At 42.3% G+C, this 60,043-nt stretch overlaps 3 protein-coding genes across 3 annotated transcripts; all 3 read right to left on the bottom strand.

Moving 5' to 3' along the window:
- Positions 1–25,798: 25,798 nt before the first annotated feature.
- Positions 25,799–28,221, bottom strand: LOC306741132 (uncharacterized protein; the record flags this gene model as incomplete). Its single annotated transcript, XM_079223385.1, has 3 exons — positions 25,799–25,986; positions 27,493–27,655; positions 28,003–28,221. The coding sequence occupies 3 exons, from the start codon at positions 28,219–28,221 to the stop codon at positions 25,799–25,801; spliced, it is 570 nt and encodes a 189-aa protein (XP_079079511.1).
- An 885-nt stretch (positions 28,222–29,106) lies between these two features.
- On the bottom strand, positions 29,107–40,256 carry cat (catalase). The gene is made up of 13 exons (XM_079224016.1): positions 40,132–40,256; positions 38,943–39,114; positions 37,719–37,829; positions 37,421–37,551; positions 37,060–37,164; positions 36,742–36,867; positions 36,441–36,632; positions 36,062–36,214; positions 35,545–35,683; positions 34,806–34,936; positions 33,503–33,610; positions 32,014–32,097; positions 29,107–30,364 (listed from the first exon to the last, which is right to left on the bottom strand). The coding sequence occupies exons 1-13, from the start codon at positions 40,195–40,197 to the stop codon at positions 30,305–30,307; spliced, it is 1,578 nt and encodes a 525-aa protein (XP_079080142.1). The 5' UTR covers positions 40,198–40,256; the 3' UTR covers positions 29,107–30,304.
- A 3,258-nt stretch (positions 40,257–43,514) lies between these two features.
- syt12 (synaptotagmin XII) lies at positions 43,515–53,571 on the bottom strand (the record flags this gene model as incomplete). The annotated part of the gene is made up of 7 exons (XM_079224066.1): positions 43,515–43,688; positions 44,454–44,587; positions 45,315–45,435; positions 47,306–47,521; positions 51,083–51,487; positions 52,687–52,880; positions 53,526–53,571. The coding sequence occupies 7 exons, from the start codon at positions 53,569–53,571 to the stop codon at positions 43,515–43,517; spliced, it is 1,290 nt and encodes a 429-aa protein (XP_079080192.1).
- Between the last annotated feature and the right edge of the window lie 6,472 nt (positions 53,572–60,043).

Genomic DNA, 60,043 nt, shown 5'->3' on the forward strand with positions numbered 1-60,043 from the left:
CAGGTCCACCTTGGAGAAGACGACGGCCCCTGCCAGGTGGGCAGAGAAGTCCTGTATGTGCGGGACGGGGTACCGGTCAGCAGCGGTGGCATTGTTAAGGCGACGGAAATCGCCGCACGGGCGCCAACCCCCGTTGGCCTTAGTAACCATGTGTAGGGGGGACGCCCATGGACTGTTTGATCGGCGCACAATGCCAAGGCGCTCCATGGTCGAGAACTCCTCCCTGGCGATTGCCAGCTTGGCTGAGTCAAGGCGGCGGGCCCGGGCGTAGACAGGGGCACCCACAGTGGTGATATGGTGCTCCACGCCATGCTTAGCCACCGCAGACGAGAACGTGGGTGTGGTGAGGTCGGGGAACTGGGCGAGCAGGTGTTGATACGGGTCCCCGGTGACCAGCGTGTTTGACAGGCAGAGCGCCCCAGCCCCCCCCCAGCGTGCAGGGGTACGAGGCAAAAGAAAGGGCATCAATCAGGCGACAGTTCTTTACGTCCACCAGCAGGCTGAAAGCACAGAGGAAATCTGCGCCCAGGAGCGGCGTGGATACCGCAGCCACAACAAAGTCCCAGCCGAAACGGCGGCCGCCCAAACACACCTCCACTTGCCTGGTGCCGTAGGTACGTATGGGCGTGCCGTTAGCGGCGTCCATCTGGGGGCCGCGTCCGCCGGCCACGGTGTCCACGGGTTGAGCTGGCAGGATGCTGCGTTGTGCGCCCGAGTCGACCAGCAGCCGCCGGCCCGACAAGGAGTCAGCGATGAATAACAGCTTGCAGTCCCGGCCGGCGCCCATAGCCGCTAACGAGCGCCGGCCCTGGCGTTTCCCTGCGGCTTGAAACTGCACGGCATACGGCACTGCTTGGCCTTGGCCCCAAACCTGGCATGGTAGTAACAGAGCCCGTCGTCGGGTTGGCGGCGGGCCGTCACCGCAGCCGCAGTGTCTGAATAGGTCTCCATGAGCGGGGGCGGGGTGCCCTGGTGGGGTAGCAGGGCATGGACAAACTGCTGCCGGTTGGCCAGAAAAACCCGGTCTGCTTCAGCAGCCAGAGTGCGATAGTCCTTGGACGCGGCGAGGGGGGAACTGGCCAGTGCCGTGCGTACAGGCACTGGGAGCTGCCTCAGGAAAATGTGCGTGAAAAGGAAGGAGGGATCAGCCGATCCTAGCACGGCTAGCATTTTCTCCATCATCTCCGACGGCCTGCTGTCGCCGAGGCCGTTGAGGGAGAGCAGGCGGTCCGCCTTCTCCAGTTCAGACAGTTCAAAGAGTTTCAGCAGAAATGTCTTCAGTGCCTCGTACTTGCCGGCAGCCGGTGGAGCCTCCAGCAGCATCATCGCTCGTGCCGTCGTCGAAGCATCCAAAGCGGCCACCACGTGGAAGTATTTCGTGGCATCCCGACTTATTCCCCTGAGCTGGAACTGGGCTTCTATGTGCTGAAACCACGGCCGTGGGTTATGCTGCCAAAAGTCCGGCAACTTGACGGTAGCGGCGTAGACATTAGCCATGTCGTTAGCACCGGCGGTCGGTGCGGCGGCGCCGTTCTCGTTGTCGGACATGCCGTATTCACTCTCGGGGTCACCAGTGTAGAGTTGAGAAACAGCGAGACAGTAGGCGTAGTTGCAGTCGAGATAGTTTACTCTTTCTCCACATAAAATGTACAATACTTGTGCAGTACTATAGCGGCAGCGCAAAACCCCACGCTTCCCGGAAACCAAAAACAACAACACCAACTCTGACCCCGGAAACCCCACCAGCTCTTAAAGGCACAGTAGCCCTTAGGTGAATGTCTCTCACAGTCCGTATGTGGGTCACCACAATATCATTAAATACATCTATTGCTACATTTCTGTATTTCTTCATGTCTGTATTTATGTGTCCACACGTATTTCTTCATTTATTTATGCCTGTATTTATGTGTCCATATATGCAAATGAGCTGGGAGTAAAGAAATATACTCAAAAATCCTGGGAGGTGGTGTGGGTAATAATGTCCGGAGTCCAGAAAGAGTTATACTAATAATGAAGTTAGTTTTACCAAAATCTGCATTAACATTTACTTCATGACCAAAAATGCAAATTTACAACTATTACAATATAAAATACTTCCTGGGCTGCCTCGTCCCATTATCCCCTTCACTGAAAGTGCTGAAACTGCTCTTGTTTTCAACGACATCCACTTAAACACAGACAGTGCCACAGACAGTGGCAGAATCTCAGTCTTAGTATTACTGGATCTCAGTGCTGCATTCGACACGGTTGATCATAACATACTACTAGACAGACTGAAAGTCTGGGTAGGACTCTCTGGCGCAGCACTTAACTGGTTTGAATCCTACTTGAAGGACCGACAATACTTTGTGTCGGTAGCTAATTACACATCAGAGCTGACTAGGATGACATGTGGTGTTCCCCAAAGTTCAATACTGGGGCCTCTTCTGTTCAACATCTACATGCTTCCACTGGCTCAGATTATGAAAAACAACAAAGTGTGTTATCATAATTATGCAGATAACACACAACTCTACATAACTATATCACCAGGGGACTATAGTCCCATACAAGGGTTGGCTAAATGCATTGAAGAAATCAATAACTGGATGTGCCAGAATTTTCTTCAATTAAATCAAGATAAAACAGAAGTAATTGTTTTTGATCCTAAGGACGAACGATTGAAAGTCAGCGCTCAGCTTCAATCACTAATGTTTAAAACCTCAAACCAAGCTAGAAATCTAGGTGTAGTTATGGATTCAGACCTCAACCTGAACAGCCATATCAAGACAATTACAAAATCAGCCTACTATCACCTGAAGAATATATCAAGGGTTAGAGGACTTTTGTCTCAACAGGATCTGGAGAAACTTGTCAATGCATTTATCTTCAGTAGACTTGACTACTGTAACGGTGTGTTCACAGGCCTCTGTAAAAAGTCAATCAGAAAGCTGCAGCTGATTTAGAACGCTGCAGCTCGAGTCCTCACTAAGACCAGGAAAGTGGATCACATCACTCCAGTTCTGAGGTCTTTGCACTGGCTCCCTGTCAAACAAAGAATTGACTTTAAAATCCTGCTGCTGGTTTATAAAGCACTGAATGGTTTAGGGCCTAAGTATGTTTGTGATCTGCTGCTACCTTATGAACCATCCCGGCCCCTCAGGTCGTCTGAGACGAGTCTACTTTCTGTTCCAAGAGTCAGAACTAAACATGGAGAAGCAGCGTTCAGCTTTTCTGCTCCACATATCTGGAACAAAGTCCCTGAAAGCTGCAGGTCTGCTGAGACCCTCAGCTCCTTTAAGTCCACATTGAAGACTTTTCTGTTTGCTGCTGCCTTTAACTGAACCAGATTAAATTACTGCATCTCACTACTGCATTTTATTTCTTAAACTGCACTGCAACTTTTATTCAACTTTTATTTTTTAAGTTGCTTTTTCTACTTTTATTTTGTTTTTGACTGTTTTAATGTTTTCTTAACTGTTTTTAAATCTGCATTATGTTTTGATGCTTTTAATGGTTTTATGTGAAGCACTTTGAATCGCCTTGTTGTTGAAATGTGCTATACAAATAAACTTGCCTTGCCTTGCCTTGCCTTCACTGTGCTTACTAGGAGACATTTCAACAATACACCTCAGCAAAACTAACCGCGGATTACTCCTCGTAGCCTTAACTATCGCCAAGAAAACTATCCTCATGAACTGGAAATTGAGGAATAACATACACATCACACACTGGAAAAACCTAATGATCGAATACACTTCAATGGAAAATCTAACCCCCTCCATCATTTACAATACAACAGAACACCACGCCATCTGGTCATCCTTCACTATGTTTTTGCAAACTTGACCCATTCTATTAATATCCATATTTTTGTCTTTTTTAGCCTGAAACCCAATTGAAACCCACGTACATGCATACACGCTTACGCACATACATATAAATATGCTCTTATTCATACTTTATTTTTTTGTTTTTAATTTTATTTTTAGATGAAATAATAAACACACACGGACACACACATCGTACTTCTATACCACACATCGTACTTGAATATATGATGTTTTGCTGACTTGTGTCTCACTGTTTTGTCGTCCTCTTGATGTTATGTCTATGTATTGTCTTTTTATTTTTACAATAAAAGAATGAATAAAATAAAAAATAGTTAGTTTTCTACACAGAGCTTAGAGCCCTTCCTATTGGTGAAAAGTCCTGTTTTAACACCTGCAGTATCACTTTACTCGCTTATTGGCCTGCAGCTTCAGAGGCGGAGCTATTCTTCTTCTTCTTTAGAAAAGGGTAGATTCTATCATCTCAAAAGTCAATGTTCAGCTCCGCCACCTCAGGCGAACAAGATAACTACAATTCCTTAAGGTGACATTTCACTGTTCCAGCAACATGCAAGATTGTCTAACATCCATTTACACATTAATCATTCTACGGTAATAAAAACAGTGACCTTCATATGCATACAATTACAAATCCTTCATAATAATATCCCTTATTAATTATCATATTTCTTGTGCATTGTAATGTACACATAAACAATTTCTTTCTTACATGTGCAAGTTTAAATTTGACCAATTAAGTTATTAAAACCCTTCCGGAGCAAGACAGAAGCAATCGATCCCTAGCACATGGCCCCTGTAGACCAAGTCAAAAAGCTGTCTAGGCTAGCAGCACTCATGGCTTCGACCTGGCTGAGCAGCTTGAGAACTGTAAGTTTCTGTTTAAACTTTTAACGTTAGGCAGCATAACAACAGCAGTTGTTTAGCTACCTAAATACTGTTGGTCAAGGTGCCAACATACTAACGTTATTTTAAGATGAACTTGGGAGCCATGTGGCGCTCACTGCTTTTTTTTATATTTTTTTGAAGCACCAAGAATCGCAAACAACCCAAGTTCCCCTCCAGGGCCACATAACATAACACCCAGGCAGCCAGTGGATGGTAGGCTTCTGCAGGGAACATGTTTCCATGCTAAATCCCTTGTGTAGACTAAATAACTATCGCCGTGACGAGTGATTTATTTATTCATGCTGTGCGTCATGTGTGCTAGGATTTAGTTGGCCAACACGTTTCTTCTGCAACGTCCTTATTCTCTTTTACTGATTATAGTTTATGCTCAAGCTTCACTTGATTCTAGCCGAGGTTTCAAGACTGTTTGGTCGGTACAGTGGAGGAAGGACGACGACAAGGAGGCGAACTGTTGCTGCTCCTGCACAAGTTGATTCGAACATTCCCTCTTTCTGTTGTATTGAGGATGAAAATGCGTTCTTAGTCCCCAACTGATACGCTAAAGATAGACTTGCTGCTGCAGGACTAGGAGAAAAACGTCTTACATTCCAAAGTATGTCAGGCATCATGATTGACAGACGTATTTTTCATGAATTAAGTAACCTTTCAGAAACATTCAACGTTATTATATTTCAAGTTTTATCGGTTGATTGTATTATTATCCTCTATTTTCAGGTACTCCTACCAATCCAGATGATTTAGAGAATTTATTAAAAAAACTCAGACATATGGCCTTTACGTTCGTTGACATATTTTGTGTAATACAGTATTGTAAAACTATTTGGTAAATAGTTAGCTCCACGCTGTGGGTATTCTGATCAGTACTTAACAGATCATTTATATCAGACCGACTAATCAGAGTTGAAGTTCAGATGTTGTCTTTCACATTTTGTCTTTTTTGTGCTATACACAGATAAATGTTGAGTTTATTAATTATTGCCAATTAGTTCAAGATTAGTAATCTGTTTTGCTTTTTTTTGTGATGCAAATGTTTTGCAGGTCCTTGGAAGAACCTCAAGACAAGTTAAACAGTTACGAAGAGGGTTAAAAGAGACAGTGATCTGGCCTTTGCTAACTGAGAGGAAAGACACAATTCCCCTCCTCTTTCCAAGAGCATCTGGTTTACAGTGCACACCACAGGTCAGTGACCCTTTGATGCCAAGTCAGAAACACTCCTCTGAACTCGCACAAATTACTTTCTCAGAAATGACATGTGTTTTCTACTCTTTGGCAGCCATTGGTTTCAGTTAATTACAATAAACATAAACATTGTGAGATGTGAAACATTGCAGGGAAATAATTTGATCCCTTTGTTCCCATTTTAAGTTAAACCTACATCACTACATTAGCAAGTACTGCTCAAACATGGTTGTCCTGAAGTCTTTGCAAGGTGAGTTTCATAGAAATGAACTGACCTTCATTGCTGCCAAAAAGGAAGGGAACCAATTCAAAACATGTTTTACAATGCAAAAACCTCAAGTACGGTTCTTTAAAAATAACAATAATGCCCTGATTTAATTAAAGTTGTATTATTGGTATTGAAAATGTCTCATTTTCCTTTCTGCTGTTTTATTGTGCTTTCTATTCTCTTGTTTGTTTTGAAACAAGTGTTAACTGATAGTATAAAATCAATCTGTCAGATGGTCTTGGAGAAGATAAAGTGGCCAACAGAAGATGAGGACGAAGACAGTGATGTCTCTTTGGGGGATACATGTCGGATCACAGGATTCCTTCGCACATTTATTGAGAAGGGTAAATTAATAGAAACTTTTAATAGTTCCCCAAAGGTTATTTATCTGGGCTTCCTCTACTTTTCTTTTTAACTATGAATTCTCAGCTACACTAACAACCCAAAGCACAAATTAAGTAAGGCCATTATTTTTACATCGGATTTATGGTTGAACAAAATCCTTCTCGGCAATTGAATAAATATTGACTTTTCTTTTTTGAAAGCGTCTCCAAGCATCCTTGGGAAACTAATGCAGTTCTGGATGGGATGGAATGTGCTTCCCAGACACATGCTGGATATTAACGTGGTGCAGAGCAACTTCCCCACTGTGGATGCATCAGAGCAGACTTGAGCGTACTTGAGAGAGCCAATATCCCAGAATGCATTTCGGACCAGCAAACGGGGAACAATGGCAGATGAGAAAACTCACAACTGAAAGTTGACATTCTATGAATACTACTGTTGTTGAGTCACAAAAAGTAATTTTAGGATGTTTTCAGGCGAGATGCTAGTTGTTTAAGCATCACATCTGTGGTCGGTTTGTCAAGATTCAGCCTACTTAAAAAGATAGGCTTTTTAAGAGAGGATTTGAGGTCCTGTGTGTGTATCTATATAAATATATAAGTATATATGTGAAATACATATTTATAAACATATTATATATATATATATATATATATATATATATATATATATATATATATATATATATATATATATATATATATATATATATATATATATATATATAATTATATGTGTATCTATATAAGTATATAAAATACATATTTATAAACACAATATATATACAATGATATGTGTATGTCGGTAAAACCAGTGCAAAAAAAGCAGGGTTGTCATATTTTAAAATACTTTACAGTGAAGAATCAGAGTAAACTCATGACAACAACAGCTGAGGTGGTGACGTCATCCAGTCAGCGGCTGTTCCAATTGAAGAAAGACAGTCCTGCGTGCTCCCGGCCTTGGGAGTCCAAACTCCTAAGTCCAAACTCCAAAAGTACACAAGTCTGGACTTAGCGTACTTGGTATTGAGAAATGGCCGTTTATACTGCGGAGAGAAATTGGAGGAGCCATGATTGAGGAGCCCCGAGGAAAATATTGCCATGAAAACAAATTATTCTATTTAAAACTGAACCTTTCCTTTGCAGTTTTTGTTCTCATCATGTGGCCTCAGGCGGATGGACAGACTATTATTTTAAACACTTACAGGTAGAATCAAGGTCTTGTGATTTGGAGACAAATAAATGTGTGTTACACCCCAAACTTAGAGATATTTAATGTGTATACTGTATACTAATTTGTCTTATTGTTTTGTTAATGTATTGTAACATCTGCTATACTCAGTGTTGTACTCTTGTGTCTTTCCAGCAATAATAAATACTAGTAAATAATTCCAGTAACATTAAACTTTTGTTTGATTCTTCTTGTTGGAATTAAGGGATTCACTAATTGCATTAAAAGTTGATGTCAGGAAAATAAATAAATATATTTATTCAAGAAATGTACATACAGTTTTTAGGTAGTTGTAGGGCCACATTTATATTTCTAGTTAATTTGTAAATATAAAAAAGTTTAGTTCACAGTATGTATCTGACAGTTTAAGTTATTGTGCAGATTATTAATATAAATATAATCAGATAATAAATGATGATGTAATACTATAAATTAAATAAACTACTGCTACCATAGCAGCAGTATATGCGTAAGTAATTAAAATGAGTTCCACCTTTACCAGCTGCGAGTAATGAATACAGTATATTAACGCATCACTAGTTTTAATCCATTAATATATATTATTCTGAAATGAGCCATTCTGTACAATATATTTTGATAAAGTATTAAAAGAGACAGTCGTAAAAGGATGCCTTGCTGAAAATATAATATTTTTTATTACAATCAGGTGACAATCAAATGGAAGCCCGTTTCCAAAACTGATAAAAAACATTAAGATCCTGTAATTATGTCTTGCAGGATTTTTATTTTGTATCATAGTGGCGGAAACTATTCCATAGTTTTGACCAGAGACTGTATACGTTTGACATTTAATTGCAGAATCAAACAATACGGCATTCACGAGGACAGCTGCGTGTTATCTTGCTATTCTCAACATCTGCCGTAACGACGACAACAATAGACCCTTTCGACCGAAAGTCGCCAGTTACAAGGCCGCCAATTAATCCGTAACCCCGGTAACGAAGGTTGGTACTTCCTCGTTTGAGCTCTTCCGTTTAGCACCCGACTGGTGTTACGGTTAAACAGGCGACCGTGTTAACTGGCGACTTTCAGCCGTTAAAAATAGGAAGAGAACACGTAAGCTAGCTGTTTCCTTTTTTATATCATATATATACAATGTATATGAGAAGGGTTGACACTATATTGAAACAAATATGTTTTTCTGTTTGTATTGTAAGCACGAAAACGACGTTCATTCGACTGAAAGTCTCCGGTTAAACACGGTCGCTTGTTAAACCGTAACACCCCCGAGCCCTTCTCCGCAGTTCCTCCGGGATCTCAGGCCCGTTGTCTTGATTTAAACCAAACGTGAGAGAAAAGAAACAGAAGAAGAGAGGAAAAGTGAAGAAAAAAAAGACAATAAATTAAAACGCACACAGGGAGCTATGCGCCAGGCAGCCGCTGAATGCGTCATCTAAATGTGACGTCATCAGCTAATTCAAAGCCACAGGGCAGATGCCAGACAGTTAATAAGGACACCAGATGAGAGTTTGATAGGGCCAACTTCAAAAAGAAGAAGAAGATTTTGAGAAGGGTATACCACTGCAGCTGAAGCAATGAATATTTGGATTAAAATGAAGGGCATTTTGCCAGGCCCATCAGGTCAGTATCAGATAAAGAAGATTCTGGGGCAGGGGACTTTCGGAATGGTTCTTGGCTGCCAAAGGATAGACAACGAGGAGAAGGTAGCTGTAAAATTTATTAGGCACGACGTTCCTGCCAAAAGAGAGTTGGCCGCGCTTAATGAAATTAGGCAGCTTGACGAAGACAAGCATAACCTGGTCAGGTTCATCGAGCATTTTCAGCACATGGGATACACTTGTCTGGTATTTGAATGCCTGCATATGGACCTGGGAACATTTATGCATAGGAGACAAAACAAGCCAATATCGTTGGGTGGAATTCGTCTAATCACAGAACAGATGCTAGTTGCTTTGAATGGCCTTGCCAGCATCGGTATCACACACACCGACATTAAATTGAATAATGTGATGCTCGTAAATCCAAAACTACATCCCTGGAAAATCAAGTTGATCGACTTTGGTGTGGCCCGTCGTACTTCTACAATGGTGGCTGGCACCAGAATTCAGATTCGGAGTTACAGGGCCCCTGAGGTCCTCTTAGGCCTACGTCTGACTGAGGCAGTAGACATGTGGTCCCTCGGCTGCATTATGTTCTGCCTGTACATGGGACAGCACTTGCATACAATGGAAAAAGACCCACGTGTGCTCATGAGAGACATTGTGAAGCTGCATGGGCAGCCCCCTGCTCACATGCTGGCTAGTGGGTTGAAGACCAACAATTTCTTCCGGAAAGACACAGATTCTTCTCCATGGAAACTGAAAAAGATTCCCTTTATCTACACCATGGCACGATGCAAATCTGGCACAAGTTTTGACCAGATAGAAAAGAAAATTGGAAAATTGAAGGGTGACTTTCACACGGAGGCTTTTTTTGGTCTCCTGATACAAATATTTCAGGTGGATCCTGAAATACGTATCTCAGCAAGCCAAGCTTTAGAGCACCCTTTCATCAGTCAAGTCAAACCCCCAGTGATCCCCAAAGATGATGAAGGAACCACAGGCTCTGTTGAAGTCAGATCACGGAAGAAGTACATCAAGAAGATCCGCCAATTCTTCTCCAGGGATTTGAAGTCTGTAAGTAGCTGCAGAGGTCATGATATTGACTCATCTTCAACTAGTAAAGAAACCGTCGCTGGCACTAAAGAAGAACTACTAGCCACAGATCATACAACAAGCACTGGCACTAAAAATGACCAACAAGTCAAAGGTGATAGAACTGCTACTGGCACTAGCGATGAAGGAACCACAGGCTTTGTTGAAGTCAAAACACGGAAGAAGCACATCAAGAAGATCCGCCACTTCTTCTCCAGGGATTTGAAGTCTGTAAGTAGCTGCAGAGGTCGTGACATTGACTCACCTTCAACTAGTAAAGAAACCGTCGCTGGCTCTAAAGAAGAACTACTAGCCACAGATCATACAACAAGCACTGGCACTAAAAATGACCAACAAGTCAAAGGTGATAGAACTGCTACTGGCACTACCGATGAAGGAACCACAGGCTTTGTTGAAGTCAAAACACGGAAGAAGCACATCAAGAAGATCCGCCACTTCTTCTCCAGGGTGTTGAAGTCTGTAAATAGCTGCAGAGGTCATGATATTGACTCATCTGTAACTAGTGAAGAAACCGTCGCTGGCACTAAAGAAGAACCACTAGCCACAGATCATACAACAAGCACTGGCACTAAAAATGACCAACAAGTCAAAGGTGATAGAACTGCTGCTGGCACTAGCGATGAAGGAACCACAGGCTTTGTTGAAGTCAAAACACGGAAGAAGCACATCAAGAAGATCCGCCAATTCTTCTCCAGGGATTCGACATCTGTAAGTAGCTGCAGAGGTTATGATATTGACTCACCTTCAACTAGTAAAGAAACCGTCGCTGGCTCTAAAAAAGAACTACTAGCCACAGATCATACAACAAGCACTGGCACTAGCGATAATGGAACCACAGGCTTTGTTGAAGTCAAAACACGGAAGAAGCACATCAAGAAGATCCGCCAATTCTTCTCCAGGGATTCGACATCTGTAAGTAGCTGCAGAGGTTATGATATTGACTCACCTTCAAATTGATGACTGCTGGCACCAAAGATGACCAACAAGTCAAAGGCTGAGACAGGCTGTGAGAGCCTGGCACTGTGTGTGTGTCTCTCTCTCTCTCACACACACACACACACACACACACACACACACACACACACACACACACACACACACACACACACACACACACACACACACACACACACACACAGTGACAGGCTGCCTGTGAGAGCCAGCCTGTCACTGTGTGTGTGTCTCTCACACACACACACACACGCACACACACACACACAGTGACAGGCTGCCTGTGAGAGCCAGCCTGTCACTGTGTGTGTGTCTCTCACACACACACACACACACACACACACACACACACACACACACACACACACACACACACACACACACACAGTGACAGGCTGCCTGTGAGAGCCAGCCTGTCACTGTGTGTGTGTCTCTCACACACACACACACACACACACACACACACACACACACACACACACACACACACACACACACGCACACACACACACACAGTGACAGGCTGCCTGTGAGAGCCAGCCTGTCACTGTGTGTGTGTCTCTCACACACACACACACACACACACACACACACACACACACACACACGCACACACACACACACACAGTGACAGGCTGCCTGTGAGAGCCAGCCTGTCACTGTGTGTGTGTCTCACACACACACACACACACACACACACACACACACAGTGACAGGCTCTCACAGACAGGGAACTGTATGTTTGACACTTACAACACACACACACAGTGACAGGCTGCCTGTGAGAGCCAGCCTGTCACTGTGTGTGTGTGTTGTAAGTGTCTAACATACAGTTCCCTGGCTGTGAGAGCCTGTCTATGGGTGTGTGTACAGATTGTAAAGCCCTCCGAGGCAAATTTGTAATTTGTGATTCTGGTCTATACAAAATAAACTAAATTGAATTGAATTGAATTGTATTGAATCTTCTTTTCTGGAGTCCCCGCACAAAGCCAATGATACCTGTTTCTGGAGAAGATAAGAAACTGGTTTGGGCCGGTTCGGACCTTCACCAATCCCCTCCTGTTACTATGTGTCACACTGTATAAAGGACAGAGGCTCAGAGATATATCTTTGAGCAGCAACTTGGAAATATGACTTGTCCGTATTTTCAACTCTGCTCCTTCTTGCAAGAATAAATGACCTGATTAACGATTTTACACTTTGTGTCCAGTATAATTTTTCTAACATAATTGGTCCTTCGAACAGGATCTCAAAACCTCGTCTTCTTTCCAGATTTAGGCCCGACACTGAGTCTGGGTAAATTGGTAAATTTAATTGGTAAATTGAGAGGCCAGGATCTGCTGGATAGAGGACGAGTGACGAGATCCAATTTGTTTTTAATCATCAGAATTATTTCAGGTAAGAAGATCGTATTCCATAGATTCGGTTTGAGTCCGGATTAGAATTTGGTTTGAGTCCAGATTCGATGAATTTGGTTTGAGTCCAGATTAGAAGAGAGGTTCAGGTAGTAACCTTGGATCTAGGAACCTAAAACAGTCCTGAGTAAGACTCTTAAACGACTTATGTGCACGGATTTAGTTCCGGGAACTGAATCAGGGTTTAGGTGGTAAACCTTGGTTCGAGGAACCTAAAAAATCCTAAATAAATATATCTATGAACTCTAAAAATATAACAAGTCATATTTGCCAGGAACATCTGTTCCCTGGAAATCATAATAGAGGCGTAGAGCATGGTGTTTAGAGTTCCCATTCAGTGACAATCATATAGAGCGAACTTAGATTGCTAATAATGCCAGTTATCTGCTCTGGACTCTTGTTTCCTTCAGTGCTGAGTGGATGATGGTTCCAGCCTTCTGAAAATATCTCTGGAGTCTGGGAGAAAGTAGGCAGTGTACACAGAACAGGTCCTCAGTAGACGAGATGTCCAGCAGTCCATCCTCCTCCAGGGAGTGCAGTAAGTCATAGTACTTGATTGTAATTATGACTCGGAGATCACACCAGAGACGTTCAATCCTATGAATGAGAATACAGTTTTAAACTGTGTGTATGGAACAATAGGCTTTAATATTGTTTGTCCAGCAGATGGTGAGGGAGAGGCCATGTTATAGCTTTTCCATATCTTGATACATGGGTGGAAATGATCTAATCTGCTTCTTGTTTGAAGAACGGACACAAAATTGTCTGATTGTATAGCGCAAAAAAATGGGAATTGGTTGTAAATTAAAAGTGTGGGAGACAATTTACTATGTTTATTTTAGTAAATTCAAATTTGTCCTAAAATAAAAGGAAAACAAAGAGTTTTACTGTGCAACTTTCCTTTAAAATGTGTATAAATGTGTTATTGTGTCTGCTCTGAACTATGTTTTAGTCGTGCTTTGTCTGTTTTATTTGTCTTTTACAATAGCGAAAAACATAACTCATATATTTCTATATTCTCGTGGATCTGACCATTTTCTCATGACCTACAGATGTATTACAATTTACATCATCCACTAATTCGTATTGAGTAGAGAGTCTGGTATTCGACCACTAGAGGGCAGCAAGTCTGTGTTGTACGTCGTCTATGTATGAAGCAAAGTGCAACTCATCTATCTGCAGATATCTCCTGCCACGTGTTAATCACAGGGAGGTTCAGCCTTTTCTTGTGGGGCCCAACAGAAGTTGGTGTAGAGTTGACCTCATTATCCCCTCTGGGTGATACTTCCGCCGCACAGCACGGACATGCAGCGTATTCCTGGTGTAAGAAAACAGGAATCCAGACAGTTTATTAGGTAGGCTACACCTCGATAAAACAAATGCAGTCTACTGTTTAATAATGTACCTACAAATCCTGTCTTCATGATTGGTATAAGATTTTAGAGCTTCAACTTCATGATCATTTTTGGAAGAATGTACTTTGTGGGGCTGTATTGCAAAAATACTTTTGACTGCATTAAACTCAACAAGCAACGTTTTTCTTTTTTTCTCTGCAAATTAGTGGGCGTTACCTTTGAGAAGAGAGTCTTGTATTATGGGAATGTTTGTAGTTTTTTTTTTTTACATAAGTTTAGCTTAACTCAAAAACATACCAGCCAAGCCACACAATGGTAAGATTAATGTGTTATATTACAACATTATGTGTATATTAAAACACTGTCAGTCTTATTATGACAAACAAGGCTTGTATGATGCTAATTCACTTGTGAATTTGGCAATTATATATTGTGTAAACATAAAAACAGCAGATACAATGTGCTAGCTTAAGCCTCTTTTTGAGCTCACGTTAGCTGATCATTAGCATCACGTGATTCGGTCACATAGCGTTCTGTTAGCAAGCATTGAGTGATTACGTCAAAAGTGTATTTTTTACCTAATGTTCAGGAGCATGTGGCTTCATCTCACAGGGTCGACGTGAGCACATTACTTGGACATATTGGATTTAAATATTGTAAAAGACATATAAACTGTATTTTTTAATTTACTGCATTATTAGAGCTAGCTAACCCTCAACAATTAATTCAGATGTCTTCATTATTGTTGGTGAGCTAGTGTTTATTTAGTTATTACTTGTGTTCATTGTGATATAGCTGTTTTATCTTGTTTTATTTCAAAGTGTTTGTTGTCTTTAAAACGTCCACACATCTGCAGCACAATAACGAAAATATCGACAATTGTGAACGCAGCCGGAACTCATCCATCAAAGTGCTCTTATTTTGAAAGCTTCACCGGAAAAACATAGTTTTTAAAAAATAAAATAAAATCTGGCTGGTCAGCAATTTTCAACAGTTGTTCTTTTAAATACATTTAAACACAAAATGTCTAATTCAGATCATTTCTATACGATTGAGGGATTTCCTCCACGTGGCTCTCAACATGGCGACAGCTGAGGCTAGGAGCTAACAGTGCTAACAGTGCTAGCAGTGAGGGCACACACACACACACACACACATACACTGAGACGTAAACAAAGCACAGAAGAACTCGGATGACAACACACAAATACTCTACTATATATCTTTACATAGAAAATAGTTGTTTGCTGCTATGTCAATGCTCCGAATTTCACATTTGGACCCCTTAATAATCGGCCTATAATTCTTTTAGATAATCAAGTCAGTGTTTTGTCTTTAAAAATATAAAAAATGGGTTCCTACAGACCACGGTGACATCTTTAGATTGCTTGTTTTATTGACCAACACTCTCGAATCTAAAGATAAAACATGACACAAACCTTCACAATTGAATTACTGGAACAAGGGAATGTTTTGCATTGTTGCTTGATAGAGATACTTTGAAGGTTAATCAATTATAATAATAGTTGCAGAATATCATCCTGTCATCAACTAGTTGATTAATTGAACAATTACTTCAGTCCACAACCCAAAGATGTAGATGTATAACAGAGAAAAGCAAATCTTGACAAATTCTTTATTTAAATTGTTGTCAGTTAATTGTCTTTTTAATATCATAAACCAATCAATGAATCAACTTATCGTTTCAGCATCAAATCATGACAAATGATCATGTTGATCATTACTGCCCTGTATTTAGATTAAATCACCACACAAAGGCTGCACTTCTTCCAGTTTGACTTAGCCACTCGTGAAAGCTTTGTATTCGAGAGAAAATTGTTCCGAACAATATGTCAGAACCTTTTATTCACAGTTGAATGAAAACTGCTAGGATGAAGGTTTAACGGGTTCCACATGGGGTCTCTTGTGTTTGTCCACATAACTCGTAATACAAACACTGGAACATAATGACAGCGTGAAACACAGGTTGTTTTGTTTATCCCATTGCTTTCAGCCCCAGGTTAAGGATTCCCACTTCAGGGTTATACAGTAATGTTAAACCTCTCAGTGCAAGTTATTTAAATCCAATTTGACGTTTCTTTATTGACACTTTTTCTTCTTTGGCGATACTCCTCAAAATGTTAGTACATATAACCCCTTCAGCTTGAAAGATGTTACTTCATTTGTATAAAATTGCCCTGCTTTTTTAGTGTATGAGTGTCATTTCACCATCAGTCTTATTTGCACTGACTTTAAGACCCTCATTTCCATATATGGACACAGAAATACAGGCTTAAATAAATGAAGAAATACGTGTGGACACATAAATACAGACATAAATAAATGAAGAAATACAGAAATGTAGAAATAGATGTATTTTATGATGTCCTGAATAGGTATCAACTTATATCTATTTATTCCTGTATTTATTCATGCATTTATTTATTTATACTTAAGTCGTTTTCTGTCCTCCATCCCTTCCTCATTGATGATGGGGCAATATTAGTTATATTAGTTTCATAGGGCGAGAGTCCTTTGAGATCTGGTTGGGAGTTTGCCCAACCAGTCTACATGTGCTTTGTAGACTTGGAGAAAGCCTTCGACCGGGAGTATGGGGTGCCAAACCCGTTGGCACGGGCCATCCGGTCTCTGTACGCCTGCAGTAGGAGCTGTGTTCGTATCTTCCAGGGGGCGGAGAAGATCCGGTTCGGGAATCTCGGGATCGCCTCTCTGCTGTTCGCGGATGATGTGGTCCTGTTTGCCTCCTCGGACCGTGACCTCCAGCATTCACTGGGGCGTTTTGCAGCCGAGTGTGAAGCGGCAGGGATGAGAGTTAGCACCTCCAAATCTGAGGCCATGGTGCTCTGCCGGAAACCGGTGGATTGCTCCCTCCAGGTGGGGACAAACTGTCTAACCCAAGCGAAGGAGTTCAAGTATCTCGGGGTCTTGTTCACGAGTGAGGGTAAGGTGGAGCGGGAGATCGACAGGCGGATCAGTGCGGCTGCAGCTGTAAAACAGGTGCTGTACCGGTCCGTCTTGGTGAAGAGGGAGCTGGCGTGGAAGGGAAAGCTCTCCATTTACTGGTCGGTCTACGTTCCAACCCTCACCTATGGCCACGAACTCTGGGTCGTAACCGAAAGAACGAGGTCTCGGATACAAGCGGCCGAAATGAGCTTCCTCCGTAGGGTGGCCGGGCTCAGCCTTAGAGGGGGGGTAAGGATGGTTCGGGCATCTAGTCAGGATGCCTCCTGGACACCTCCTATTAGAGGTTTTCCAGGCACGTCCAACTGGTAGGAGGCCCTGGAAAAGACTAAGGACACGCTGGAGGGATTATATCTCCCGACTGGCCTTGGAACACCTCGGGATCCCCCAGAATGAGCTGGAAAGTGTTGCGGGTGAGAGGGAAGGCTGGGTCGGCCTGCTGAACCTGCTGCCACCGCGACCCGACCCCGGATAAGCGACTGATAATGGATGGATGGATGGATGATTAAGGTGGACTCATGATGAGAATACAGAGAATCACACATAATTTCTTTTCACTGCTTCAATTGATTGAACTTCTGATATGAATAATACCTACATACTGATCCACCCATACACATATTCAAACTCCTATATGGTAATCTACACATTCATGTATATACACATATATAGTACATATATCCTCATAAGTATATTGTAACGACTCTGCATACATCTGAGGCACCTTTCCCGGTGAGGTCAGTCAAGGGGCTGGTCAGGTCTGCAAAGCTCGGGATGAAGCGCCTGTAATAACCCGCCAGCCCCAGAAACTGCCTCACCTCTTTTTTAGTCTTGGGCCGCGGGCAGGCCGCGATCGCAGCGGTCTTGTCCACCTGAGGGCGCACATGCCCGCTGCCGAAGTGGTACCCCAGATACCGTACCTCCCTCTGTCCAACTGCACATTCCCCCGGGTGAGCCCAGCCTGCCTCAGGGACTCCAGCACTGCGCCCACCCGCTGTACATGCTCCGCCCAGGTGGTGCTGTGGATGATCACATCATCAAAGTAGGTGGCAGCATATGCAGCGTGCGGACGCAGCACCCGGTCCATGAGGCGTTGAAAGGTGGCTGGGGCACCGAACAACCCGAAGGGAAGCGTGGTGAATTGGTACAAACCAAACGGAGTGGAGAAGGCCGTCTTTTCCTTGGACTCTGGCGACAGAGGAATCTGCCAGTAGCCCTTGGTCAAATCCAGTGTCGTGAAGAAATGCGCAGTGCCCAGTCGGTCCAGGAGCTCGTCGACCCGGGGCATTGGGTACGCATCAAAACGTGACACATCATTCATCCTGCGATAGTCCACGCAGAACTGTATAGACCCATCCTTCTTGACAACAAGAACAATGGGGCTAGACCAGGCACTGTTGGACTCTTCTATTACCCCCATCTCCAGCATGGCAGCCAATTCCCTCTGAACCACTTTCCGTTTGTGTTCAGGTAACCTGTAGGGTCGTAACCGCACCGTCACGCCCGGAGGAGTCTCAATCTGGTGCGTGATGAGGTTTGTGCATCCTGGCAGGAGAGAGAACACGTCAGCAAGCTGATCCTGAACTGGGCAATGTCTGTTCTCTGGGTCCCGGAGAGATGGTCTTCACAAAGGAGCGAGGCCGGATTGGTGGATTTTGGGACCTCAGGCCCCAGCTACTCTCTCTCAGAAACCGCAGACACCAGAGAAACAGACTCCGCCTCTCTCCATGCTTTCAGGAGGTTGAGGTGGTAGATCTGTGTAGCTCCGCCCCTTTCAGAACGCACCACCTCATAGTCAACCTCCCCCACTCGCCGTGTGACCACAATGGGACCTTGCCACTTGGCGAGGAGTTTAGAGCTGGACGTAGGAAGCAATACAAGTACATTTTCTCCCGGTGTGAATTGTCTCAGCCCTCTGTCGTACAGCCGTTTTGGATGCTCCTGGGCCTGGAGCAAATTCTCACATGACATCTAACACAGTGTGTGGAGTTTTGCTCGCAGGTCCAGGACGTATTGAATTTCATTCTTACTGGTGCTCGGACCTTCCTCCCTGTTTTCCTTAATCAGGTCGAGCACCCCCCGTGGAGTCCTGCCGGACAGCAGTTCAAAGGGAGAAAATCCCGTGGAGGCCTGAGGAACCTCTCGCACTGCAAACAACAGAGAATCAAGCCATTTATCCCAATTACGTTCATCGTCATTAATAAATGTACGGATCATGGACTTCAAAGTCTTATTCAGACGCTCCACCAGACCGTTGGTCTGTGGGTAATAAACACTGGTCCGAATAGATTTAACGCCCAGCAACCCGTAAAGTTCTCTCAGTGTACGTGACATGAACGAGGTGACCTGGTCAGTCAGAATCTCTTTCGGGATTCCGACTCAGGAGATCACCTGAAACAGAGCCTGCGCGACACTTTTTGCAGAAATGTTGCGCAACGGCACTGCCTCCGGATATCGTGTTAATCCACCAGGACTAACACAAAGCGATACCCGCGTGCGCTCCGGTGAAATGGCCCGATGAGGTCCATGGCTATTTGCTCGAACGGCACCTCCATTAATGGCAGAGGACGCAAAGGCGCCCTCGGAATGGCCGGTTGATTTACCAGTTGACATTCCGGGCAGGACGCGCACCAACGGCGCACATCCGCCCGGATGCCCGGCCAATAAAATTGGGTCATTATCCGGTCTAGTGTCTTTTCGTATCCCATGTGACCAGCCATCGGGTTATAATGAGCCGCCTGGAAAATCATTTCCCGGCGGCTTTTCGGCACCAGCAACTGGGTGTTTTCTTGCCCGGTCTGAGTGTCACGACTCACTCTGTACAGCCTGTCCCTAATCAATGAAAAGTGTGGATATGACTGCGCTGCGTCAGGGCGCACCAGCTTACCATCAACTCGCATCACTTGGTTCCAGGCCGAGCGCAGAGTATCATCACGAGACTGCTCGAGTGGGAATCTTCCATGGAGCGGAACTCGGGAACCGGTGGAGACTCCACGGGAGGCTCCGCCGGTTCCTCCTCCCCGTCTGCAGTGTCGAACGAACTCGCGTCACCACTGAGCAACGCACACATATCGCATGACCCTGTCTGCCGTGACTGCACCCCCGCTGCCTGCCACATTAACTTGTTAAACCCCGGCCAATCGGTTCCCAAGATTAGAGGGTGCGTGAGGCGGGAGCTAACCGCAACCTTTATACTATGCTTTTTCCCCCCGTGTCTGATCTCGACTGATACTATGGGATACTCGTGAACGTCCCCATGCACACACCTAATCTTCACCACCCACAATGCCTCCACCAATGCCCCGGGTCGATCCAGGCTCTGATGGATCATAGACTGCGTACAGCCAGAATCCACCATTGCCTGATGTGTACCCCCCTGGAATCTTACCGGAACGCGGTACGTCGCTCCCGGACCGGGGGAGGGTGTTGGAGGGCCGGCAACCCGAATCACCTGACCTACCTCCATCAATGGACACTCCCTCCGGAAGTGTCCGGGTTGCCCACACCTCCAACACTCCTGCCCTGATGTCTGAGGACCCCTCTGTGGGTCGAGAAGGGTGCCGGTGCTGGTCGTGGTATCGGGGACCCGGGAATGGGGGGCTAGCCACAGAGCCGAAGTGGGCCGCGCCAAGAGCGGCGGGGGTAGCCTCCTGCGTCGGCCGGGTGCCGGCCGGGCTGCAGCCGGCGTGCGGCTGCTGTCCCCTAATCCGGGGGGATGAACAGCCAGGTGGTCCTCCGCCAAGGTGATGGCGGTCTCCAGTACTGGAGGGCCATGGCAGCGGACCCATGCCGCCGTTCGGGTCGGCAGCCCGCCCACAAACTGTTCCAGGACCACCTTCTCCACCACTGCCTGCGCCCCTCCTGCTGCCCCGGGTTGCAGCCATCTGGTGGCGGCGTCCCTCAGCCGCTGAGCAAAAACAAATGGCCGGTCCTCCGCTCCCAGCCTGGCCTCTCGGAACCTCCGCCGGTGGTCCTCCGGAGACAGGCCCAGCCGGTCGATTACGGCTTTACGCACGTTCGCGTAAACCTGCCTAGTTGCCGGTGACAGCCCCAGAGCCGCAGTCTGTGCCTCTCCGGCCAGAAGAGGCAAGAGCCGTCCGCCGGCCAGCCACACGCCCCCGCAGTTGCCTTGAATGAATCCAGAAACGACTGCGCGTCGTCCTCTGCCGTCGTTCTGTGCAGGGCCACCTCTGCCAGAGGAGAGGACCCCCGAAAGGGGGCCGGCGTCAGCGCAGCTACCGCTGCCCGGGCGGCGATCTGCTCCAGGGCGAAGGTCTGCCTCTTAGCCGTTTCCTGAAGAGCCCCCAGGAACCGCCAGTTCGTCTCCGCCTGCTCCTGCTGCATGGCCGCGATCCCCGCCAACATCTGCCCCAGCGCCACGATCGGCTGAGTTGGCGCATCCGGCTGTTGCTCTCGGTTATCCATGTTGCCCCACGTTGGGCGCCACTGTAACGACTCTGCGTTACCCCGTGAGTTCTGGGCGGCACACAAGGCAACCCCCTCCTCCTTCGCTACTGCTGGTTTTTAAACAGGGAGAGACACAGACACCAATTGCCCCCAGCTGAGCCTGATTATCCCTCATCCCGGCACCTGTTCTCTGAATCACTCCCCCCCTCTCTCCCTCTGCACCTGAGCATAACCCCGCCCCCGCCACCACATATATATTTATCCGTATACTATACTGCCAGCAGGCACATTTAAATAAATATAATCTGATTGATTTGGGTGATGAAGCACTTAAAATTTGCCGATACATTTTCCCAACACTGACGCATTTAACTTGTCTGATATATTTGCGATGCTTATGTCTCGCAGCGGGGGTTGTGTTAAGCTGCGTTCACACCAACAACGTTGCAAACGCGTTGCGAATATTCGCTGAATATTTGCTGTGAATGATTAAGCTATTGTTCATGATCATCTCCTGCTTGTCAGCGGAGAGAAAAAAAGAGGTTCCTCTGAGTTAATTTGCCATTGTACTGCTAGAACATCGTGGTGTCAGTGCTCGATTATAATCCCTTCAGAAGAGTAGCGGGCACGCGCATTTATCCAGATGAGTGACTTCTGATTAGAATTAATGAGACCATTTCTGCACGGATCAGCCGTGGAGAAACCAAGTTAGCCTGACGTCAATCATCTTGCTAATTTAAGCTGGAAAATAGGACATTTGCTCGACTTTGTTGAGCCAGGTACGAGAAATAGGGCCCTGGCCTTGTTATGTGTGTGACACAACTTGTTTTCACAGACTGAGCCCATGATTAATGACGCTCTTGTGTAAAATCAGTGAGGTTCACTTCACCAGAACATCAAGACACGTCACAGACGGTCAACCTCGCCTTACCATTTATTAAAAAACATTTACAACACAAATCAATAAATTCTATTAAAAAGACAAACAAATGAACAATATATGCTCTTTGCACCAGCGGTGGTGCGCTTTCCGGATCCAATTCACGTTGAAGAACTGCCAGGGCCAGCGGTGGTTGGTGGACAGACAGTCCAGTTGGTCTTGTTTGTTGTGCTCTCTACGGGACTCCCCTAAACAGGTGCAGAACTTCCCTTGAACAACTACAGGGTTTGGCGGAGTGGTATTTTTTACCATTGTGTAAAAATACCCAAACACGTCAGCCAATGTTGCCTTATCATTTATTAAACACTATTTACAACACACATCAATACATTCTAATAAAAATAAAAAACAACTACTATCAAAAAGACAAACAAATGAACAATATAACTAACTATTTACAACACAAATCAATCAATTCTAATAAAATACCATGGGCCCCACCAAAGTCAATGAGCTTTATTTTCCACGGATGTAACTCTTGATTGACGAGCATAACATTATTCATTTTTATGTCAGCGTGAGTGATACCAATGCTGGTACAAATGAACAATATAACTAACTATTTACAACACAAATCAATAAAATTAAAACAACTATTAAAAAGACAAACAAACAAATAATATAACTAACTAGAACATTTGCTCGTGGTTTTTCATGAATAAATCCGATGCCCAAGTCAGAAGGGCACGGGACACCTTTCTCAGTGTAGAGGCTCATCAGGGCCCCTGCCACCTAGCAACACAAAAAGGCCAAAGTGAGGAGATGACAAACAAATAAACAATATAACTAACTATTTACGACACAAATAAATACATTCTAATAAAATAACTATCAAAAAGACAAACAAATGAACAACATAACTAACTATTTACAACAGAAATCTGCCATCTAAAAGAAAAACAAATGGACAATATAATTATCTATATACACAACACAAATCAATAAATTATATTAAAATGAAAACTGCCACCTAAAGGACAAACAAATGAACAATATAACTAACACAATGTCTCCAACCACAATTTCAGACACTTTAATTTTAATCATCTGTTCCCCTCGGACAAGGGGTTCTTCTGCTCCTGCTCGATGTAAACACACGGACAATAAATACATAATAAAATTAAAAACAACTGCTATAAAAGACAAACAAATGAACATTTGATTAAAATAAAGACATGTAATAGGCTCTGGGATCATCATCTGGGCCAGTCGTCTGAGAGCTGGGCCCCGATAATGACAGCGCACACGTTCATTGTGACGAAGGAGTCCATCTGGTCGGGGAAGTAAAAATGCTTCAGGGAAATTGCACCAGCAATTCAGACAGACAGACAGGTGTATTTTTGACAGCCCTTCTCACCTGGGACATGACTATCCAGGTGTAGCCAATGTTCAGAGTTCATCAGTCCCCTGCACTGGTCATGGAAAAGGGATCCACGGACACATTGTACTCTCTGGTTAGAGAAAATAATGTACATACAGTGGGTCATGTTAGTGATACATGGAAAATGATTGAGACATGTGAAGACACATCAAAATCTATTGTTCTAAAAACAGGATAGGATTTCTTGTGAAATGTATTATTGAGTCTCTTGACAATTATTATTACATGCAACATCTCAAATACCTTCACTCTCAGGAAGGACTTAAGCTGCTCAGGAAAAATCCCTGAACACTTGCTAATAGCATTAAGCTAGTTAATGCTAGCCCTGTCCTTGATTTCCCGCTTTGGCAAAGTCCCCACTTCAATAAATATAGTTAATGCTTTGTAACATGTCCCTATGACACAGTCATCATTATAATGTTTCTAGTATTTATACAAAAAAAAATGTCTTACCTGTGTGCTGGTGCCAGCATGCGGTCTGGGTGGAGCGGCCGCCATTGCAAAATCACGCTGTGTTCACGCCACGGTGTGTGGAAGTGCGAAACATCAGATATTATAGCGGGGGGTTTTGAATGGCACAACCCGGCAAAGTGTATTGCTCTTATACTGTGATTCATGCCAAATATGGTCTAAAGCAGCTGGCTAAACATAACTGTGTTAATGGCGTCAATTTTGTATACTGCCAGTCACGTGAATATGCTTAAGAAATTAGTGAGTCATAGTTCTCGCTAAGGCAACGTTGTTGAGGCCGTTCCTCAGTCTTGTGTTCGTTGTGAAGATGCAGCAGTTTGTCCAACTTGTTAGTCAAAGAGTGATTAATGAGGTTAGTGCAGAGATACACATTTAGTACCCACAGTCAATGTTGAGTCCGCATTGAGACATACGTGTTCCTCATTGAGTTGACTTAATCAATCAAGTAATGCATCTATGCATATGTTAGCAATTCGAAAGAAAGCAAGAAATATGTGGAGAAAAAAAAAATTAGCAGAGGATGGTTTCGATCCATCGACCTCTGGGTTATGGGCCCAGCACGCTTCCGCTGCGCCACTCTGCTCTATGAGCTTTACATTGGAACATAGGGGTTTTGTAGGTGATGACGTCACGTTTTTTCTCTCGATGGGTTCTTTGCTTTTTATCCATATATGAGTCGTTTGTGCACGAATGTAGATTTTGTGAGCCATTTTTATTTTCACATAGAAAGACAAATCAGAAGTGACGTGGGGCTCAGGAATCACAATGCTAGTTTTTACACTGAAGGAGGTGAACGTCATACGCATATGAAGCCGCTACAGAGAGAGAGAGAGAGAGAAACAGAGAGAGAGAGAAACAGAGAGAGAGAGAGCGCGCGCGAGAGAGAGAGCGCGCGCAAGAGAGAGAGAGAGGATTTTACGTAATTTAACTGTCAGATGAATTAATGAATTAAGTGCAAATTAACATTCCTCTATAAATACAAACTATGAATGTATTATTATATTCATGAATTGCAGTTAAGAGAATGAGGTGCATTCTGCAATACCAATATAACAGTTAAACGCACCACCTTATCTCAAAACACCAGACTCAAACGTTTTGAAATATGTATTTGAATGTACCAAATGCATGGCCAAAAATGAATAAAATAACATGAGATGTATGAATTTCTTGTTCGACTGAACATAAAAGGCATTAGTAACTAGTGAACACGTATCTATCTTGGAATCCAGAGAAAACGTTTTAAAAAGCAAAATTACAACAAAAAAACTAATCACTGGATCCATAATCAATGGTCTAACTATTTACTAAAATAGACTATAGACATTTTGTACTAAAGCTGTTATTACTCAGTGATGTTATCGGGTGGCTTTGGCCAATGGGGCGGACACAGGGTCCATGGCTCCCACTGCAAGGCATGCCTTGGTGAAGGATGTGTGGCCTCAAGGCTCCTCGGCCTCAGCCTCAGGGTGGAACCCGACCGCAGGAGCAGGTCTGGACTGCAGCCAGGGATCTGAGGGCAGACCGGGCCTCCTCGGGGCACAAGCAGAGACAGATCTGAAGACCTGGTACTCATACACATTACCTCGGGTTTGCACAGCCTCTGAAAGATCACTTTTCCCCTTGAAATCTTGTCACAAATGAAAATTAATAATATAAAGAGAAAACACTAAATTATGACGTTGAATTTGAAGACTTGAGTCCTCATAAAACTGGGCTCTGATTGGCAGACTGCAACAGCCCACCAGAGGACAGAAACGCTTGTCAGGGACTCTTTAAGTTTTGAAATCGGCAGTATTTAAAATGTAGTTAAGAATTTGCCTTTTCTTTTGCCTGCATCAGGAAAATAGTTTTATCATCGTCTACAACCAAACAAAGTCAAATCAAAAGCGATCATTTCAACACTCAGTCTTTGGCAAGTCAGAATGGTCACTTATTACACATCGTGTATCACCAGCAGTTTCCAGTTAGTGGCAACACCTCAGAAAATAGGATGTGTATATTGCAATATATACAGATTCTGTTGCAACTGAATTATATTTATATACAATTTCTTCTTGTACCTAATAGTAATAAACAGACAGGAACTCACTATAGAGGGAGTGATCGTGTTTAACCAGCGGTGCTGTTAGACTGCAGAGATGATTGTGGTCCACCTTTCTGCATTTCCCATCAACACACACACACACACACACACACACACACACACACACACACACACACACACACACACACACACACACACACACACACACACACACACCATGTTTATTTGGCATTACAAATACATTCCACTGCCTTGACCACTTTGGTGAAGTTTTTCCTGTGGGGTTTTCTCGTGAACAAACTTCAGGTGTCTTAACATTCACCAGAAACGCAGCGTGTGAGGTGTCATGAATGTGACGGAAAAATATTTGCAACGTTTTCCTGATATTGACTTCAAGGTCGTCGTACTACAGTACCCACATCTTGAAATCCTATTGTTGTATTTTGGCATGCATGTGGACTGTTTGTTGGGGGCGGTCGGCTCGATGGTGCTCTTGTTGAACACGCAGCATTATGATCAGCTCATCAGAATTTCTTCTGCATTTAGGACACACTATGTTCTGTTGTCTGGGCGGCTGTGACACTGGGTCAAGCTTTGTTAATAAATATCTGTTTAGAGCTAGAATGAGGAAATAGTACACCTAGTCCCGTTGTTTCCTCTTAGAGTGGAGTTCTTTGGCTTAAAATCAGCACCAGTGAACATGTCAAAACACCATAATAAACAACATCTGTTTATTTACTTAGAAAATCTCACAACCACATTTCATTATAAAACATCTTTATTGACAGATGAAAAAGTTATCTTTTTTTAGAACCATTGCTGAGGCAAATGTCTTGCCGAAAGGAAATCAGAATCTAACAACATAGTCTGGGCATAAATGTGTTCGTGTGTGTTCAGGAAAAGAAACATGGCTGAGTTTAAGACTTTTGTAACACAAATATAAAAAAAAGGTATGAAAGGTTATAAATTGTGCCGTAAGAACCACGAGCATCACTGAGCCACAGCAGCAGGCAACTCTCACACTATTGGAAATTTAGCCTTCGAAATGATTTCCAAAATTATTTCCATACTTCTGTTCATTAATGGCACCTTGGATCACTGCATTCGCTTGTTTAACGATGACGATGACTGAAGTGAGGACAATAAGGATCATGATGGCCACCAGGACCATGGCACAGATGTTGAGGCAGCGGGCAGTGGAGCCGTAGTGTCGGGCGCCGGCCATATCTCCGGCCACCTTCCGGTCTCTGGCCTGGAAGGACCAAAGTACATTGATTTAAAAAAAAGATTCATAGTTATGCTCGACACTGACCCTAAGCTCCTTAATGTTCGCTGTATATTTACTCTGGAGATTGCTTTCAAGCGTTTCCCAAATATAGTTTTTCTTGCCGAATTCTTCTATATTTGATTCTTCATGTTTAAGAATGTTCAGCAAAGTTTGTAACACAATTCAAGTTGTCTTCGTTCTTTTATCTCATTTTTTTCACATTTTTTTCTTCAATATTGAAACTTTCTTTTTCAAGCTTACTGATATCTAACATTTTAGAGATGAACATTCCTTGTCCTCGAACAACCCGATTCCCCACGAATGAAAGTCACCTTGATGGAGAAGATGAGAGCCGCCAGTCCGAGGCAGCAGGGATTCAAGTGGATGAAGGAGCAGATTGACCAGACGACGAAGTCCTTGGGGGCCTCCGAGGTGACGTTCACAGTGGTGTACTGAACCGTCGACACCGTGGGTCCTCCGGCCGGTCCCGGGTACCCATCATTCCTCCCCTGCATTTGAACATTCTCAGTCGGGTAACCTGGAGGATTCATAGCTGCAAGCTCAAATGCAGTTTGAAGTGCGGGTTGCAGGAAGGTGTGCGAGAACTAAAATCACCCGGAAGTTGCACAAGAACTCAACCACCAACTGTAAGTATTCATTTTCTCTTCCTTTTTTTTATTCCCAAAAATCCAATGAGGAAATAGCAAACGCACCACACATGGGTTGGCTGTGGCAAGGAGGATACAACTCACGTCTTTTGGCTGTCTTAAAAATAAATCCCTCAAGAGTTTGCAGATTAAATAAAAAATACAGTAAATTTTGTCCATTAAACAATCTTTTTAATATGCCCCACAACTGACATAATAATCTGCTAGATAAAACAATCCTATGCATTTTAGGAAATACTATACTATGCATTTTAATAATGTTATGACATACTACCGAATTACTTTCTTCATGACATACAATAATACTATGACTTTTTAATTTATTTTGGTTCTTGCATTCTGTATGACACACTGTGCTATGATACTGTACTAGTTATGATTTTAATAAAACTATTATTCAAATAGTGACACAGTGAATCTAATAATGGAACAGAATGTAAGAATGTATACAATCACAATTTTGATTCGTTGTTTAACCATCAAAGGAGCCTAAAACAGAGATAAACCAAAATTAATCCAGCAGCTGATACTTATTTGCGTACCAGGTAATTGATGTATCGACCAGTATGGTAAACCACTGCTCTACTGGGTGAAGCACCAAACAGATAAAGCTCTACAGTCTCAGCAGGAAACCCACTAATGTCAGCTTTAATCCGTTTTGCTGCCATTTGATCAAACTGCACATTAAAATGAATGTTTTCACTCAATCACATATCCAGTTCTAAGCTAAGACAGCGGGAACAAAAGAAATGGAGACAAATGAAAGCTGCTGATACGCTTTAATTACAAGTTAATTAATACAGACTCTAAACACACATCTTATCTGAAAAAGGTTCACTTGAACATGAATTTTAAAAAGCTGTTACATTCAGATGATCACTTGAGATAAACAACAAAGCATGTTACATGAACAGTTAATATTGGACTGTGATACCTTTGATTGTTTGCACCCTGGTGTGGATCTTTGCAGCCTGAGAGTGACCAACATGATCGATTTAAACTGAATCTGTGAGTCTGAAATGATTATGCTCCTCGACAAACTTTGTAATATGTAATCAGAGGAGATTATTTTAGGCATTTTACCATTCAGATCATTATTAGTCAATGTAGATTTACTTTCAGTTTACATCTTTAAACTGTATTTACGATTGACACAGTATGAATACATGTTGAAAACTAAGACATCAAACTGGAAGCAAATCATAACCAATTCTTCTCGTTTAAGGTCAAAATGATCTGTATTTGGTAGTTTGAACACAAAAAAGGCACTATTGTTTTAGCTGTAATGGAAATAAATCCTCATCTTGAACCTTGCATATCTCACTAGATGCCCACAAGGAACCAACTAATAGACAAGGGTTTCCCATTGTCATTTCTACTCATTCAAATAAAACGACCTTTTCAGAATTATGTCCTGAAAAATAGCCAAAACTGATCATTGTTCATAGTGGAAAAAAAAGCTATGAGCCAATCCTGCATAACGAATCAAGGCATGTGACAAATTTGAACCAAGAGCTGGATTTGTTTTCTTTAAAAATCAAGCTAAAGAAAAGAGTTGGATCTTCATAACATAGTAGTAAACACAAAACCTGAGTTTAATAATTGGAAACAATTATCACTTAAACAGAAAGTTGGGGTTAATTGATTTAATGCAACCAAACAAAAATGTAAATGAGATGAAAAATAATTGGTCTTTGTGTTAAAAGTCGAGCACTAGAAAACGTAGACGCCATGATATTTGAAATTGAAAAAAAAAATAAACCTGTAGTATCGCCAGCATCCGTAAATTGTTTGGATTGATTGAACTAACCCCTGACGCAACAAAGTTAATATTTCAGTCTCATCGCCGACGCGAGTTTGAAAGTTAATTCCAGTCTTGTCGCTGTGAGTAGCAGTTGGTTATCAGGAAAGTGCATTTGCTAAGAGATAACTGGAAGCCGCGCCCCCACGGCGGAAATTGAAGTCCTCACATCTTGGAGGTGGCGGCTGAGGCTCCTCGACGGCTGTAAACATGCACATCTGTGTTCTGAGAAAGACAAAGTAGAAGGAAGAGAGAGAACAAATTGGTTAAGTCTTCTTCTTTTTTTGCCAGGTGCAGAATATGTACAGCATAGTTAACAATGAACTGGTGGCATTACGAAATAAATAATAATACTTTTGTTTTTTTAAAAGGCGAAATATTATCCTACATCAGGCCTGGCCAACCCGCGGCTCCCGAGCCGCATGCGGCTCTTTGCCTGGTTTCATGCGGCTCTTGCGTTCATATCGAAGTTTGTGTTTTTTTTTTTTTTTAATCTTTTTATTGATTTTGCAAATACTTTAGACCACTGGTGTCGAAATCAAGGCGCGACGGCTTGAAAGCCATGCAATCGCGGACCCGTTTTCAGTCATTTGCGGACCCGTTTTCAGTCATTCGCGGACACGTTTACAGTCTTTCGCGGACACGTTTTCAGTCCGTCAGGACGGTCATTTTACATGGGCAAAAAAAAAATCCTGTGCTTTTATTTTGAAGGGATTTTTTAATGCGGCAGAGTGCAATTTATTCAATTATTATATTCACACACTCCTCAATGCTGCGTTCACAACACACTTTACTTGCGTGAGTTTACACATCGGACTATTTGTGATAGTTTGCTTCATTCCCAACCTTTTTTTTGTTATGTTCAAAAAGGCTGAAGTTATAACATTATTATGTGTGTTGTATTACCTTGTATCCTTAAGAAGCACTTTTGGGTTTTTAATTGAGTGTGAAAGGGAATATTTCTGTTTGGCATACTGTGACACTATCTCAGGTTCAAACCTAGGTGCCATATTTTCATTAAATCAAATTGAGAAGTTGAAAATGTTCCTCGCTTTGGTCGCGGCTTGTCATTCAGGGGTGATGGTGAGTCCTGCAGCCAGATCAGTTAAACCACTGCCCCAGACCACATGCATGTTCTTAGAGTTATGTCCTTCTCAACTGTGACAAAAAAGCTTTGAACAAAGTTAATATAATAACGTGTGTTTAATCTTTGACTTTGTTATTTTCATCTGTTTTAAGTTTGATCTTTGATAGAGTAATGTTGGCCTAAATTAAATGGATTTATGTCGTAGTAACAGAGACATTTTAATTTGGCTCACGGGGGGGGGGGGGGGGGGGGGGTATGATGTGGCTCTTTGCAGTAACACAGTAAAAAATGTGGCTCTTAGTCTCTGACTGGTTGGCCACCCCTGTCCTACATCTACAAATATAGGTGAATTTCCCCCGATGCACCACCGATCCATTTGATCCATGGCCCCATTAATAAATAAATAAATAAATAAATACACAGTGGTGGCAATCAAGGATTCAGTTGTGAAAATTACACTTCTTTATAGTACAAATAACATATTTGGAATGCACTTCAATTTTGGAATGCAATGATGAAACCTAATCTGATTTAAACTGTATATGATCAACATGTAAACAATAACAATGCTGACGTGCTTATAAATTATTTAGCAAGTAACCTTAGAAAAGCGAGTTAGCATGCCAACAGTTGCAGCTTAGAAGTACACAAAGTACAGCTGAGGCAAAGTCATTTGTTCTGAAACTGTTTTGACAACCGCATTATCAAAAGGATGGATGGACTGACCACAACTGGCAGATGGACTATCACTAAACTCTGGATTAGACTTTACAGGAAATGCATTTACCTTTTTAGCCTCCGCGTTGTGCTTGTTGAGAAGGGTCTGAACCCGGTTTCCATAGTCCGCATGGACAGCCTTCAAGTTCTCAACCTGCATGAAGAACCAGACAATCAGGTTTAAAAAGGGCCCTAAAAACACATTTTCTCATGAGTTAACTCGAATCTACCAACGTTACAGTTCATTTTGTTACTACTCATGAGAAGTCTGTATCTAAGGTCTTCTCGCTGGTTTTGAAGTGGGCCAGGTTCTTTAAGAAAAAGTTGCAGTCACGTATTTCTTTGCACCAATCAGGATTTAGAAACATTTCAATCAGAGTTGTTTGGATTGTGTGTGTGGGATCTGACGAAGCAGATTAGCTCTGTTTTTTTAAGTGAGTGTTAAACTAGAGATAGAGACAGACATCTTCAGCTTAGAAGTAATAACTAATGATTGCATTTTTAGTTGTTAATGTTGTCGAGAAATACATATTAATTGAAGCCATGTTTTCAGGGGCTTTCCAAAGTTTCTCAACATCCAATTTCTCGTAGTTTCAAAACACACAATTTCCAAAAGCTTCTTTTTTGCAAACTGAAAAACCCACTTCCGTACAAAGCCTCAGAGGTTTGCGTTGCTGGTAAAAAAAAAAATCTCTGTAAATGTTATTTGAACATCTCAGGTAGTACTCTGTATGAGACTACGGTGGACGAATACAACACAGCCTAATCCAATAAATTGCATATGCATTAAGAGCGCATTATTTTTGTAATTTGTATTCAGTGCATTGAGGCGATTAACAACTGGATGCATGAGACAAAACTTTCTCCAACCCTAAAGAGACTAAATTAAAATTTTACTTCACAACAAAAAACAACAACTAATAAATCCCTAAATGGCCTATTGAGCAAAATGAAGTGTTATCCTGCTTGTACACTATAAACAGACCTCTTAGAACAGTGAGCAATGCTCTTTGCAGAGGACTTGAGAGTGAGATAAATTTAAAAAAAAATGCATCAAGACAATAAGACAACTCAGCCTTTAAAAGCAGCCATAAAACCCCTATTATTGACTGCGGCCTTTCAATGCATTTATTTTTTACATCAGGATTATCTCTACACTTGTATACATGCTCTTTTATTCAATCTTTTAAAGTTTGATTTTAAGCCCTTTCCGGTTTTAATGTTTTTGAAGCTCTTTGAAACTTTGAAAAAAGAAAACCTTAACCCACATGACCACATGTTGCCTACACAGGTTCACTGGTGTACAAAAAAAACCAACAACATCCTGTGGTTTTATCATGAAGTTTCATTTGACTATGTGGCAACTGTTTGCCCAAACCCAACTATCATTCTTTTAAAATATGCATTTGTCTATTGTACAATGAGCATGTCAAAATAAAAATACAAGTATAAAACATGTATACATAAATAAATAAATAAATAAATGAATATATAAAACAACAACATCATGAAAGACAGTAATGTGACTATGTGGCCTACAAAAGGTGATTTGGACTCACCATGCGTTTTTGGATGAAGAGCTGCGCTCCCTTCAGGGCCCCGGCCATGTTCTGGCACAGTCTCTGGCGCTCCTCTTCGTTCAGGACCTGCGTGTAGAAGGTGCGAACCTGCAATAAAAACACAGAAAAAGTTGGCATCCTCGTCAAAGTTGATGACCTCAACTTGAGATTCATGGCTGAATTTGCAGTTTAAAAAGAACATGAGGCAATGAGGCTATGACCCTGTTTCAACCCTGCCAATACGCTAAGTAGTAGCAGAATAGATTTAGTCTCCTTTTGATTGTATTTTAGTTGTGTATTAAGTAATTGATTATCAGTTGATATTCATTGAATTCATTTCAATGGCCTCTTGGGGCAGTGGAGCAACCTGTAACCACAACATTGGAAGATAATCACCATCCGTCTGCTGTTTTGTTCATGTTGTTGTTCGAGCAGGAAGTGTGCAAGTGGTTTAAAAAAAGCTCGGATGAGAGCAGAAAGAGGAAATCAAAGCAGTTGAGGTGATGGCCAGAAAAAAAGTTGAAGAAAAAAAGAGTTGAAAGAGTAAAGAGGCTCTGCAAAGCTGAGGGGAGATGCAGAGTTGAGTGATAGTTCTCAGTAAGTTAGGCTCCATGAGGGACATACAAGTCGTCATTTAAAATATTCATTAGTGCAGCTTTTAAATAATATTGAAAGTATGTATTGAAACTGCAATAATATATTCGTCAATCCTCGAACAACAACATGAACAAAAGTCTTCATGACTATCGCATGAATTACAAAAGTGTATAACGGTCACAATACAAATTAAAATAATAAAAGGTTTGCAGGTGTGCACAAGAGAGGTGTTAGGACTGTAATTGCAATATACTGCATTCTGTTATAAACATACTTGCAGTACAATACAGCTCATGTCATATTCAGTAAATCAAAAATAAACGAATAATTGTTCGTCCATTGCATTTGTATTCATAATCTTACAAGCTACAAATGTATAGTTTGTAGCATGATAATATTGTTGTATACTTAGCACATAATATTTGGTGCAAATAGCATTTTTAGAAGAGTTTATAAAGTTTTGTAAAGTGATGCAAATTATTTTGTGTTTTTGACAAGGAGAGGCCTAGTTTCAGATATTGTGTTTTAGTAAGTGTCATCTCTGGTGACCTTAATATTCCGGCATAACAAAGTACACCTAGCAAGGGTGTGAAATAAATAAATAAATAAATATATAGTGTATCAAAAAACACTTGTCTAACTCTTGGGGGCACAAATCGCTCGGCAACAGCTAAACATGCCCATAAAAGTGTGAGGTTATCTTTACCTGTGTGACGTTATCATCATCTGCACTGTTGTAGCGTGCCACATCTGGAGACACCTGGAACTTGGACTCTACAAACTGAGGCTGGGTCGCTGGGGCGCTGAAGCTGTTGGGATAGTAGTTTGGAGCTCCACCTAGAGGCCAAACAGAAATTATGAAAAGAACGCTGTTACGGGTTGAATAAAAAATAATAATACCAAAGTAACTGAGAAAACCAACAGAAAAGTGTTACTTATATTGAGGAAATCTGATCAGTGAATACAACAGTGACATGATGCCCAGTCACTATCGTTTTTCAATATGGGATGCTGTAATGCCATTAAGTATGTTCTAAATATGTACAGGTATTTCAGCCGTTTGATACAGTGTAGAAGACTGAGGTGGGTAGTCTTCATAAATCTAAGTAGGGAAAACTAAAACATTCTAGTCATGTAAAAACGCGATTACAAGGAACAATGGTAGCGCTTTAGACAATGGAAAAATGAATGCATCTTGAGACAGAAATAAGCACAACTGTAAAATGGACATTATATGGTAAATGGGTGCACTTGTACTTGCATAGCGACTCACATAGACTCACATGTGGGTATCAGAACAGAGATGCAAAACAGGATCGTATACACGACGGAAAAATGTGAATGAACTGTTGAGCCACATCTCCTGCTCAAACAGTGACGCATTTGTCTGCGTCCGTGTTGCCGTATGCACAGAAACAAACACACAAAGCCAGACTCTGACTTACCTTGGTTGTCAAACATGCACATCGGACCATCGCGCTGGTAGTTGGTCACACGGGTCCTGAAGGGGCAGTTTACGGGGATCTGCAGGTAGTTGGCCCCAAGCCGGTGTCGATGTGTGTCTGGGTAGGAGAAGAGACGACCCTAGACAAAGACGTGAGACATAGCATTGTTACACTGTAGGTCTCTTAACTGTCAAAAGAAAGAATCAACACCTGGCACATTTTGAGCAATTTATTAAAGAGTATTCAGTCTGCTGGAAGAGAATAAAACTATCCAGTGAGAATGACCAGATGCCTGAACATGGCCTTTAACAGGACACCATAGACACTCAGTCCAGGGACAGTGAAACCCTTTTCTACATGTCCAGGTACCATTAGTATGTGATTGGATACTGACAGGATATGTAGTACAAAACAGCTGATCCACTGAATACGCAGGTAGAAAATCCACGGCCCGCCACTGGATTTTAGTCTCATTGATGGTATGAACGCATTTTCATAGAAAATGTGTTGGTGTTACCTGTAGCATCTTGTCGGGGCTCGGCTCAATGCCCGGTGGCATGTTGCTGGGGTCAAAGGCCAGCTGCTCCACCTCTGCAAAGTAGTTGACTGGGTTCCTGTTAAGCACCAGTTTTCCCACAGGGATCAAAGGGTATTCTTTGTGTGACCAAACCTGAATGAAAAAAAAAAAAAAAAAAAAAAAAAAAAAAAAACACAATTAGCTGAAAACAACACATCCAGGAAAGTATTTAACATGTAGACAAGTTGTACGCAAGTACTGTTCTTTAGTTTAGTTTTTATTAAGAACGGCTTACAATGATGTCAATCAAACCAACTCATCCGTTTTAATGTCAACAGTTTCTCACGAAGACACAGTTTAGGTATCCTGCATGTGGTACCTTGGTAACATCGAAGGGGTTGCACTGACAGTGCTCAGCCTCCTCGAAGGTCATGACCTGGATGAAGAAGGTCCAGGATGGGCTGTTGCCATTGGCAATGGCGTTGAACAGGTCTCCAATGGCATAATCTGGGTTGGTGGATGCCAGGCGGTCTGCCTCCTCTCCTGACAGATTCTTTATTCCTTGATCCGTCTATAAAAATTAAAACACGATATATGACATACTATAACTTAGCAATGCCAAAATCTCAGGAGGTGGATCAATTCAGTTAAATCCGGGTTAAGCCTGGGCTCAAACAGACCTTGAAGTGGAACTTGCAGTAGAAGCACTCGCCATCAGCATTGACCAGTTTGAAGGTGTGAGAGCCGTAGCCGTTCATGTGACGGAACCCGTCAGGCAAACCTCGATCGCTGAACAGGAAAGACACCTGCGTGGGGGAATCGGGACAGAAGACGCAAGATATTGACGAGTCCTGCAATATCTACTACTGTTGATGTAAACGAAACACACAAGAAACACTACAGTACTTGAGAATATTTGAATAAAAGAAAGTCATGTCAAGTGATCACTCTTCCTTTCTGAAACACTCCTCTGTACACTCGACATCAGCGTCAGCTACCTGATGCAGACTCTCCGGCCTTAGGCTCCAGAAGTCCCACACCATGTCAGGGTCCTTCATGTGGGTTTGGGGATTGCGCTTCTGGGAGTGGATGAAGGACGGGAACTGCATGGGAACACAAAAATGTGGAGAAACTCATAAAAAGGTGCATCTGATCATTTCTCGTGCCTCAGGATGATACACAGGTTGGATTTTGTGGGCGTTTTTTTTTTTTGGGGAATACATTAAACTTTTTCAAGACTGTTGAAACTTGTTCTACAATCAGTTGTTCCTATATTTACTTGGGTGTTTGACTCTTCAGATACAGCCTTAAGGTATGGCACATGATGGCTCATAGACCATCTTACACTCACTCACTCACCAGCATGGAGTCCCTGATGAAGAAAATAGGGGTGTTGTTGCCCGTCAGGTCCCAGTTGCCCTCCTCAGAGTAAAACTTGACTGCGAAGCCTCGGGGGTCCCGCACTGTGTCTGCTGATCCGGATTCTCCAGCTGAAACAAAATTCATTCAGTCATATTTCTAGAAGCTTATTCAATGTATACATACATTAGCAGCACAAAACATGTGTGAGGACATGAAATCCAGGGGGGGGGGAGGAAACGACTATTTTAAAGCTTATCCTATCCTTATTTTTAACACATGACATGGTTATTCTTACCCACAGTGGAGAAGCGGACAGCGATGGGAGTAGTCTTGCCGACATGTTCAAACACCTTAGCCTTGCAGTAGCGAGTGATGTCATGAGTCACCTCGAAGTAACCAAATGCCCCTGCATGGAGGAAATAAAAAAAAATGTAATTTATCATTTTAAATACGCCAGATTAAAGAAAATTGTAGTTGACTCAGATTAGGGGAGCGTTAAGTCGCAATGCACATTGAAAAACTACATTCTGTATGTTTATTGATAAACAGTTATGTTTGCTTGCTTATTATAGTGATTTGATTAGTTCCATGATGAATACTGGTTTCTTATCAGAACTTTGTGATCTTTGAGTTTGTGGATAATGATATCTGAAGAAACAATACTGTCCTAGCAGACTTCTTAGTGTGGCATACTTTGATACATTTATTATAAAAGATACTACATCAAGCATTTCAACGTCAATACATCATCACCACGTTAACTTGGTTACAATAGCATCCTTTATAGAGAGAAGTGCAGCAATTGCCAAAAAGACAAAGCCGCTACAAGTCTGTGAAATATATTTTATATGGTGTGACATGATGCAAGAAATATACTCCTCTGTATACACCACAAATATTGCATTATGTCACAGAAACTGTTTTATATGCCAAGCAACTACAGCTGGGTATGAAACCAGAATGCCTTTTGGATACCGACCGCAATGTATTAATAGCACCGAGTATCAACAACTGTCACGTACCGAAAGTTGGCGACACAAATCTGGTCAGATTCTTAGTCTATTTTCTATGGTGAGATAGTTCCAAATTTGAATAAAGATTTTGACAATTTTAGACTGTATTTTGAGGCAAGGTTATTGTACTGCTGCAGTGTTTTTATACATAGTTTAACTTGACACACATTTTATTTAGCTACATTAGAAATAAGGTTTTATATTTCTCAATGGAAGATATTGAAAAAAAACATTGTTTTGGTAGGAGTATCAAAACTAAGGTATCGTTTTCAGTAAACTCTGCTACTAGCATTCCAGAACTGGGACTCTGTATCGAGTAGTCGAACTGTGTAATATATTAAGTCCTAGTGACTTGCACAATCACTATGTACTAAAAGAGGAGGTGGTGGAAAAAGGCCAAAACATAATTTTGCATTTAGTAACAATTCGGAGACAACATGTATTGTATTACCAACCAGATACAGCCAACACACAGGTGACACAGCAGAGACTTACGCAATACTCACCTCCCCCTTTGGCATGCACCACTCTCTCTGGGATTCGTTCCCGATCAAAGTGGGCCATCTCGTCTGTGAAGACCACATCTTGGACAAGCAGAGGGCCCCTCAGTCCTGCAGTCTGCAGGTTCAGCTTATCTCCAATGGGATGGCCGGCTCCTGTGGTCAGTGTGTCGGGCCTCTGTTGATAAAAAAAAAAGTATTTGCTTGAAAAAAAAACAGACACACACATTAACTTGTGCAAGATATGCATTTTAGGCCAACTGCGAAGCGCTAAAAATGTGCATGTATCTCAATCGAAGTTCTGTCCACCGTCCAAGCTCTTAAATCGACTGATTGAAAATGAAAACAAATGGAGAAATCCCTTCATATTTAGTAAGACAATTATTTTGCAAAGGACACAAGTGGATAAACAAAATCAATTAGAAATGTTCATAAAAAATAAGGGCATGGAAGCAAAAAACCTGCATGCATATTCCTGCAACTGGTGTGACACCGATGCTTACAGTATTGCACTAAGAATATAAAACCAAATCAACACTGTGCCTGCTTTATTATTTTCACAGTTGTAAATAATTGTCAGGCGGTGCACTTTGCTCACAGTTGTGTGTGTGTGTGTGTGTGTGTGTGTGTTTTCAAAACATGCAGACTGGAAACTTGCACAGCTGCTAAAAACAGCATAATGTAAAATAATAATACTGAGACAAGAACGACATCCAGACTAATATGAAGTGGTTGGAGGGACGTGGGCTACAACAAGGGTCCAGTTAAGGCGATAGGAGCAGTTTGCTCTGGTTATATAACTCAAAAGGGGTGAAGTTCAGCCACAAACATGCCTCTGGACAATGCCCTGGTTGCTTAATAGCTTTATCTGGCCTGGATTGCCCTCCTCTAAAAAGGAGGTTTGTGGCAAAACACTTCACGCTGCTTTACGTTATTAGGCTAGTTTAGCAAGTGACGTGAGTTTTAGCCCTTTGCTACAACAACGATTATAAACTCCCCCCCCAGACACAAACAGCACTAAAATAACGTAACTTATCGCTCGCTTGCATGACGAGCTATCTTTCGGGCTCTTGGCTCCTAACGTTTCCCCTGGTTCACCCTGAACGACCTCTCACCAAGCAGCACAACAACATTTGATCAAACGGCTGTGTCTCCATATATACACACACACACACACACACAGACAGACACACACCTGCAGCGCCCTGTTCGCCTTCCACGTCTTCATTTGATCGGTCGTTTTATCCCTGTTGTCGGCCATCTCGACAGGTCCACACGCAGTCCGGGGTCGATATGGTGTAGAAATTACCAGACGTTTGACAAAATTCTTCCTCGACTTTGCTCGATGTGGCTCCGCCCCCTCTCGCACCCCTCCTTTCTGATTGGCCACAAAGGCGGGTTCTGTGACGTATGGTGGTCTTTGCTGATTGGTTGTGTGAAGACCACATGATTCTTGAACTCACTGAGGCGCGAGTTGACCTCAAGATGGTCTTCATCATCAGAAACACTCCTATATTTCACTGTTGTCATCGAGGATGTGCTCCAGAGCCTGCAGGGTTGTCGTCCTTTAGTTTCTGTTGCTCATGTTGTCCTCCAGTAAGCTGCTGAGTTTTATCTATGCGTTTTGTATTATATATTCTGCTTTTTCTGCAGAATGTCATGTTGGGAGGACTCCTAACTAAGCAACCGTGTGGCCGGAGATTTCCTCGGGGGAAAAAAAGGTTCCCGTCAAAATTGTATATTTCTTGCACAGGTGGGGAAGTTAGAAAGAGTCTGTTAGTTGATTACAATAATTACGGCAAGCAGAAGAAGTTTGATACAGAAAAAGTACTATAGTAAAATATTTTTCCTAGAGTTTCAAACTTCGAAACGGGTCAATTTGACCCGCAACATAAAAGGAGGGTAACGCCACGGGGTCCACCATGTTGCACCGCCATGTTTCTACAGTAGCCCAGAAAGGACAAACCGAACACCGGCTCTAAAGCAAAACGTTTAGCGCTTTTCACGTTACCCGAGGGCCACCGTAGTTCTCCGGCACGCTTGTGAAACTTGTGAAATGTGAGCTGCAGAGCGCAAAACCGGTTGCTCACAAAGTGGTGTTATTATGGTATGGATGGCGGAGGGGTATTCAGTTGGTTGCAATCTGCAACCACATATATAGATCCCACCATCTTACACACCGTACCTTTTAAATTAAAGCGTGTAATTAAATGTTTCTGGTACTCTTGAGCAAAAAGAACTCCCTACTAACTAAAATAACTTAACATGGCTTCCCATTCAGTCAACACTTTTGTTTTACAAGACTACATGCTCTTGAAAACACACATTTTTTGCACAGCATCATTTAACCCTTTAATGGGCACTCAAATATTTTATCTCTGAATCACTGTATAGTGTTTTAAAACACTTTGGCAACATTAAAATAAAGTTCTACGGTAAAAAAAAAAAATCAGAGATTGCAATATTTGGTAGTATTTGGTAGTAACATCCGAATACTCTTCTTCCCCCCCCACCCCCACATGGTGCTTTACTGCTGCATATTCCCAAACATAGATCTATCTGTTTTATTCTTACTGTTTTCACCATAGCTCACTTTAACAGTCCTCTTTTCACAAGATATACAGTACAAAGACCTACATCTCTCTACTGCCACGGTGTCCACTATTTCAGGTCCTTCCAACAAGATAAACATTTAGTCAGACTTTTACTGTTGAATTGCTTTTATTTCAAACAGCATTCACACAATACACTGTATTCTTGAGGCACATTCACATCAAGTGCTAAATAACTTCATGCATGGTCAAATGAAGGCTACAGCTTTTTGTTGAATCAAATGCAAATGCTGATTGTAAATGAAAATATTGCTTCATTATTTGGCACAGTAGGAAATATTGTCTATTGTATGACCACAGGTGTGTTATTTTTGGATTGGTTTTCAAAGTGAAGTGAGGAATGCAATCAAAACATGACCAGAAATATAATCTATGTTCTGCTTGATTGAAACAAAAAATCACAACAGTGCACACGGCTGATGATGCTTCTAGATTTAGCAGTATTTCACATGGTAATTCACAATCAACATACAACAAAATAGCACTATTGCACAATGTTGTAGAGAATATCTCAGACAGATAAAAAGCCACCTTGATATTCTGACTTCTGCGAGACCCATGTCACATTATCTTCATTTTCATCATAATAACGTTTTGCAAAATTACCATTCACGCTGCAAAGTTGCTCCTATTGGTTTAAACCAGGAACAGCGTCATTGCTCACGAGAAGTTTGCAGGTATCTTAATGACAAAAGCTAAAAGGAGTGACAAGTGACTGGTGACTTTAACTTTAAATCAGAATATCAAGGTGTTTCCTCTAAGACAAAATGAACCGTGAACCCATTTAAAGGGGTTAGTATACTTTACATCACAAGTTAAATTCCCAGAGGTGTTTTGATAATAATTAATTGACCCGCAGCGATATTGGTGTTAAATATAGTGTCGTGTAAATGAACTTGGAGACTGATGTAAAGTTGTAATATTATGAAAAACATGATTCACACTCAGAATTAAGAGGGGGGAAAAAGGCAAAGAGAAGAATGTTCTAGTACACTATTTACACTGTTAAATAGGCTGATGCAATGTGTATTGCATTAATAATGATAAAAATACAACAATGTAATATGATATTTATATGCTGATTACATCTGATTTGGCCACCCTGTAACAACTGCTACAAATTACAATTATTTCACCTGGATAAGAGTACCTGGATTTTTTTTTCTTCTTTTTTTCAAAAGCACAAGAAATACTGAACATACCAAAACCTCTATTATTTGTCAGTCTCACTGTTAACAAATTACACAAGCAAAATCCAATAGCGCTAACTCAACTCAGCTCTAAAACCGCTAGGAAATCAATCAAGTAGGCGCAATCGATGACTGGTTTGAAAAGACAAATGAGTGTTTTCCTAAAAGAGAGGCGCTTCCACCCCTCCGTCCAGTCGGTCATTCTCTAGACGGCTATAACAGGCTACAACCAGAGTAGGCACCATGCAGAGAGGGGGTCACTCCTGCCTAGCCTGGGCTCCTTTTGTTAATTGAGATTAATAACAGTCCAAACTGAAAGATTTTGAGAGGGGGCAGGGGGGAAAAAAGCATCCACATATTCATGTCTCCTCTGCTGCGGTTCTTGTTGAGAATGGTGATTCAGCCCGATTCTCCAGCCAAGGGGACACAACACAGTAAGTACGTATAGAGAGTGTAATTTGGGCAATTTGGGATATGCACTGCTCCATCCTTAATATCACCCTCACCCATAATGCAACAGAGCCAGACCGGAGCCCAATACTAAACACAGGATCGAAGCGTATAATTGATCCAGGGGTGAATAAAAACACCATGTTCAGAGTCAAACACCGGCTTTTCAGATCCTCCCTCCCACATGAAGATAAGGTGTTTACTCCCATATGTTATTCACCAGCAGAGGCACCAAATAAGGGTTAGGGTGAAAGGGACCGTGAGTATAAGCGAGTGTTTTTACTTGAAACGGGTCGGGTTTGTACGACAGGGGACGGAGAGGAGAGCTAGATCCTGCGGAGGGGGTGCCACATGGACACGGGTTTCCTCAGAGTGGCCAGCATCTGGTTCCAGTGGGTGATCCCCATCCCGCTGGCCTCGGGGCCGATGATCACATGACCCAGGTTCTCGCCCCGGCCGTCGTCTGTGGCCTCTGCCACCGTCACCCTCAGGGAGAGCTCCTGCAAACAACACAACACGGTTACACAACCTGCCAGCATGCTCATCCCGATCCAAATGGAATCAGCTTAATGGAAATGTGTAATAAAGATTGTAGTTTTGTTTTTATTATTATCGTTTTGGGCATTTTAACACCACCTTATATGCTGAATTAATTTTATTACTGTCTGACTTGAAATAAAAAAAGGCACAGACTGATACATGTATTTAACGGGCCCTTTTATATTCAGGAAGATTTTAATGTCAATATATATGTATGTTTATATTAGTATTCATGGCTAAACATATGGGATTTACAGAAAGCAATGTCTGTCTGTAAATCGGTCCACCACTTTGATCTTGAAGACTAAAATATTTGAACAACTGGATGGATTGACATGCAGTTTTGCACAGACATTCATTGTCCTCTGATGACGAACCCTTTGGTGATCCTCTGACTTCCTTTGGAGCCACCATGAGGTCTACATTTGTGGTTTTGAGTGCAGTGTCTGAACAACAATTTCATGTATTGCCATGACTTTTAGTACACATCTGTGCCCCATTAAGATGGTTATAACTTAGCTGCATGTACTTACCTGCACATCTGTTGTTATTTTTGCTGTAATAATTTAAGTGCTTCTGTTCCAGTTACACTTGGCAACGCTGGTTTATTATTCTGTTTTTGTCATCACATTTGATCTAATCTTTTTCCTTGACCTATACTCCTATATAGTGGATAAACAAAGCGTCATTTCATCGTTTCCTCGTTCCGGACTCCAAAGCGTCACCTGCAGGACGAGGGACGGCACGGAGAAGATCATGGCTTCGTTGAAGATGGGATTCGTGTCGTCCCTTTTGGTGGAAGTCTTCTTCTTGCTGATCTTCCTGCCGTCTTGCAGGAGATACACTTTGACAAATGGATCTGAATAACGACAACGAGCGAATGAGATTACCACCGCGTTTACATTTTCAAAAAACAAAAGCTGCACATGTACAAACACGAACACCCCCGACACACAGTTAGTGGTGCACTTAATAAACTCCTCAATAAAGAGCAATCAGGCAGAGTCCTGAACACATACTTAGCCGTGTGGATGGTAATGACAGCGTTTCAGTGGGTGACCTTTAGTGGCACAATGTTAGTGTGGCACTTATCTGGACATTTATTGTGATGAACAAGTCATTGAAGTCCCATCTGCCTGTCTGGAATATGAATGAATGCGTCTTCTGGGAGTTGACATTGATTCTGTTGTTAGTGAGTCAGAAAGCATTGCGTCCATCACGGCATATGAGGGATTGTGAAACGTGGATAGATTCAAAAGCAGAGAGATTTATAGTTCAAGAGTAACAATCACTAATTAATATTAGCAATAATTTCCAAGTTCTAAAACTCATTACTTGTTTCTGTTTGTATGTAATACCCTCCTACACCATATTTACTTTTGTGTATACTTGAGTTATTAATACTGTAATGTGCTTTTTGACATTTGGGGGTAGGAGCTTGAGTGGGGAAAATGGAAAATGACATGTGCAATGTATAACTGTGTACTGTGTGCTTTTGACAATAAACATAATTTACAAAACAAAAGAGTAACAGTCACTCATGCAGCTCCAATTCACACAGTTTTATGAATATAACTCAGACCGACCTGCAGTGTTCTTGCTGTTGGTCCACTGCAGGTTCTTGCACTTGGCCACAACAACTGTGAGGCGCTCTGCTGTCGGCAGATAGCTGAGAGACAACAGGATCTCCCCGACGGCATCCACAGCCTGTGGAGTCGCACCAAAGCACGGCAGACGTTAAATACAACATGTGCTTTAAAGCACTTTGCACAAGCATGATCTCTTTCATGGAAAAGCAAATATCTTCTCACACCGCTGGAGTCCGAGCCAAACAGAGCTCGTTCAACTCATATGGGTCGGACTTCATTTCATTTTTCAGGCGGTGCACTGCTTGTGCATCTTTAAATTAAAGAGCCCCATCATTGAATTAGTGCAATTACTAAATGGAAACTGTAAATGTTGAAAGAAAATGAATGAAATCAGTCAAATTGAAAAGCTTTTTAAAATGTTGTGATTCCATTTTCAGTATTCATTTGTAAGTTCATCATTTAAAGACCGAATAAGTAAATAGAATGAGCAAATTTAACGATTATTTTCATTTGTAAAGGAAAATTGAATTCATTCATTCGTGATAGCTTTTCAAAATTGCTAAATGTATTTAGTAATTTGAATTAAACATGGTCAAAGCCTGTGATTATTCCACTGGCACATTCCAGGCTCCACAGATTGCTGATGTAACTAATGCAAGTCATTTTGTCTTAGTAAGGACTTTAATGATCATTCACATTTATCTGTGGTATCTCATGATTAGTGAGAGTCACTAGTCGGGTAGCATAGAGCAACAGCATTGTTGTGACTGTAATCTCATTACCTGGATATGACATGTAGTTTTGCTGAACGTCCAGCAGGGGTCCTCAGAGAGCACTTCAAATTACTGCAGGAATACATGTCATACTGGAAATGTGCCTAAACTCTGCCTCTAAACCAAATAATGTATTACAGCAGCAATAAATCCTCTACCGGGAGGATCATGCGAGGAGAAGGAGGAGGAGAAGAATAAGAAGGAGGAGATGGAGAAGGAGATGGAGAAGAAGAAGAAGAAGAAGAAGAAGAAGAAGAAGAAGAAGAAGAAGAAGAAGAAGAAGAAGAAGAAGGAGAAGGAGGAGGAGAAGGAGAAGGCAATGGAGGAGATGGAGAAGAACAAGGAGGAGATGGAGAAGGAGATGGAGGAGAAGAAGGAGGAGAAGGAGAAGGAGGAGAAGATGGAGGAGATGGAGAAGGAGATGGAGGAGAAGAAGAAGAAGAAGAAGAAGAAGAAGAAGAAGAAGAAGAAGAAGGAGAAGGAGGAGGAGATGGAGAAGGAGATGGAGGAGATGGAGAAGGAGAAGAACAAGGAGGAGAAGAAGGAGGAGGAGATGAGATGGAGAAGAAGAAGAAGAAGAAGGAGAAGGAGGAGGAGAAGGAGAAGGCAATGGAGGAGATGGAGAAGGAGAAGAACAAGGAGGAGAAGAAGAAGGAGGAGATGGAGAAGGAGAAGGAGGAGAAGATGGAGGAGATGGAGAAGGAGATGGAGAAGAACAAGGAGGAGAAGGAGGAGGAGAAGAAGAAGCAAAAGAAGGAGACAAAGAGAAGCAAGAAGAAGTAATACAAAATAACAAGAAGAGAGGAAGAGAATAATTATCTAAAAGTTGACTTGTCAAAGCTTGAGTCAAAATATTTACATACAAACAATTAATTTATTCAGAAACGTTTGTATGCATAAAAATGAGAATCGACATGAGCGATCGTGTGTGTGTGTGTGTGTGTGTGTGTGTGTGTGTATGTGTGTGTGTGTGTGTGTGTGTGTGTGCACATCTGAGTCTGGCCTGCAAACATCGCTGCTTGTTTTTCATTTTGAATTTCAGGCCACCTTACAGCCCATTGGTGTCTAGACTGGGGTTTAGCCAATAGTGGGCTGTACTCAACACACACTACATTGACGGAGATCTGCACTCTACTGTGTGAACCTTTCTAGTTCTTTTCTGCATTGCATCATATCAAATTGTACCCGAGAACACATTACTAGATAACAACCGACCTTATTGACATCTTGGAGGTAGAGCCAGGCGTTGAATGGTCGGATGGTCAGGTCCAGGTCCGACAGCTTGAGATCCGCGACCCCGGCGCTGATGTTTCTCTCGTCAGCATCGATGCCAAAAGCCGCACAACGCAGGCTGTACTCCTCCAACAAGGACGAGTCCATGGGGACGGAGAAGTGCTCGTCAAAAAGCACGGTGAATGCATTCGTCTGGATCTGTGAGAGGCATGAGACAGTGGAAATGTAGGGATTCATCTTTTCTTTTCTTTTTTACTTTGAACATTCACATCTTGGATAATTTAACTAACTAAATGATATTCACCTTCATTAGAGTGGTGCTGTAGAGTTACCGCCATTCATACATACTACATATTGGCTTATTGTTCTGTGTACATCTCTGTACATTTAGACGCCAATAACTATTTTGTTATACCAAATTATTATTTATTCTTTTCAAAGTGAGGCAGAACCAGCTACAATAGACAGACAGTGAAAGCCATAAAACTATACTGAGCTAAATAGAGCAACAACAAACCATAACAAAATGTGTTGGTTTATCAGAAGTATGTCTCACATAATGTAGAAGACTCTGCAGAGAGCGAGTAACATTTTTCTCTCTCCAGTTTTCTGATAAACGTGTCTGGATTGTTGAGAACATGTTCATACATTCAGAGAGCAAGGTCATGGCACTTTTCACACCATGTCACATTTGCAAACACATTTCTTTGACTCTGCTGCAAATAGATGTTTTCACTGAGTATCACGGGTTAAATAATAAATAATAACACGTGCAAACCCATCTGCACGACATGAAAACAAACAAAGACGTGTGTTTTTCATCATCCAGCTTCAAAACCATTATTAAATTTATTTTCTCGGCAGACAAAACAGCTTTTACGATGAAAAGCAGATTGTGAAGGCGGTTTGGCCAGCAGCGCGCTGCACGACGACCTCAGATGGAAGTGTGAGACTGCAGCTGCCACACTGACCACACGCTGATCTCAGGCCATCACACACTAAAAAACGGGCTGGAGAGAGGGTTTACAAGCAGGTCGGAAGTTACCAGGCAACTAGTACATGTGCAGAGGAGAGTGGATCTAATAATATCTCTTTTTCACACCTGTTGTTTTTCTTGGAAGTGTTCAATATATCTGCTAAATACAATACTTTAATACAGACACAGTCATATGGAATAAAACAAAAGCATGTATTGTGGTCAGCAGGAGTTGTTTTTGATAAAACAAGTCACTTTTTTTTTTTACAATAAAGGTTTGTGAATTAAGAGCACAGGGTATTACGCCTCATGTCAAACAGATGAAGAGCACTATAATATCTCTCTCTCAAACATACACATATATATATATATATATATATATATATATATATATATATCATCCAATAGCAACAACTGTTGAGCAAATGTACATAAAGACAAAGCAGACAGTATCTCTCTGCCAGCCCAGCACTCCATCCACAATATGAGTCTGTCTGCCCTGTTAGGCTTATTGCTTAAGAGGGGGATAACAATGGCAATGTGTGTGGTGAAAATAAGGCAATAATAAGTGTGTGTGTGTGTGTGTGTGTGTGTGTGTGTGTGTGTGTGTGTGTGTGTGTGTGTGTGTGTGTGTGTGTGTGTGTGAGAGAGTGTGTGTGTGAGCTAGACAATAGATAGGCAGAGAAAGGGAGAATGAGGGAAGAGTGGCATGCACATGATTACAGGCAAAACAAAAGCCAGAAACGGTAAATAAATGAAGAGGAAAAAGAGATGGGGGGGGGGTACATTTTGATGAAAGAGGGAGTGATAGACGGGTGATGGGCGAAAACAAAAACAGTGACAGCAGAGAGGAGAAAACGAAGGAGAGAAAGCACAGGGAAACAGAGAGGGGGGAGGAGGAGAGAGAGCGAGGCTGGCTGTACCACTAGGGATGAGAGAAGCCGATGTCAGCATTTCTTTGGTCTTCACCACTCTCGGACATTAAAGGGAGAAGGCTGTCATTATTATTCCGCCCAGCCTGAACGCATTAAAACAACAGAACAGCGCACGTCGGTGAGGTTTCCTGCACAAACTGTACGACACCACGATCACACGAGGCGAGAGGCCGGTGGCTCGAGTCCGGGCAGGAAGTAGTGGATTGTCTGGCAGCGTCGCTCCGAGAGCAGAAGGCGAGCGGCAGGTGTAGCAGAGGGAGGAAAGTCCACCTGTTCTCTTCCTGTCCCTTCACCTTAGGTTAAGAATATACTGTAACTACATATATTCATCATTCAATATCAATTGTGAGACACTAAGACAAAAAAGAAATAACTTAAAATATTATATTTCATTAGATTAGGATTCAGAATTATGTTTACTAAGGTTTGACTAAGTAACTCATACTATAGTAAAGTGATGGATGTTATTTGTATAGTATTTTACAAGCACAGCATTCTAAAAATATATGATGTAATGTGTTTAAAGGAGAGATTCAATTTTTAATTCTTTTTAGTTTGATCATTTTCATCTATCTTGTAAAAATAAGTCTTATATCGCAATATATAAAAGTTCATATTGTGATACAAATCATGGCATTTAGTACATTTTGGGGGGATTTTGATTAAAGGAACAGTTTAAGTAAAACATGATTAGTCTTGCTCAATGATTTATTGTCCCTGAAGGTCTTTTACACCCATAGTATAGTTTATACAGTCAGGGTATATTCTGTATTTTCACATCATCCAACCCAATCATCTAAATTCCACACACATTAATCATATTGTGCCTTGCAGCATCAACATTTTAACTCATAATTAGGATCGTTACAAATCATCGTAAAAACGGCATAATGCACATCATCATAAGTACAACCTAAAATGCAGGTAAACGCAGGTTAAATTAGAGCCCTTGTGAGCGGACAGTGACTCACGCCAACTCCTGATGAAGGTACAGGATGTGGAAACGGCCTCCCCGACTACCTCCAGCTACCGCTCAAGTAAATGAAACGTGCTCTTCCCCATCAGATGGGGAAGGATTCAAAGGATCAAGCCTCTCATCCCGCGGGACTTATCGCCGTCTCTGTCTAAAATTCTGCCAGGGCTAAAACCTTCAACGCGGTTCAAGCGAGCCAAAGCTTCCCCCTGAGACTCAACATCAGGAACCGCTTGTATCTTCAGTCCTCTGCCCGCGTTCAGTCGTCACGGCTTAACAGCTAATTAACCGTCTGATAAGCTTTTCATCTTTTCATCTTCGGTCTCGACATCTCTGCCCCATTAGGAGTCGAGTGGCAGTAACGTCTCTAACAAGGAACTTTAATGATTCTTAAATGATGTCATGACCATATGACCATAATGAATGCATTGCTTCTACTTAACATTGACATAAACACAGCCATGTTTGCATGTGCATTGTCACTTTCAAGCACAGACTGTAGTGCTGAAGTGGGGATTTGTAACCTAGTAGTGTGTTTTTGGCCTTGATGGCGGTGTGGCTTTGTCGGTCCATCGTTTTGGTCCGGACTGAAATATCTCGACTACTATTAGATGTATTGTCATGATTGCTTTTGGTACAGATGTCCACCACAATACACTGTGAGTATCCTTGAGGACTAACACATGTGGTGAATGTATTTCTTTGGTTGCAAAACATCTGCAAAGCTGATGTTAACCGTGTTAACTTTCCTCCTCTTCACTGCCTTTTTCTTGCTTTGCTGCTTTGTTTCTTGGGTACTGCCACCCTGTAGACTCGTAGAATATAACAAGCAAGCATATTTGTTCAAGCACAAAAAAAGACAGCGGCTTCCTCACCCTTGTGACTCCCACACTGATGTCTTCCGGCCCCAGGGAGACTCTGATGAAGCAGAGGGGGAAGTCTCCCTCCTCCCTCTCCAGCAGGTCTTTTCCCTGGTGCAGGGTGATGTGCAGCAGTCCCAGCCCCGGGCCCGGATGCCTGGACGGCTCGAACTCGAGCGTCACCTCCAGCTGGCCGACCGTGTAGTCGTGGCCGAAGTTGTTGGCGATGGAGGAGATGGAGCTGAGCGAGTCGGTGGACATGGATCGGTTGATCTGGGCCTGGCCGGTCGGGTCCAGCTCCCTGCTCATCATCTCCAGGTGACCCAGATCCCTGAAGCAGTCCGCGGTGTCGCCGAGGGCCAGGCTGGGCTTGCGGCTGGAGGTGGTGGAGGTCCGCCGGTGGTTGTTGGCAACCACTCGCTGGAGATGGGAAACAGGTTTTAGGTGCGTCACTACAAACGACACCTTTCACATAGTTTCACATCAGTTGCATTTCAACTCAAATGTTGACCTCGTTTTGAGCATTATTCCTGTCATGAACGCCACATAGGAGGTTATATTTTGGGGTGTGGTTTGTCTGTTTACAAAGTTTTTCTGGTCCACAGATATATCTGGAATAAGGTTGCTGAAAGCTGCAGGTCTGCTGAGACTTTTATGTTTGCTGCTGCCTTTAATTAAACCAGATTCAAGGATATTACTGCATCTCACTTCTGCATTGTATTTCTTAAACTGCACTGCAACTTTTATTGTATTCTTTTGCTTTTTGACTGTTTTTTAATGTTTATAAATGAATATTCTTAATTGTTTTAAAATCTTGATTTCTTCTGCATTATGTTTTGATACTTTTAATGGTTTTATGTGAAGCACTTTGAATCACCTTGTTGTTGAAATGTGCTCTACAAATAAACTTGCCTTGCCTGTCGGCAGGATTACAGAAATAATACTGGCCTGAATGTCATGACACTTGGTTAATGGGAGGAGCCAAGGCCAAGGAAGAAGCCATCACATTTTGGAGCATCAATAACGTTGTACTCGCCTAAGTAGCTGGTGAGATCTGGAAACACTGTGACATCAAGAAACACGTCAGATGATCAGGTTAGCCAAAGGGATTTGGAAGAAGGTGATTGATGAAATTATTCCCTAAATTGTCCTGCTTGTGTGTGTCGCTCCATCGAACTTTTGTGCGTAAATGTCGTCATGTTCTCAGATCTCAGAAACTACTTTGGTTAATGCATGTTATCCCTAAACGATAGATATGATGACCACAATTACAAAAAAACAAGACCCAAATTGCAAGAAACCAGAATTATCTTCTGAGAGAGTCGTGCTGAGGCCCAAGACTCTGATGGTGAAGCTCAAAGCGAGTGAATTTCAAAGACCAAGAGCGCTTCACCCACAGGAAACGTTTCTTTGAAATCCGCTGCTGCCGCCTTCAATTGGAAAGAAAAGCCTCAGATGTCTCGACCCTCCATGCCACATGATTGCTCACCACTTGCTTCTTGATTTTACCACTAGCTTCAACCTCCCTGCCTTTCATATATATATATATATATATATATATATATATATATATATACACACAACACCAATATTTCAGAATTCGGAGCATGTCAAGGTACCTTTTGTCTGGCTTCTGACGAGGAGGTTCCATATTTTTCTTGCAGATATCGATAGTCAAAGTTGGGGAAGGGCGACGGCGCGGGGAAGGTTCCAGATTTCCACAACTTCCAGATGTTGATCCCGGCGACGCCCAGTAGCACGAAGAAGCCCACCAGGTAGATCCCCACCTCCCAGCCGGGTGGGTTACGCACCACTGAAACAAGGCACACAAAACAAGCGCTTCAAGCCATCCTTAGTTTCAATTCATCAATTTGTTTGGCTTCATAACCGTCTATATTTTATATGTGAGGTTTGATCGCTGGTCAAAGTGCACAAAGAGTTTAGTTTTATTTTATTTTGAGATCAGTATAGGAGTCTTAAGAAGCTCACAAGCACTGAGCACAACCAGCCTGTTCCAGGCCTTGAGTATTGAGATGACTTGGATGTATAAAGTTTTATGCAAATCAGATAATAGTTTGGGACAAAATGACAAACAAATTGAAATGCCGCTTTTAAAACTCGAAGCGCCTCATGTTGCATTTTAGAGATGGATTAAGAGCCTGTGCCGAGCTGGCGTTCTCGAGATGAATTGCTTCTGTGGGAGGACTCTGGCAGCTTTATTCCTACTTTTTTTCAACAAAAGAGACAAGCCAATTATAGTCAAGTCAAAATGTGTTGTAACAACGATGGCCTTCAGCCGTCACATAGATGTCAAATGACCCGCGAGCAGAAACACAAATGCCAGGAAATACAAACAAATTTCTCATACTTTGATATACACAGTCAAGATATAATCACATCCATTAACCAACACAAGGACGAAAACCAGTAAAGGAATATGCTGAAACTGTCCACTCACCACTCAGATGGTAGCCTGAGATATCCCCACTTGGAGCGGAGGACATGGTGCTGCAGCCAGCCTGGAGGAGGAGGAGAAACATCCAGAGTAAAGTCTGACAACCAGAACTACAGAATAGAATTAATTAAAAATGTAATTTTGCTTCATTATCCAGAATAATATTTGGATTGATTTTCATCTATAATGTATTAAATACTCAGCAGAGGGAATTCATTATGTTTTTTTGCGGAGTATAATTTAATAAGCGCTTCATACGTAGAACAAGCAATAACACTCATCCCAATAATGACTCAATCTCAATCCTTTGGCTCCGACATGAATCAGAGTAAACTTGGCTGAACGGTCTGCAGGTTTTTCATACTAAAGACTTAAGCACTCCTTCAAATAGAGGAGGAACCCATGGGTGTTGCACTCTGCTGAGAGGATTTGTTCGAATAGAAACCTGCAGACTTTTAGCTCGAAATGGCACATAGTTGGACAGTTTTCTTGCTGCGGTTTGGTTTGGTCTCGGTGAATAAAACTACTTCAGGTTAAGGTCAAGAAAAGATTGCGGCTCTAGTAACGTATTTAGCACTGATTTTGCATTACACTTCTATAATATTGTCAGATTTACATTGAACAGTTTAAAAGCAGAACCAGAGATGTTGTCTTTTCTAATTCAGTACAAACAATACAATGAATCGGAAAAACTCAAATAATAACACGTTGTGTTCCAGACACTTTGTTTGTTGTTCCCCTTAAAATGCTGTGGATGTTGGGGCCGATCATAGTCTGGGGCCCTGGGGAAATTCAACAAGTAACCACCTGACTACTGATTTGCTTTTTTACATTCCCAGAGACGTCATGTATTGTACACAGGAAAGCCATACTATTCGTGTTCTAATGATCCTGCTTTGACAAACAGTACATGAGTACATCAGTTCCCCAGCCTGCTTCCAGTACAAGGCTTCTGGAGGATCCACTTATTTGACTTATTTCGTAAAATCAATGCAGTTTTCATGGTTCTTTCTTAAAAAATAACAGCAGGGCGTTTTTTTTAACGAGACAACAGAGAACAATATTTTCCTGCACCCTACTCTTACTCCGCAAACTGCAAAAAAAAAAAAAAAAGCAAGACGGGCGATGGTGTGTGACTCATTTCCCCACCCCTCCCTCCTCCTGCTGCTGCTGCTCCCCCGCTTTTTGGAATCTCCCCATATCTCAGTGACTCGGGGGAAATGGGAGCATTACACTAATGATATAGAAAAAGGCTGTTGGGGGGGATGTGTGAAGGGGTCGACTCAATTCTGCTGAGCGGATTGCAAACCACGGCCATGCGGGCCAATTAAAGTGGCTGACGCAGTGCAGGGCCCACTGACAGATGCTGATGTGCCATTAGCAAAGAGTGGGGAAATCTTTAGCAGCGGAGTGTGAGCGCCAACCACACACACACAGACACACACACACACACACACACACACACTCTCCCGGTATCAGCTCAGATCAGCTTGACTCGGCTTAAAGTAACATATGAGTGTAGGTCCAGGAGACAGCTCAAGAGAGGGAAGAAGAGGAGGAAGGATCAAGGATGGGAGGGGAAGGAACAAGAGAGAGAGAGAGAGAGAGAGAGAGAGAGAGAGAGAGAGAGAGAGAGAGAGAGAGAGAGAGCAAGACAATGCTTCAGACAGATTTAGTAACGAGGCAGCGTGGGCGCTGTGGCTCGAGGTGGCAGAATACAAACAATGAAGACGAACTTGCCTGAAATAGAATAAATACATTTTTTAAAACACTGCAAGTGGACTTGAGGAATGAAGTCATTTGGTAATTTATCTAATATGTGCAATTATTCCCTAATATAATAGTCCGACATAGCCCCGCCCCGGTCAGATGAACTCAAGCATCACTTCATCGACATCAGCCGCTTTGTTCCACGTTATGTTTATTGAAATACATTTTCAAATTGATGACTTATGGTTCACAGAAGCAGGTATTGTTCACGGTTTCCAGCTTTTAGGTGGAGTTTCCAGCAAGCTGCCTTCGACAGAGAAGAACACGATCTAGCTCCTGACCTTTGCTGCTCGTTATCCTCCCTCTCTTTCCTATTTCTGACACACAGCATCTAAGCAGACGAGTCTCAGGCAGTGTGTTAAGGAAGATGGCATGAGGAGGCTGAAAGTGCAGAAAAACAGACCGATTTTCAACCTTATCTCTATCAGTCTGATTTAGGGATGGAGTGTGAAAAATACCTGATGTTCTCTGCGACTCTCTGAAAACCTGTTGCTCTTCCTGCATCCAGTGACGTGACAGTGGCGTCGTTGCAGCTTTCCAGGTCACTATAGCGTGCACCGGGTATCTCTTCAGTGGACTACATTAACTATCAGCACTGACTGGACATTCATAATGAGGTGAGGGGAAACATTAATGTGAACCAGAATCTTTGCACAATACACCGCTGCTTTTTCACATCTGAAGCAAGAAGTGCAGCGGCCTCAACCTAAAGCGTTGTCTTATTTCCATGACATTATATTTGAGACTTTCCCTCCGGCTGACAGCTCATTAACACGCGGCAGTGGAGGGAAAGGTGAACATTTGCATAAACGCTTTCCCACTGACGAGTCATCTTCACGGCCACGCGATCTCGACTCTTTACCGTTGCTGCAGGGATTCTGTGTCTGATAGCATCGCTCAGAGAGAGGAGGCCGCCTTCCTCCAGTGCACACAGGAAGACGCCGTGAGGGGGACGTTTTAATTACCGAGATATGCATGAAATGAATATCTCGTCACAGTGTCGGCGTGCAAAACAGGCTGCGATGAGCGTTAAGTGGCATGTGAGTAATGCAATGGAAAAGGAGACTGGGATATTTGTGAAATACAATTTTCCAGATCAGTAATGAGGCTGTCGAGGAAGAAAGAAAGGAAACAGCAACAAAAAGGAAAAGTCAGAGTTAGCAGTGGAGGTTTTGGTCAACTAGTGGGGCATTTCATTTCATTTTCATGCATTATTTATTTAGATCTCTATTGGTTGTTTTCATTGGCATCAAATTTCTGAGAACCATATTTATATAAACATAGTATAATTAGTATCAACGAATTCTCATTTGAATATTAACATTTTCTCTCGACCCTAGAATTTCTTCTCTCTTTTTTTTTTACAATGGACCTGTCTTTTACACACTTTCCCGGCCGAAAGGTTTGTCACCTTAAATGTTGCTGCCGCAAGGAATTGTGGGACTGCCTTTTCTCCTCTCCTTTTTGTAACAGATGGTCCAGCACTATGCTAAAGGAGATAAGGAAGGAAGCGTCGAAGCACCTTTTCTTAGCATTTAGAGAATTCCAGCTCTTATCATGGCTGCCACTTATAGTAGATACATCAAGGTCATTCCACTCAGTTAGGATCCTTCAGAAACCAAAAAACACAACTGACCGCAACCTGAACCCCACATTGCTTCCATTGATTGAGCCAGAGCTTTGTATGGCGATAAAAAGGCGATACAAATGCAGCCGCACATCAACAGAGATAATGTTTCATTCAAAATACGGTTTCATTCTGTTATTCAGACACAGATTGAAACTGAACATGTGAAGCCTCTCTCCGTTCTCCTTTTGTCCAGTAATCACATCATAGTTCTATGAGTGAGTACTCGTGTACTTCAGTCTTTGCTTCTTTGGTCTGGAGGAACCTGACACTACAGTCAGCCTCCTCTGTGTCTCCAGTTGGACATTAAACAGCTCAGACACGAGCAGCAAACCCAACGCACCTGCGCACAGAGCAGCAGATTATACTCCTGTGATATACATATGGCATATATATATATGTATATATATATATACATATATATATATATACATATATATATATATATGCTGCTGTTTGCTGCTAACGGTCAGCAACAAAGAAAACAAGAAATTCCCTCCACTGGAGCCGCATGATAAAACAGGTCAGATCAATAGGAACAGACACACTGATTTATGTCGAACCCCACCTCCCACACACACACACACACACACACACACACACACACACACACACACACACACACACGCACACACACACAGAGCAATAAAGAGAAAAATAAAAAGGGAAGGAGAGGTTAGATGAGGAGAGAAGTGAGACAAGAATGAGATAATTGAAAAAAACGATGATGGGAGGGAAATAAAGAAGAAATGAGTGTCAGTCTTAAAAAAGCAATAAGAAACAGAGAGTGGGTGGGAAAGAAAAGAAGAAGAAGAAGAAGAAGAAGAAGAAGAAGGAAAGGAAGGGATCACAGGGCTGTTAGCTCGCTCTCCCAACAACTGATCAATCAATGTTGCTTTTAATCTCGCCCAATGACTCATAATTCAATTAACTGGCTCACTGCCGCAAATATAACGTCTCTCTCTCTCTCTCTCTCTCTCTCTCTCTCTCTCTCTCTCTCTCTCTCCTCTCTCTCTCTCTCATGCCAGCTATACTTTGACTTTCTGGTTTCGACAGCTCATTCGGGTGCGTGGTAAAAGGTAAAAGTAGCATTGCACCGGCTGGCGCCAGCTTTTAAATGTCAGTGGCGCTGTTCAATCACTCAGAGTTAAAACCAGCAATTCTGAACTCAAACTTCTTATGGCGAGGCTCAGAGGTAGAGCGGGTCGTCCTTCAATTGGAGAGGATTGGTGGTTTGAGTCCCCGACTCCTCCAGTGCGTGCTACCAGCTCAGGGAGGCTGGTAGCATGCTAATACGCTCACAATGACGATGCTACCAGTTTGGCGTTTAGCAGGTATAACGTGTACTGTGTTTTACATCTTAGTTCAGCATGTTGGTCTTCTAACATTACTAAATACAAAGCACAGGTGAGGTTTTGCCCAAAGGAGGGATTCATCCACCGGGGACCGTGAAGGTCTGTACAAAATGTCTGACATTGCCGCCGCTAACTGCGGCACTAGCGTGGCGAACAATCAAAATGTTTACTTGAGTTTAGGGGGATGTTATAATCCTTACTTGATCTGCAGGATGTATCAGATACTTTTTGTGTGTCCAGATCGGCCTTGATCAAAAGATCAGAATTGACCACCAAAATATCTTTGATTTCCATTTTACAATCAGTTCCAATCGACCTTTTAGCCACAACAGAGATACTTGACTCTGATGTTTGCAAATCAGTTGAACTGAACATATACCCAACGGAGGAGGCGTCTTTCAGTGTACCAGCAAGTGGAGAATTGCTCCGTCTACTTTGATTATTCAGTCGAGGGCTACTTAAACAACTCTCGCAACTGGAATTTGATCCGTCTCCAAAAAAAAAATCTGACGTTTATATATATATATATAATATTTTTCGCTCCTTCTTTGCAAGAGACAGAGAAGAAAAAAAAGCTCTCCGTGCAGTTTGTGACGAGCTGCCGACTCCACTCTGAACCGCATTAAACGTCAGAATGTTGAAAAGGCTTAAATATCCAGAAGGGATGCAACTTCACACACACAATCAAACCACACCAACTGAGACACGAAGCGTGTTTGGCTGAATTAACCGCAGAATAATTACATCAAAATATACGTTTTAGCCTTATCTCATTCTAGGAAAATTGTCCAGAATCAGCTTGATCATGTTACGACCAGTCAGCAGGGTGATTAGATGATATGCTGAGTGTATCCCTTTTATTGCTACACCTGTATGGACGTCTTCCACGCGACTGGTTTTTCATTATACCATTTTATTAGATTAACAACCTGACAATTAGGCTCATTCAGGAGAGGGAAAGCTCTTAGTGCAACAAAGACGTCTGTCAGACCTGAAAAGGGTTCATTCACTCTCGGTAATGTGAAGGTGGGTGGAAGCTTACATTTCTTCCAAAGTGGGGAAGAGCAGTGATTTGAAGCCAAGTCCCAGCTTTATTGATTAACTATTGCAAGTTGCAGTCAGATCCAAAGGTATTTGGGCAGTAACACAGGTTTTAATGCTTCCAGTCTTCATCCGAAAGTTAAATCTTACTTTAAAATGCACAACACACAGATGGCAGTGAAGGGATTTATATGAGCGAACAATGTCGGCGCCCCAGCTGGCTGGCTTTGCTGTTGGAACTGAAGTGATAATTCAAACTATTTCTAATGCCTGCCCACACAGATATCGCACCAATCAAGTTTCTGGAACAAACAATATCAGGTGGTAAAAAACCCACGTCCCCAGGAACCAACTAATGGAGGCGTGCTACGAAAAAAAATCTCCTTTTTGACAACATTTTGCCCAAATAGGAACAAAAGCTGAAACAAACACCAGGAACACATGCATTTTCATCCATAGAAGAGGAGCCACTAAAAAGCTGCAATGTGATTGGGAAAAATTTTAACAAGTTTGGGGAAATTGTGGGTATTTTCTGATTGTTAGATGAGAGGATCGATGCCTGCACGGTAAATATATAGCTGGGGCCAGCAGCCAGTTAGTTTACTGGAGCTTAGCATAAATAATGGAAACTATTTGGACTCAAAAGTTAAAAGAAATCTTCCTTCCAGCACTTCTCAAGGTCACTAATGACGCCACTAGTGGCTGGAACATGCGACCAGACAAGAAAT

This window comes from Taurulus bubalis (assembly GCF_910589615.1).
Source record: "Taurulus bubalis genome assembly, chromosome: 9".
Classification (NCBI taxonomy): domain Eukaryota; kingdom Metazoa; phylum Chordata; class Actinopteri; order Perciformes; family Cottidae; genus Taurulus; species Taurulus bubalis.

Coding starts and splice junctions, on each gene's coding strand:
- cat (XM_079224016.1), bottom strand. CDS start 40,197: ATGGCCGACAACAGGGATAAAACGACCGATCAAATGAAGACGTGGAAG. Junction 36,633..36,741: donor ACTGCAAGTTCCACTTCAAG/GTCTGTTTGAGC, acceptor TAATTTTTATAG/ACGGATCAAGGAATAAAGAA. Junction 34,937..35,544: donor GTGCATGTTTGACAACCAAG/GTAAGTCAGAGT, acceptor TTTGGCCTCTAG/GTGGAGCTCCAAACTACTAT.